General features: G+C 39.3%; 1 protein-coding gene across 5 annotated transcripts; it reads right to left on the bottom strand.

The window, feature by feature from the left end:
• Positions 1-17,050: 17,050 nt before the first annotated feature.
• Positions 17,051-69,688, bottom strand: LRRC28 (leucine rich repeat containing 28). 5 transcript variants are annotated; one of them, XM_082488701.1, is made up of 10 exons: positions 69,665-69,688; positions 68,884-68,944; positions 66,678-66,906; positions 62,087-62,127; positions 59,441-59,478; positions 58,537-58,674; positions 26,960-27,062; positions 23,131-23,306; positions 20,378-20,537; positions 17,051-17,409 (listed from the first exon to the last, which is right to left on the bottom strand). In XM_082488701.1, exons 3-10 carry the CDS (start codon positions 66,843-66,845, stop codon positions 17,337-17,339), a joined length of 897 nt encoding a protein of 298 aa, XP_082344827.1. In that variant the 5' UTR covers positions 66,846-66,906; positions 68,884-68,944; positions 69,665-69,688; the 3' UTR covers positions 17,051-17,336. The 5 variants fall into 5 exon arrangements, with proteins under 5 accessions (XP_082344827.1, XP_082344830.1, XP_082344829.1 ...); XM_082488704.1 differs by lacking the exon at positions 69,665-69,688 and adding an exon at positions 34,602-34,808 and having other exon boundaries at positions 68,867-69,061; XM_082488703.1 differs by lacking the exon at positions 68,884-68,944 and having other exon boundaries at positions 69,665-69,687.
• Between the last annotated feature and the right edge of the window lie 2,401 nt (positions 69,689-72,089).

Genomic DNA, 72,089 nt, shown 5'->3' with positions numbered 1-72,089 from the left:
TCTGTGTTTGGGCCATTTCCCAGCCCACTGTGCCGGTATGGCAGACGGCTATTGGTTCTTTACTCACTGTAAGTTTCAACATTTATACACATTGATCTGCATTAGTAAAGTCTAAAAAAGCATGATCTTTGCCCCCAGTTCTTCTAGTTCACAATATCCACCTCTTTGCCCTTCTGGTGCTTAAGAAGAGTTCCAAGGAAGATTATATGCTTCTGGTTAAAAAAAGAAAGTAGTTGTTGGCGGGATGATTGTTGGGTTTTTTAAAAAGCTTGACTCAGATTTGAAACCTCTGTCGCATCAAACTGAACTTAAATCAAGGTTTCTCCAACATTTCACGTCTCTGCAATTTCACTAAGTCAAATCCAGCACAAAATCACCAATTCTTAAACAAAATAGGGGTAGAATTTGCAACAAACCCAACTATCTTAGCATCTCTGTGAGACGAGTGCTTAACTGAACTGAGTTTTCCAACAAATATGCACAGTGTCCTTTGGTTTTTTATTAAAGTCTTGCTCCTGGTTTTTGGCCCACTGACCAATTGAAAGGGCAAAGACACTCTCTGAAACAAAGACCGTTCTTTATCCGTGCAGGACTTTGCAACAAGCAGGCTCCCAAAAATTATAATACGAATTGTAGACAGGAGAGATGGGAGGTGGAGTCAGAGTTAGCTGGCTCACAAGCCATCGAGGGGGATGGATAACATCAAAAACAAACTCCACCTGGAAAGCTGCATGTAGGCAGCAGAGCAGAGCAACAGTTTAATGCGTTCAGAGCCCGAGGCATTGTTTAACAAGTGGGTGGATGCTTTTTGAGCCAGCTTCATCTACCCAAATGGTGTCAAAGCCATTGTAAACTGCCGTTAAATTCTGGTCACAAAGCAATCCCGAGCCAAGGAGGGCCAGCAAGAGAGGGCTTCTGGCAGCACCAACACAGAGCAGGTCACGGCACGCTACGAGATGCAGGTGAGAACTGCCCAGTGCTCTGCAGACAACCTTTCTCATTCAGCCCAGTCAATACAACCAGCCTGAGACCATCGGGCAGTTTGAGAGGACACTGACTCCATCTGATCTGGGCTATCAGTCAGACATGTTTCCTTGTCATTAACAAGAGGAAAGACAGTCTTTCTGGTAGGCGTCAAAAGATCTGAACTTCTGCGCCCTGCGTGTAGCTGTCAAACAGCACAGCCTCTCTGAGCATCCTCTGCCTTACCTACTCTCTTTTTCCTGTGTTTATTCCCTAAAGGCAGAGGAAGTCTCTGTCTGTAAATAAATAAGGTACCTAGCACCACACTGTTTGGATTCAGCCACAGTAAAACAACATTTAGACCCCGGTCATTTATTCCACTGCACCAGATGAGTCAGCTGAAACACAGCTGAGACCACACCGGCCATCACTGCCCCACAAACCACTTCATCGGCATTGAACAGAGATGATAAAAACCAGATCTTCGTCTGACAACTGTCCTCCCTGCAGGCTTGTGGGTATCTCGCCGGCAAAGAGCAGCCCCCAACACCGAGCCCACACAGGCCTCACAGAGACTGTACCCATCCACACAGCAACAGGGAAGATGAGCTTTCTCCTCATCGATTTCTAGGCGCAAACCACTGCCCAACATAACAAGCATGTTTTCCAGTGTTCACCAGAGCGCAAAGCCTGACAAGAGAGGGCTAAAAGGAACCCGGGGATTGTAGCCACCTCCCGACTAGCTTTGCATAATGGGAATGCCAGACACGGGTTGGCAGCTAGCGGGCGGCAAGAGAGAATTCCTCCTAAGAGCCTCCCCGAGGACACAGCGTCCCCACCTACGCAGTCACGGCGGCTACTCGCTGTAGGTGACTGCCATTTTGCGACACCTTCCTGCAGCTTGGTCCCGCATCTGCCACAAGCCCCAGCCCAGTTCTGCGCTTCACACGGATTTCTGTGTATTGTACCTACTAGTGTCCTGCTGCTTGCGGAGTAATTACCAGCTCTGCCCTTCCCAGTGCACACTGTAACTTTAAACCCTGGTTTACTTGGCAGCTAGAGCTCGCTTTTCAAGCAGCTGTGAGAAAAAGACCCCTCAACCGATGCAAATAAACATGGTTTTATTTTTAATTTGTAAATTAAAACAAACCACTTGTGTCCCAGGCTGTTCGGTCCACATCCATCTCAACAAAACCCCGCACAGAGCAAAGGAGACCTTCTGGCCTCTCTGATGCTCCAAGAGATGCCTGGTTTTACCCTTAGTGTTGCATATTGGTAAGGATAGAGCCTTCAGAAGCGTCTCTGACCCCTGTTTGCATACCCTCCAAGAAATCAGACCGCCGTTTCCACTGCAATTTAAGTCTAGCTGGAGGTGGGAATTAAACCTAGAGCATAGGTTTAGCCTGCAGAGAACTGAAACTAGGGAACAGATCTGACTAGGTTTTGTCCATGGTCTCATCCCTCATGGTGAGGGCAGGCTTGTAAAGACCACATTTGGCAACTAAACTCCCAGCAACAGCAGTCTGCTGTTCTCCCAAGAACAGCGGGTCTGAATGCCCCGTGAATTTTTATCCCAGCTAGCCTAATTGCCGATGGCAGCGGTCTTACTCCCAACAATCTTAAACCACTGAAGCCCAGCACTGACATGCAAGTTTGTGATGACCTCACCTAGCACGGGTTATTGGAAATGCACAAGCAATGACAGATAGAGTGATGAAGTGTCTGCAAGCCTGGCGTCACCGAGTTGCCACTTCACACACAGCTACAGTAAGAGGAGCAGTAGCAGCAGATGGAGGAGGATTGTTCAAATGGCAGAGCTGGTCCTTCCTTTGGAGACATACGGCTCTAGCAACAGATGAAAACAACCAGTGAGGAGGTTTGAGGAGAACGGTCCTGGAACACACGTGAGAAACAAATGCAAGGCTGAGCAGTGGCTCTGTATCTTTTGTTGTTCCTGGCATGGCAGTATGTTGGATATACAGGTTCTTTTTCAAGTTGAACCAAGTTTAAATGAAACACCTGATGAGCGAATATTTCAAACTACATCCTCAAGATAGGGGAGATAGCCAAAAGCCTGGGTCCTACAGTCTCTAGCATGTCACAGGTCTCTGCCACAAAGTGGAGCCCAAAAGGTGAAGATGCATCAAGTACGCACAAAGCTGCCAACCGAGATGTGCCCACACATGCTGCTGTACTACAGAAAGATGCCAAGAGCAGAGCTTTTTGAGTTAGACAGGCATGCAATGAAAGAGCTTTAGATCTGTGCTAAGTTCCTTTAGCATATAAACTATATATACACACACGCTGTTTATTTATATATAGTAAAGGCACAAGGACTCAGGAGCACTTGGCTCAGTTGATGAGTTCATGTCCCTCCCGTAGCCTTCATGTAAAGGTTTAGGAAACCTACTGCCCATGTCTTCCTTTGGGTTGGGTTGTTACATTTATAAACCAAAAAACGTTAATTCTGCACCTGTTTCTGATTAGGATCCACTTGCATCAGCATCTCTATCGGTGGAGCAGTTCAGACCACTAATTTCTCTGTAAGTTAAATATTGCTACTAGCGCCGCCAGAGAATGGTGAGGGTTGCCGCTCTGCAGTTGCTCTTCAGTATCGTATTGGATTACTGTGACTGGGGGAAAGAAGAGAAAAATCCCACTGCAAATTCACAAACTCAGGATATTGTTGTATTCTGAAGCCGATCAGTGCAACTGGATGGATTGGAAAGCTTTGCTGCAGAGTTTGGAGATATGAGGCCAGAGTTTTCATTAGCCCCTCCTGCAGATGCTTTAACACAGCAGAAGATTGTTTCCAGTACCTCTGCCCACCAGTTTTTCCCAATTCAGCCCATTGCTTGTGGGAGATTTGTGCAAGGAGCCAATCTGCTATTCTACTGCGACTCAAAGCCAACTCCTTCAGCGGACAAAATGCAGTCAGAGCAAATTTCGTATCTGCTTTCCCAAGGTCCCTTCTCTCAAACAAGTAAACAACAAAAAAAAAAAACCCAGTTTGTTTTTATAGAGCTTGGGTTAAAAAGCCAGTCTTGGAAATGTACTGAGTGGAGCAATCCTCCAGCACCACCCAAAACTCGCCAACCAAATGAAAGCTCGCCAAGGCTGTTAATTTGACGGCTGGGGGGGAAACGAAACCTATTGCTACCATCTGCACAAAAGAAACGGAGGCAAAGAAAACCCCTGCTGTGTGAGCAGAAAGAAAGGTTCAGCATCGTAGAGACAACACAAACCATATGAGACACTTGTTAAACCCCCTTCCTGCTTTTTTTCTCCACCACTAAATGCTGCAGGACAACGATCAATCTATTCAATAGCAGCTTAAAACGAGACCCTCAGGACTGTCAGTGGTGCAGGTCTCTGTTTTCTTACAGATTCTGGCATATTAAGGCCTTGCTCCCTGGTAAATCTTTAAGACAACATGAATAGTTTGCATACTCTGAGGCCCCACAGATGGTTTGGACCTAAAAGACCTTGTGCAGACTGCAGTGGTCATGAAACCCATCCTCACAGCTAGAATTTGGGATGCATCACAGTTTTACTGCTGTTTGTACTGCTCAGTTTGTGAACCAGAATAAACAAATGAGCTTTCAAAAAAGAAAGGCAGTTTGAAGAGAGCTTGATCCACTGTGAGCTCTTTATTCTGCTCCCTTTACCCCAAAGGCAACCGTGGCTATAGCGTGGGCTATTTCATAGGCGAAGAAAACATCCCTCTCAGTAATCCCCCTGCTGCGGTGGGGGTTAATGTGCAATCAGCTCTATCTGCAGAGCTGGCCCCTACAGCTGCACCAACATCTCGGGCTGGAAAGCTGGCAAGAATACCTTGGTAGTGCACCAGGAGGCTCTGGGAATTTCATTACATTTTCCACTCACCCAGCGTGTCTCCGGAAGGCCATCTACGGAAGAGAACAGAGCTAGCGTGTTGCCGCCCAACCCTCTGGAGTTTCTCCTTTCACACCCTCTGCCAAAGCACAAACACCCTCACCCGAGGCCAGATTCTGATCTTCTTTATACCAGCAAAAAACCAAAACCCAGTGCTACCAGCTACAGACTCTTGCTGCAACATCTACTGACCAACAATTCAGCGGGGGCAAGCCCTGCCTCCCGCCTCCAGCAGTCCCGAGCACCGATTCTCCCATGCCTCAAACTGAAGTTACAAGAAAAAAAGAAACATCCCAGTGCTGTCCATGGAGCGGTGTGGCTGGCATCCCCCCTCCCAGACTGGGCAGCGACTCAGGTACATGCCTAGGCTTGTCGCAGCCCGTCTCTCAGCTGACGCTTGCAACGGTGCTGTGGCAGTCCAGCACTTTTCACTCCAGCTTTGAAAGAAGCTGCAGTTCAGGGAGCTGCCGGGGGCAAGGGGTAAAGAAGTTATCAGCTCCGCAGTTCGTTTTAGAGGGGGCACACACAAAATGCAGCCCAGCTGGATTCACTCATCTGAGCAGATGTGAGGATACCCGGTGACCTTGTTGAGAACAGACTCACCTGGAGAGACTCAGAGGTTTGTACCAAAACCCGAGTTCTTCCAAAGAGCAGTTTTCACCTGGTGATTGCAAAAATTCTCCTTACAAACAAAAAATCCTTCCGCAAATGTCAGACCACCAGCGGGGTCTCACGCACAGAGAGGCATCTCCGTGCTGAAAGGAGACACAGAATTTCTGTAGGTGCCCGAAACAAGCAGAAAAGGTGTAAGACCCAGGAGTCCCGACTCCAATGCCTGATAAAGACCGTTCCCTCATTACAGGAGGACGTACGTCACCTTTTCAATATGTTCACAAGACCTACGGGAGTCGGGGGACAACCAGGCAGACATCCTGCCCCAGACATCAACACACCGCTTTGCACAGTAACGCGGCGTCAGGGTTTGGTGTAATACCGTACCCTACTTTAGAGCTATTGTCCAGGAGAGCAGTGGCACGGAACCCCCCGGGGCTGCCATTGCACCAGTACTCACAGTGGTGTGCCCTGAGCTGACGGACAGCTGTGGTCTAAGCAAACTTCTCTCGGCAGGACTGTCTAACTCCAACTTAAAATTGAGCTTCTGTTTCAAGTCAGATTTTCCCCTGATGTGCCTCATCCTGCCCAGAGACAAAAATAGAGAAAGTGAGAAAACAGACCTTTATTACCAACTGCAATCCCCACTGCCCGGCAACCAGCTCTACGCTCCATGTTAGCCTTGCATAGAGAGAAAATAATAAAACCCAACAACCCGCACTACCCACAAAATAAAATATAGACAGCATAAGCCCTTTATGCAGCTAGTGCAGAAATCGCCATGTGTCTGCAAGCTGAGCAGAGGAGAGCTGCAGTCCTTGTCCTACACACCGTCTAACCTCTGCTCCTGCTCCGAATGTGCATCCACGGTGCTTTTGGAGGAGGTAAGCACACCACGGTCCGAATGGTGTCATTAGGTAAGCGGGGGCTCCAGGGGCAGGTCTCCTGTCTGTCCTGCTGAATAGGATGATCCCTTTCCAGGATTCCTCATTTCTTACCTATAAATAGCGGACCGCATTTGTAATATTTTTTTTTTTCCCCTACTGGAAAAGAAAACAAAAGGTAGCGGATACAGCAATGACTATAATGAAATAGTTACATGAGGGTTAAATTGCCAGCCTGTGTGCTGTTGTGGTGGGGAACATGAGGAGTGCAGCCTGCTGTTGGCATTGCCTACCATAATTACCCCTAACCAAATCATGGTTACACCCTGTTCCGTGCAACGCTTTGGATTTCCATCAGATTCAAACGCATTTCGGACAGATACGGGGCCTGTCTCTACCCCTCCTGATGTCTATAGGGAGACTTCAAGGGTCCAAAGTCCACACGGGACAGCTTATGCAAACTTGGTATTTAACAAATGATTTGGATGAGCCAAGGTAAATAGGCAATGCAGACACCATGGAAAGCAAAGGAGCAGTTTTAACTGAAGGAGCACATTATGCCTTCACATTACTTTAGGAGGAACACATTAGCCCTGAGGGAAAAGCGTGAGGAGACAATCTTGAGTCATTATAAAAAGGCCTGGTCTCCAGTAGGAGATAGACCAATACCTCCCCAGTCCAGAGATACCCACGTTCTCCCCCCATCCACCGACTTCAGTGAGGAAGGGTGGAAATGTCTTTAACTGTCTCCCACCCCTTATCTCCTGTTTCTCTCTGCCCTGCAGCAGCCCAGGGGGACTGTACCCGCTGCCCCCGCGGCTCCCTGGATGCGGCAGGGAAGCGAGCGAATAACCATGAAAGCAGCACTGCCCCCCTCTCGGCAAGTCCCTTCGGACACACCAGCGCCCCAGTGCCAGGCAGGCGCTGTCACGCCGGAGCCCGAGAGTCTGGGCTCCGAGGAGCACGTTCAACCTCTGGCATATAAGCCTGCAACACGATCTCCATCACCTCCACGTGGGACATCCCTTTCCGCCTCCTGCGCTGCCGAGCCCGGGCACGAGCTGAACCCACCTGCTGCGGGCTGTTAGTTGGTCGAGCGTACTCCGCTAACATGAAATTTATACGCGGTTTTTGGGATGCTGAGAGGCCATCACAGCCCTGCCCGGCCTAGCGTTTCTGGGAAGAAAGCCTTCAGAGCTGCTGCGATGACAGGCTGCAGTCTAGTCGAGCATTAACCCCCACAACCACTCCCAAAACTGGCAGTAACAATCCGGTTAGGAATTTGAAAGCCAGTGAGGATCTTCCCAGAAACAGGCCATCCGTCTGGCAGAGGGGGGCAGGAGGGCCAGGGCGGCACACAAACACAACTCTCATAGGGCCATAAAGAGCTTCTGTTTCCCGCCGCGCTGCGGCAGAGGGGAGGCGGAGGCAGAGGGCGAAGCGGCAGTCTCGGGCCACGTGGCAGGTCAAACCACCGCCCAGTTTGTTGGCACCCTCTAAAGTTTAAATACGCTTTTTGAGCCAGCAGTGAATCATCCCTGGCAGGTAAGAATGATGTTAATTTATGACATGCCAAGTGCAAGCAGATCTTTTGGTGTCAGTCCAACGGTTTTAGTCTTATTAACACACGGCGACGGCTCAGGTTGCAGCTGTGCGCATTAAACTCTGGCAAGTGGCATTTCAGACAATGACAAACTTCAGAACAATCACTCCACACATGGAGCCAGGCCAGGCAAAACCGAAGGGTGGCAGAATAATGGTCAGGAGGGTAACCTGTTTGTCTGGGAGAGGAACAGGTGGCCCGCTTGGGTTGCTGCAGGGTCTTTAAACTGTCTGAAGGACACAGCCGTGGATCATTTTAACCCATTAAGCTGCTTAAGCCTTCCCTTACACTGGTTTGAACTTCAAGAGAGCATTAAATCTTAAAGAGCTTAGTGATACATCTTCAGGAAAGCTCTCCCCTGCGCTGAGGCATTCACGGTGCGCAATCTGCGCCATGGGAGCGCACATCCTCCCTTCGACAGCGAGACCCCTCCGGCAGCTCAACCAGATCCACGCCGCTAAAAAGCAGTAAAGCTTTATAAACCAAAGCGTTGCACCAGAACAGCAAGTCACACTGGGAAGCAGACAAGGGGAACGAACACGTTACCGTCACCGCCATGCTACTCAACAGCCCTGAGGACACTGTGCTTTGCAGAGCCAGAGGAGGGGGACGGGTCAGAGAGGAAAACAGCCCCAAAGCAGTTCCTCCCCTACCAACCTCACAAGGGACTCGGAGCTAACAGCGGTTGCTGAGACCCCACGGCAGCCTTGGGTTGTGTCTAAGGAACTCGAACCACATCCAGCACAGAGGGCTGCGTACGAGGGTGACTTCTGAGAGCCGCTTGCAGCTTCCTGCCATGGCACCTGGGCAGAGCAAAGCCAGTCCAAAGCATTCCTGCCGGTCGTGTTTTCATCAGAAAGTGTGACGGTGGAGATGTAAAAGACATTTTCACTGCAGAAAACTTAAATATTCCAAGCCATGTTTCAAAGCCATATTTCTTGTTTTGAAACATTATATCAAAATAAATTTTTTTGAAGTGTCAAGAGACAGATGTTTTAGAATAAAACAGTAGAATACAATCTGACATGTAATGATGTTTTCCAAACCAATTAGGATTTTTAATTCTTCTCTCCTCCACCCCAAATCTTCTCCTTGCACGCAGATTATTTTTTTTTTTTTTTCTTCGAACCAGGTACTTCCCAAAAGAAAGAATTTTAAGCAATAAATCAGGTCTTGTTAAATGAATACAAGGATTCAGCTACACGAGCTCTGATCCAGAACAGAGCAGGGTGCAAATACATAAAGAAATAGTTGTCTGATTTAAACACCAGGTGTGTGGATGTATTTATTCCCAAATGAAATTAAAGGAATTAAATTCTTTCATAACAAGGCACTTTTATTCTGGAATAGGAGCATCCACATATGAAATTAATCAAGAATAGCTAAAGCCACAGCAAGGTCTCAGGCTACTGACTGTAAATGAAAACAGTAAATTCATTCTCCCTCTTGCAGCTTCTTGCTACATAACACGCTAGATCCCCCCGGATAAGTGTTCCTGTAAGGACGGACTAGTCCCAGCACGTCTGTGAACACCTCATGGTAATACTTCAATGAGATGGACTGGAATCAATATTTTCATCTTTGCAGCTCGGGGCCAGAGAGCAGGGAGCTGGGCAGGGGTGTTGGACCGCGTGCCCCCGGCAAGGCGGGCAGGGGAGCCGGCTCGGCACTGACCTGGAAACAAATGTCTAGCTAGCAGGTACCAGTTCCTGCACCATTTGAGCCTCCTTGAGGGAGAAGGTAAAAAGGAGATCATTAAAGAGACGTTTTCCAGTCAAACTTTCCCCCCAAATATCCTTATAGGAATCAGACATAAGCGTGGCCACAGTTTAGATACAGCTCCTGGAGAAATTCAAGCCCGTGTTTCACAATGGAGGGTTCAGAGCCAGCATTAGATACTCCCAGATCTAAAAATCTGATATGAAGTACTGATTTAGTAGAAATGAATCTATTAATTTAAGTTGGATATCCTCTATTCATCTGCAGCCAGAACAGAATGCGTATTTGTAATGTAGATAATTTTACAGAAATGTGTTCAGGTGAAGAACAAACCGGTATCGCTGTGAGGGAACGCACTGCTTCAATATTAGTGAAAATGGGCCCACGCAAGAGTTTGTGTACTGAGTAGGGAATGGAGCATCGTTTTCTAGTCAGGAGTGAGAACTGAGAGGAAAGAAGGGCTTTTATTTGCAACTATACAGGAAGAGAAACAAAAGAGGTAAACTGAGAGAGTAATGAGTGTATCAGTAGAAGTATAAAATCAATCTTAATTCTACAAAGATGTAAGATACAAACTAACTCCCTGTTGTGGCAGTTAACTCAGTTTTTATAGAAACAAAGATATAGAACAGTGTGGTGTGAAAATACAGAATAATTAATCCTAGTACTTTCAGACATGGGGTTCGCTACTGCCTGGACAACTCGCTGTTTTTCATCCCACTTCAAAAGGAGCACTTACCTAGAATTCATATAGGGGCCCTTGCCAGCCCTGTTCCAGGCTGGGCTTTCTGAAGAAAGTTAAAGCTGTTTTTCTTGGTAATTCTTCTCTGCGTGTATCATCTACATTGATTTGGCTTTTCGCAAAATGAAATTAGAGAGCCAGCAGAGACAGGGCAGAAGCAAAGGCAGCCAAATTCAAGCCCATGCTCAGAGACTGTTTCAAAACTGGAGTGCCAGCGAAGCAATCACAGTTATCACAAACTGACCCAAGAATATTCAACTTGATTCTTCTAATTGCTTCAACAATAAAATATCAATGCTTAGAACTCTAAAGTATAGAGGAAACATAACAGATGTATATAATAGCTACAACGGCAGAACTGTAGGACCCAGAAAGTGGATCAACAAAAGCAGAATGGGGCATATTTCATACCACCATTAGTTAATATTTGTCCCGAGAAGGAACACTGGTTATCTTTTTAAACATATTTTTTCATAAGATCTAGGCAATGTCATCAGTATCTTCAGACTGTATCTCCATTTTACCATGGATTACGTGCCGTAATTTTTCCCTCATTCTTAAACAAAAGGTTAGCCTTCCAGTGGACCTTGCCTGCACCAGATCAGAACTTTACAATGCATTTTTTGCTTTCTTAGTAGAATAGCTCAATTCGCTGCTATAAAAGTGCACTTAGAGAACATTCACAGCAGCAATCAATAAACAAACTCAGTATTGCATTTTACATTACAAGAAAGCTTTCTCAATTGATCTGAAGAAAAAAATTTAAACCTCCTAACTTCATGAAGTTCACCGAAAACGACAGCAAAACACCTTCAAGGCACTGGTCCTCATACTGCGGTTGTAGTCATATTTAGCAACAGAACAGCCATCCATGACTGACAGCTTTCTCTGACAGAAAGAGCCAGTCAATATTTACATTCCTCATGAACATAAAAAAAGAGCATCAGGGTACTTGAGAAATTAGCCCTTGATTGCCACTTGGAAGGCATCATCAGAAAGTCAAATCACTTCAGCACCTCCAACAACAGAACTGCTTTCATTCTTGAGACTCGAGATCTCTCACAGATGTGTCAAGGTCTTTTGCCGGGGAGCAGGAGATGTCTGAAGGGCATAACGGGTGCTGAAAAAGCAGGCAATGAGGGGTTTATTATTTAAAATGTCAGAAGATGAAGAAAGCGTTCGGTCAACTCTTGCTCTCTTCCTTGCTGAAGTAGCAGACAGAAATCTGATAGTTTATAAATGGTCACTCCCAGGCTCCTGAGCCAGCTACGGGGAATACTGGTAGGATTCCTCAATGCAGAATAGAGGGCTCTACTGTAATATTAAAGTGATCACTGAAGTTGGGGGATGCAGATGCAGTAGTTCAATTCAGCTCTCAAGTTCCCAAAATGTCACCACGTAGAACAGCCCTAAATCTTGGCTTAGAAGTCACAAAACATCCAGTGCCTTTCCAAGTGAGATCTCAGCTCCTCTCATTTCCTGCATACAATAGCATTATTCAGCCACTGAAGTTTCCACTTAGCTTGCATTTATGCCAAGTACTTTTAATTGCAAAGGAAAAGGATGTTAAGCTCTCCCATTTGTTTTTTTTCTATTTCATAAGGGACACAGCAGTGGCTGGTAAAAAGTTATAGGTTAAGGGTTGTTCTCCCCCCATCTCGCTTATTAAGGGACTTGCATCCTCCTCCTGCTGTCCCACAAACAGAGGTTACCTACATTGCAAGGGTAGGAAAATGTATGTTGTCATTTGTAAAATACTAAAAAGGCAAGTCATTGTAAACTTACTAGCAAACAAGCATCAGGGAAGGCTGAATGGTATCTAAACCCTTCAAGGCATCCGTTGTAACTGATGTTCAGAGTCACCTTGACCACCATAGGTCTCATTTAGGAATGGATATGCTAGTGTTCACCCAGCACACGTACAATAATTCAGACAGCATCCAATTCAAAGAACTCATCAGAACAGATACAGAGCAGCAGCTTTGACTGAAGCAAAATGCTGCACAGCCATGGAGAGAAATAACTGGAAAAACAGATGCTTAATTTCTACTTATTTTTGGCAATCTTGTTCCTATGATATCTGTTAGATAAGGGGGAAAAAAGCTGCTGAATGCTGCTTAGTAAATAATACATGAACCACAGCCACATCTACGGACTATCATGGTGCCACTTAATAAAGCCCTATTGAAAGTTATTTTTATTTTGATCAATCCATAGAAGGGTCTAAAGTTATGTTTCCATATGGGTTTTGTTCCTATTACGCAAGATCTGGTGAACTACATTGTCTGAGACAAAGGGATTAAGTGAATTGAAGTGGTGGTTTTGGGCTTGGTAGTGTTTTAAGAAGTGTTTTCACCCTACCTCTTCAGCCTTGGGACAAGAAAATTATTAGCTAATTACTATGCAAATGAACTGAAATGTAAATTAAATGCTACATCCTAACATAGCTTAATAGCCCCAAGAGCAAGAATTTAGTTAACTTTAATGGACTCTAATTCTATCCAAAAATATAGTTTATTAACAAGCACATACAATAAATTGCACCACTAACTTTAAATAAAACATCTAGCAAGCTCACCTTCACACTAAGTGACATGTGGCTAATACAGAGCAAAAAAGCAATACACAGATGCTTTCAACAGACATAGAACGAACTCGGTTGCAATCCAAGTTCAAGTCGTAATCCACAGAAGGACACCTAAAAGCAAAAGCAATGAAGACTTCACATGAACCTTGCCATTTCTTTCCACCAGACCTTTGGTCTCTTACAAAATAGGTCTGTAATACAAAAAGTAATAAAAACTCTGCATTCAATTTACTCAGCCTCTTCCATGACAAGTTAACTATAACATTTTGCAACAACGTGAGTAGTATTAAGAGGGAGGTAAGAGGCAAAGACAGGTAAATCTTGGAATTACATTAAGTTCAGCTGCAGATAGAAAGGCTGCCTGGCAGCAGGCATGGACTTCAGTGTCACTGTCCCAGTTTTTGCAACAAACACAAAGACCGTAAAACACATTCTTCTCTCTCAATTAAAACTTGATCCAAGCTCCACTGACATCAAGGCAAAAGTTCTTCTGTTATCAGTGGTACTCTGATGGGGCCACAGTGGCCTTCAAAAAGAAAGTCATCCTCTCCAGTGAAAGGTTTGTCACTCTCCAGTCTTCAACTTGGCTGTGATGTCAGTAAAACCTGACACGCTGTTACCACACGGGTGTTCCCTTCATGCCAGAAAAAGGGATTCAGCAGAATTTGATATATAAGAATTGAAGCCAACTTGGCAATAAACAGCTCCGCTCTGCTCCATGCAAGATCTTAACCTCACCGCAATGAAGTAAATAGAAGGTTTGCAGTGAACTTCATGAGAGCCCAAGAGAAGCATCAGGCCAAAACAGAAAAAAACAGCAATTCTTGATATCAGACCTTGTTCTTTGCAGAGGAAAGGACATTTGTATTTCTGATCCTCCAGGGGAGTAACAGGAAGGTTCCCAAGAAAAGTGCTCCAAACGTAACAGTGTCCACAGTAAAACCGCTCAAGTAGTATTTTTAAGCAAAGCCAGAGATTCCTCTGTTTCCTTTGTGGCAGAACAAAAAGTTATCTCTATAAGCAGTAGGGTCCCAGTTTTATTAACATATTAACAACATAACCAAAAGTTACGTCTGTGCTCCCTAATTCCATTAGGACTCAATCTTTACTCAGAAAAATTTCATAGCAATATCAATGGGTTAAAGACTTATTTTCTTTCATTTATCTCCTGCACCTTTCTCTTTATAATGCCTAGAAGAAACTCCGGAAACTTCTCCTGCTCCCACCCTCAGCGAAGAGTTAAGATCTACTTTTGTGACAGAAAACCCTTTAAAAATGGTAATTTTTCTCAACTGCTGGAACCAGACTTTTTTTTGCAGTACAAGGAAAAAATTATCTCAATGTGAACTAACCTGCTGAACAAGAGTAAGTAATCAAAAATTACCTACAAATATACGCATTAAAGAGAAGTCCAAGTATTGTGACACCTCGTATTGAAAAATAAGCGATGCACAGTTCAATCAGCAACAAGCTCCCTCTCCCCTCTGCAACGTGCATAGTTGGCTCCCATGTTAGCTGGTTATGAAACACTCTTACAGTAGAACAACTTTAGAAAAATTTGGACAAGTGAGAATGGAGTTATTTTAATCTAGAACAATATCACCCAAAGATACAGATGAATACAAACACTGTTCATATAAAAAAACATCAGAGAAACATGAATTTAAGCTGTGTTTTCAGTCCATATATCGGCTTTCCTCTTCCTTGTTTTATAAAAATAGGGTATGACATTTCAGCTTCAATTGCGTGTTTAAGTCAGTTATTCATTGAACATTCCATTCTTGAAATATCATCTATTAAAATGTTAGTTAAGATTCACCCTGCTTATAGAACAGACTAAATTTCTTCTGAACTGCACTTGTAGGCAATAATAAAGAGACTGATATGAACTCAATAAAAATAATTAGATTATGGGATGAAAAAAGAAAATTAAAAAAAAATACAAAAATCAAGCTCCACTCTTACCATCTGACTCCTAATAAAACAAACATCAATGCCTTTTAGCTGATCAAGTTATTTAACTCCAAAATAACTTTTACAGCTTGAATAAAACACAGAAATAAACTGTGTTTTAAAGTCTATACGTTGTTATAAAAAGAGGGCAAAAACTTCCAACAAAACATCTGCTTCAAAGACAACAGAGGATGCCACAATAAAACTAATACTGCAAAATCGTGATCGGAGTATTGTATTAAAAATTAATATCTGTAACACTACCATAATTTTCTTATCCATTAAAAAAATGGATTCTGTACTGCACTTGCACATTTCTAATACAGGTATAATTGTACCTAGGCAATATACATCTCAACCGCCTGGTACTGAAGAAAAAGAAAAAAGCTGAAGATTGATTATGCTGCTTCGGCAGTAAACCCCGCTGGGTGGGAAGGCCTGTTGGGGATACCAACATTGAGAAAAATTAGTGAAATGACAGAGTCAGAAATCCAATAGTACAAAGTCTGCTTCGACATGGCTCTTTCCCCTACTGCAAAGCAGATTTAATAAATGGGATTTATTTCAGAAAGTTTCACAATTCTTAAACAGTAGATGATACTTGCATTCCTGAAGGATTAAGTTTTACATTTCTTGATGCTAATTCAACTCTTTAAAACCAACCCAATAAAACCAGCAAAGCTTTTACGAGTAACATGCACAACCTAAAAATTCTACTCTCAAAAACTGCCTTTTTGGTACTGTCTTAAGCTCTTAAGATACTCTATTTATTGAGGAGATGCCAGGAAGCCTGCAGCGGGAACAAATGCTTCTTTGGCAAAAGGAAAACGTTTTAATGCCTCCTCCCTTCAAAGTATGCACACCTCACCACAACATATGCTAATATACTACCAAATAAGTCTCTTTATCTTGCCATTTTTATAACAAACTGTTTCATTCATATCTATTTCAGCTGGTAACTACCTACTGCACAGAGCAGCACACTGTGCTAAATCAACAAGTAGTTTATACTTAAGAAATAGAAAGTAAAGGAAAAAAGAACACACTGTATTAAAAAAAATATTCCAAAACAAGTCAAGAGGGGCTAATTTTGTATAAACTGTTTCAGTGCAAAATTAAAATTTCACGTCATACAGACATTTAGGGCCTTTTGTCCATCCTTTGTCTTTTATTCAAAATGAACAAGATCTAACAAAAAAGGATTGCCACAAATATGATAGTGAGTGGAAATTTGCACTAAATCTGCCCTTAATATATGAAAACAAATGTTACAGCCCTTCTGTGAAGATATCTATGTATGCATATATACCTATGACATGGAGATACGCACACCTCCCCCCCGGATTTCCAGCCTTCTCCGAGGTTAACACAGTTCACTGACACACTTTCAAATCAGCCAAATGCGGAATCTAGAAAAAGGTGAAAACCAACTCTTTGCAGACCTACAGTCTGCAATTGTAAAAATATAATAAATATAGATAAATATTTACTATGATATTACTAGGGTGGGTTTTTTCAAGTGAAATTTGTAGTTGAAGTCATCTTCTTCCTGAAGAACTCAAAGAAGCAAAAGGGGAAGTGCTTTTAAAAATAAAAAACTCGAGCAATGAAAATAAAGAAAACACACCCTCAAACATACTGGAGCAAGACCACTCGTTGCAGACATCAGTACCGGCCTTCGTTACTGAAATAGGATCTTTAGTCTCCAGACATATCCTAGGTTACCCCCATTAAATCGGTGTGGCTTCTAATGACACCAGAAAGAAAGATCTGCTTTTAATATGTAGATTTAAATAGCACAGTTAACTGTCAAAGACCTGATAAACAACTGTGATAACTCTCCTAGGGAAAGTACTATGAGAGGGAGAAAATAAAACTAAATTCCATGGGAAAGTCACTGGGATCCTTCAAAGGTTTCTGTAGACTTACATCTATATACCTGAATCCAGCTGTAACGGTGATGAGGACGACGGGGGGAGTAAATGAAAACTGGTTTGCCATAACTGGACCTTTTCTTTTTATCCTCTGTTAAAGGAATGAAAACTGCTTCAAATGACGCAATGGGTCAACCTGAAGACAGCCACATCTGAAAAATACTGGAAATCCTGAAGTCAGAGCTTGTGAATTTGTTTGGTTTGTATGCTGTCTTGGAGGAGAGAGAAGTTAATACTTTTAAAAGCTTGGTATTTACACTTCTGAAAAGTTTCTGCAGTTCATCCAAATTTGATAGGGCAGGATTTAAGTGCCTCTTAGTGTTCCCAACTGGGCACCTCTGCTGCTTTGGCACACATGCACACACACGGTATTCCAGTACCAATGGGATACGACGTCTAATGCAGCTTTAAACTGGCAGCACTCCTGAGTAGTTTTAAATGTTTATCAACTCAGTAGGTCAAAAGTCTGCAGACACTGGGTGGAGCAGCAGTATGCCACAAAACTAACAGTTGTCCTCCTAGAAAAAAAAAAGAAAAAAAAAAAAAGAGGAGGGGGAACAGTTGTCAGTAAAGATTAAAGCTCCTGGCCCAGTTCCACAGCAGACAATATGCTGGTTTGTAACATACAGGATTAGCCGATCTCAACACTTAAGAAAAAAGGTTTATTTGCTGTGTATGAGTGCCTGACACAAAGGCAAGGAAACACTGCAGGGGTTCTCAAAACCCTTCCTGGTTTCTTATGTACCCAGTTTAAATAAGCAGCATGTGGTTTTTCTTTCTGCGGAGGGTGTGGCTGGGTGTTATAGCCAGTAGGTTTAACAACCAAAAGGAAAATAGCTGGGTAATTCTTTGCTTCACCTTCACTCGTGTGTTTCTTAAATTACTGCTTGTAGGCAGCAATAACTGAAGTGCAGCGTCCTCCTTTGGTTCAGCCGAGTGAACAAACTGGGCCCCAATCTTCAGAAAGGACGACGGACAGGCAGCGCTGTCGCGCTGTGCCGGCACTACAGCAGGGCTGGCGACATGAAAGCGTGACACTGGCCTCGCTGTGCTCACCGTGACCCTCCTCCCGCCCCCATCCTGGCAGGGACCTAGATATCTGCTTTAAAAGATGTTAAGATCTGTTTTTTACTAACCCAGAAATCACACTTTACCCAGCGCTCATGTCCTCTGTGCTCTTTCAGATACAGAAATCCAGTTCAACACTCCACTATCCTTTCCTCTAAGAGGATACAGAATGCGATACGGAAATCCAGACGGAAGTTACTGGCATGGATGTGGCGTGTGCTAATCGGTGCTGTTCAAATGTTCAGGATCCCTACCCTGTGTGCTTTCATGGTCACTGTAAGCTCTTTAGAACAGAAACTCTGTCCTTCACATCTTTCTAAACCAGCTATCACACCTCGACAATTCCACATAATCTTACCATGTCAAGTGCACGAGCTACAGAGATAAGGATGACAGGCTACCCTGTTTAGATCTCATTTTCTGTGGATTTGCATCAAATGTCAGCTACTTAAGACTGTATTCATTATGGCATTTTGCAGAACACAGTACATTCTTGTCTAACCATTTTTTAAACAAGTGAAAACCACGCAGAAATAAATATTTTCAATTAATGTATTTTACAATGTTAATATAGCATTCTTGCAAAATAGCCTTCAAGTGTGTTTTTGTTGAGTCGTAACTTTAATTATTCCTAAAGGTGTCTACTTATATGTGTATCATCTCATGACTTTGAGTTCTACAATGAGCAACGCTTAGCAATTAATTAGAAAGTAGAGGTCTCTAGTCCAAACTCTCCCATTGCTCGATTATTTCGGATAATGTAAGAATTTAGTGACCAGCAAGTAGTTTTCCATCCCTTTCTTAGAAAATTATACTGTTCTAATGGAGCTCAGTGCTTGAAAGAAATACTTTATAGCATGATTATAGCATTTTATGCCACCCTGAATATAATGACTGTAATGTGGAAGCAATTTATTTAACTCAACATGAAATCCATTGAATTTCAACATAGGACTGAAGTGTAACAGAATGGCACGTTGAAGTATGCAATCTCTACAATCAGATCTTTCTAAGAAAGATGACTTTTCCAAAATACCATTTATGCAGCCTTCTGGCTGCTGTCCAGATTTGGCATACCTAAGTTGTTTTCATTTCATAATGTTGAATTGCTTACAAATCAGATACCTCTTGTGCCCCAAACTCGCAGTACTGTGGCACAGCTGTGGCAAATAGGCACCATCAACCTGAATCACCAATTAGTCTCCTCTTTTTTCTTAAAGATCTTCCTATTGAAAACCAGTTTCTTATTTTTATGGAGGATAACTATCAAGGAAATGGATTTCAGTAGGACAAGAACTAAGTGGCATTCTTGTGCAATATATATACCAAGAAGTAATTTCAAAACCATTTCTTTTTAAAGCACCTTTCTTTTCTGCTGCCCACCTTTAAGCAGATGCTTTGTAACTGATGACTTGACATGAATTCTCTACAAAGAACCTGAGCATCACATTTGCTTAATTCCAAGTGACTTTTCTTTGGAGTCACTTGGACTCCAAATAAATACAGTTTTAAACCTTATTTATTAGCTTTCAAATGGTACTGTAGTTTTGTCCAAGTAGAACCAGTTTAAATTTCTCTGATGATACTTTCGCTTTGCAAAAAGTGGATTTGTTGGTATTATGGCCCAGATTAATAGGGGTTAGGGAAAGAATCACTGAAAAATGATCAGTGCTCACCTTAAAGGTATTATAATTCTTTATCTACATAAGGCAAATATTCCCTGAACTGTATCCCAGTTTTAAGTCCCTTCTATGACTGTCTTGTCCAGCAAGTCAGGAAGTTTGTCTAGGCTTGTCTCCTTGACTTGTGAATCCTGCCGACACACTCGCATCTTCTACATCATAAAAATGGAAATATTTTTAAAAAGATGTATTGCTACGAAATGTATATTACAATGCAGAATGTTTCCACAGCATATCTCAATTTAATTAGCGTGGAAAGAAAAACAAGAATATTTTACTGCAGAACGTTTTAATTAAACTGTGGCTTTAGAACTTTTTTCTGCCTTTAACCCTACAGCACTTTTATTTGGTGGTGGCATTTTCCTGAAGTTGGGGTTGAGACCATCAGGGGAAGTACAGGTATTAGATAGCATTTCCTTCCCAAGGCACAGATGTGCCACGCATGTGCTGCACTACCACAAACACGTCAATCCCATCATATCAAAACCCTTCACTACTTTACAGCGGTCTGAAACAGGCAAGTGTGATACCCCTTGTTAAACACTAACAGCAGCATGCTGGTGTTCTTGCAAATAAAAGATTTGTCAACTTTTATATGCAATCATAGGACAGGGGCATTAGATCTGAAAGACTATCAAGTCCAAAAAAAAAAAAAAAAGGCCTTAAGAATATGCTTTGTTCCATAAGGTGTTTTTCTTCCTAAGTGAAAACCCAGTGTAATTTCCTGTATAATTACCCTTGATGCAATCCTGCCATTGGAGTTTCCCTCAAGGGAAAGAGCTTTGGGTAGACAATGGTAAACATAGGCTGGCTGCAGCGGTGACAGTGTCCCAGGGGACAGTGCAGCAATTCCAAGAGGCTTTTGGGTAGTGAGATTGGAGTCAGAAAGTTCAAATCTAGAGAAGAAAAAAAAAAAAAAAAAAAAGGCTTGTAATAAAACAATTGTATGATAAAGTCAAACACAACAAGCATGACCCATGAACAATTCAGAAAATCATCTGTCAAACATTCCTAAGACTTTGTCAGAACAGCAGCAAGGTTACACAAATTACCACAATTAGGGCGGAGCACATGGTGCTTTCCATGTATAAGCTCAAAAAGTTAAAGTTAAATGTATAAGTTTAGCATCTGTCAGCTTAACTGGGCCCAAATACCCAGGTGAAAAAATAATGTAGCTCAAGCAAATAATAAAAACCAGTAATAGAGCATTTTTAGACACAAAGATGATCTAGACAGGTGTTTAGTAATTAAGAACAATAAAAAAATTCTGAAAAAGACATCAGTAGTATTTTACTAGAACATTTCAGCAACCAACCCAGCAGGATAGCTAAGCTCACTAAAAAGCCCAAACCATCAGCAAAAAGGGATCTGAAATATTTAGAATTACTTGAAATAAGATCCAGCCCAGCATAATTCTCACAGGTCCAACTAAAGAGACCACTCTAAAAAGATCAATACATTCATAATCTCTTAAGTGTGCCCCCACAGTTTACAAGATGCCATCATTTTCACCAAAAGGGACTCCAGGGTCATTTCATGGGAAAGAGCAGTCATTTTCTCAGGCTGGGCCCAAGCCACGTAGTGTTTTATAAATTAAAACCAACATGCTAATCTCCATCCAGAAACTGAGAGACAGCCAAGACAGGTGAATGAGTTTAGGTGCTGAGTAATCAAGACAAGATGCAGTACCTGATAAATCAGTTTTGCGATATCACACTAGTTTCAGCTTTCAAACACTGTAAGGTTTAACCCCATACACAATGTGCCACCACAGCCTCAACGGAGACGACAAGCATGACGAATAGTACATTTGCGTCAGAAAGAAAAGGTCACATTCTGTAGCCAAGCAGAGATTGAGGTGCTTTTGTCATACTTACCTAGCAGCCGCCAAGTATTTAACAGCACCCTTGAAACTGCAAATTTAGGTAGCGATGGATCAAATCTGCTACTTTAATCATATGTGCCACCTGCTTCCTCAGCACACCATTATCGTACGCCTGTCTGAGCGACACATGGCTCCTGCCTCACTGAACTGTGGGTGTCGCCAGTGGTAATGCACATAGTCTTTAATAAGGTCACTCAGAATAAGAAAATATATATATGTGTATATATAAATATATTAAAAGACTACACAGTACAGTGTAGCAAACTAGAAGCAGGCAAGATATTTAAAATAAAATGTTTCATCACAATCTTTTACAGGTTCTGCACCTTGGCAGTAACAAGATATAATCCTCACAGCCTTGTATAAACCATCTACAAACCATTTCTGAAACTGATTTTGCAATGGTATCTTGCTGTTCCCAAACCAAAATTCACCAACATCTTCAGGAACCACATTCACACAGTCATATTCCAGAAATTATTGTGCAAGGCACAACTGGGTGAGAAAAGTAGTTACTGATGATCTTGTACCCGATGTTCTCAAACTCCTTTTCAGAGACTAGAATTTTGCAGATCAAAATGAAACAGCGTCAGTCACTGTGCAATTTTGGTGCAGCTGATATCCTGATACTAAACAACCGAAAACCTTCTCTCTCCCCTCCATATGCAGAAATATAAAAAATGCACAACCTTAAACTGGTCAATTAATATGTTTTCTGTATCAGTAAATACATTCTCCACAAAGCAGTGCCGTTTCCTGTGAACACAGGCTTGTACGTTTATCCCACCCCTCAACACAACGCTTCTTCCCTTCAGTGTACTTGCTGCAGACCTCCAGGTACACTGTTCCTGGCAAAGCAATAGTTCAGCAGTTGTGATTTCCTCCAGTGGCCGTGGTGCAAGTGACCCCTTACCATAACCCTCTAATCTTCCCATTGTAACTCTACCCTTCTGCTTTCTGCCTTCACCTCTAAAGCTGACAAATTCCCGAGATGCAGCGAATCGGGGAGAGTCACAATACATCTAAACCTGACAAAATCTGAATCTGCAGGTTATCATCAGATACTGCTAACTCATGTGACTGCATGGTGCATAACCAGATGAGCCAAGGGCCGCTTTACAGCAAAGAGTCTGAATTGGGGCAGAATTAAAACAGCTCAGCTGTCACGTTGTACTGAAATGGCCAAGGGCTGCTAGCATTTCTTCTGCCTTATGTATAACAAGTCTGCCAGTTTAGGAGTGTGCTGCCTGGCAAGAACTTGCATTGTTGGCTGATGCATCTCATCTTGCCTCAGGAACTGTATTTCTCATCTCCTATTTCCATTAAAGAGTTTCTCCTGCAAAAAGCGTCCTTCTCTACACAGTCCTCAAGAAAGAAGCCATTTGTAAGCACCACTCGACCTTGGAAATAATCTTTGGATCTCTGGTTTTTTATACTGGACATTTTTGTTCTAATACAACATTTCAAACATAATTTGATTAAATAAAACTTTTAAAATATTAATCCTTGCCCAGCTCTTTGAAGAGCTATTTGAAATGTTCCTATCGCTGCCAGAAAAGCACTTCTACTCTTCCTGTAATCTGAAGAATGCAGAAATTTCATACCTTTTAAAAAACTGTAGTAGGTGTTATAGAGGGTCCTCATGGCCAGTTCTTGCAAAGGCAGCACGTGATCTGTTTCTGTCCCTATAGATTTCACCTCTGCTGGCAGGAATACAGTTAACTGGCCCGATGAAAAAGAAAGCAGTTTCACCTCTGAAACTTGAATTGGAGAACCACACCTAGAAGGACACAAGACGTTTAGAAAGTTGTTAGAAGAAAAATGATAGAAACCCAGATGACCAACTCAAAGTATGCCTGATACCGTTCTTCAGTGCAGCACCCCTCAAGGATTCCCTGTGGAGTGCAATACATGTTGGGGTTGGACTAGATGACCTTTAAAGGTCCTCGCCAACCCAAACTATCCTACGGTTCTATGTTCACACATATTTTCTATAGATTGCCACCTTCTGTGACATGCTAGTCACGGAACATGACTATCATTACTTGATAAGATTTTACTTATCAAGTAACATTCAAAAGCTGGAGAAATGAGGACACAATCCCAAGGAGGTGAACCAAGCGCACTACGTTTCCCCTACTTTGCCAACACGCTAATCTCTTTTACGTTCTGGATGCTATTATTACTAAACATTTTACACAGAGGAGCAGTTTCATACCTAACAGTTGGCCTCCTATGTCTTGCATCAACCAGTGGAGAACAGTAATGGATTTCTCAACTATAATACTTGAGGCAAACTACAACCGGAAAAAAAAAAAAAAAATTTAAGTGCCACTGGGTGATTCCATACTATACCTTTCCCCACCCAGAGTTCCCTTGGAGGGTGCACAGGGGTGGGTGAAGGAAAAGTGAAAAAAGCAGCCTAAGCTGCAGTGGGAGGATACCTTAGTAAGTCTACTAGCCTTGTCCTTCCCAAATCATGTAAGGAAAAGGAAGGTTATTTGGATCCAAGGAGAGAAACTTAGTTTGTAGTAAAACTAACAACTCCTTACATGTTCCCTGTTGCAAGCTATCATACCAAAGAGACACTCATAGGAAAATTCTACTAAGAGGTTGGGGAAGTCAACAGGGAAATCGGAATTGTTTATGACAACTTAAATTTGAAGCCAAGAGCAACTTGTTAGGGCCAGTCCTAACAAATGGAACAGAAACACAAATTCGTCAGCCTTCCCAGATATTGGACCTAAAACTGAGGTAACTACACTCATCCTTATCAGATGTGAAAGAAGTCTCATACTACTTTTCTGATAACAAAGAATCTCATCTCTTCTGATTAAAGGAAAAATAGCCCAGAGAAACAAGCGAAAAAAAGAGCAGCATCAAACAGCAAGTCAATAAGCTGCTTGTTAAATATTTAATACTTTCCCACAAACCATTAATGGGATTAAAATATAATTGGGAATTCAGAGATCAAATATTCCAACAATCCATTCCCCAGCAATCCATACCCAATGAGTTAGCCATCACAACAAATAAGTCTATAACGCTGTATTTTCAAGCTGATTAACTGCTTAGTGGCCTAGCCAGAAGACACCCCCATAAACTCACTACAGTTTCTGCAGGTCAGAGTTGGGCCATTTGGTCTACTTTATGTAGAGGGTGAGGCTATTACTGCCTGACCACAACACTGAAAAACAAAGCAAACAAGAGAAACAGACCATCAAGAGGAGTCATCTAAGAGATAGACACCCTTAAATGAGGATGGATTAGGGAATGAATCTCAACCTATGAGTAGTACTGGGTGCAAGAACAAAGAATTAAAAAAAAAAAACACCACACAAAATCCATGTAGGTTAAAAAGTGGAATAGAGGATGGTCTACCTAGCTGGAAAAAACAGAGCTGCAGAAGAACCCTGGTGAATAATTAACTGGGGTGGGGGGAAGAAGCTGTGACCACCTATTGGCTGCCTTCAACAAGACTGACAGATATCTCACTGGAGACTATGAAATCCAATCTGCAAAAAATAAGATCAAAATTTATTTTGAGTGGTGAGATCATCACCTCTTACATAAAAGACTTTTTCAGTCAGTCTGACTGCAGGATTCCCAGACAGAGATTCATTACTTACACAATGCAATTTATATTCTATTTTCAGAAATCTAGCTTTATGTAGTAACAGCAGCATGTCAGATTTTATTTTCCTGTGGATGACCAGACAGAGCACTAAAGCCTGGATCTTCAACTCTCGCCTGACCCACGAAAACCTTGCATTGGTTACTAATGCTTTCTTGGAAAGAACACAGAAATTCTTCACATGACCATTATTACATGATTTTAAAGTCACTCGGCACATTAGCAAATAAAACCTTTGGTTTCTTGATAATATATTTAAGTGCTCCTCCTGTGTTGAGAACTTTCCTTAAAAATAATCTATGATGTTTCAAGATGGTTTCAGAACATAAAAGCAAATATCTGTTTGGTACACAAATACAAGTATTATTTTTCTTACTAGATTTTTTTTTTTATCTTTTATTATTAAGAACAAAATTATCATTTTTTTATTCCCCAGAAGCATTACAAGAATTAATTTTGTTGCAACACTTGAAACTTTTTGGCCTCTTCCGTACTAGATTTATAATACTCTCCATCAGACAAAGCAAGTAGCCTCACCAGCAGTGTACATGTACTAACAGTGAAAAGAACTGGTAATATCTCCATAAAAGGTCAGTGCAAAGATAAAATTATTTTGACTGAGTATAAAATAAGGACTTCAAGATTAAAAAACAAACAGATATGGTTGTTGAAAATCACCCGAAATAGGCAGAACAGTTGGACCAAACTTGTTGGAACATTTCCTGCATTGTCACTAGTGGTTTTGGTCACAATTAATACGGTTCTGTTATCTTTAGGGTCAATTTAATGTCTATCTTACAATTTACAATCAGTTCTGAAAGAACAAAAGCTAGAAATTATTTTTCCAGAAAAACAAAATTAGTAGGAGCTTGCACACAGTTCAGCAGAATTCTAATCCAACTACAAGTATTTAAATATCACGCAACCAGCTGACACAGGAATATTAGAAAAACCTTAAAATGCCAAGACTCAGCATCTCGCATATTGCAGTAGAGTGCAGGCTGTAGAGAGGGAATTTATATTTAATGCAAGATTTGCTGAGAGCGAGCATACCAGAAAATTATAATTAGATGGTAATGGGGACAATCCTCTTCTGATCAGTTTTACACCAGTAAGGCTGCATTCATCAGTGGTGCTGATCCTAATTTATGCTAGTGTCAGTGCAGAAAGAATTAAGCTAGTGTCCTAGACACACCACTTTTTCTCACATCCTAACCACAAACATGAGACAGCCTAGGATATTTTTAAAATCCACATGTAAAAATATACCTGTCAATTCATAATTCCTAAAAAGAATTTACTTATTTTAGTTAGTAGGTACCTACAAGAAGCTGGTACTAGGATATAAAATGAGCGAAGCAGCTGCACGTGACATTCCAAGATATGGCCCATAACTTACAGAAATGTGAGAACTTACGAACTAGATAGATGCTGCAACACATTAAAAAAATATTTTGTTCATTCTTTAGTTCTGGAAATTCTGTGAAGCCTGCATTTTTGGCCAGCTTTCAATGCCGCTAGGATTCAGCTTTAGGCCTTACATTATCATTACAAATTCCTTCAGAATAACTGCACTGTCTGTTACAGCTTAATACTAAAATATTGAAAGTCAGCAATTAAGTCAGACGACTTATTACAGAAATAAAACAGAACTGGAAGCTGCAGTAATCCCCTCAAAGTAACATCAGTTCTGAATCAATCACACACGCAGAAAAATCAGTTTTATCACACAGGAAGATATTTATGAGAAATTTTACAAGGAACAGGTATGCAAGATATCTAAATTAATTCATACCTACCCACTGCAACCAATGACTTTATTATACAGATAAGACGGAAGGCCTTTCAGATGAATATTGTTATCCACATAAACATATTGTAGCTCCCGAGAACGACCTAAATCTGGGTTTAGAAAACAAGAAAAGTCAGGGGGAGAAGGGATGACACAGTGACAATTATAAGCAAAGCAATTCTCTTTAATTATTAATAAGCTAATCAGACAAAACGTAAGTAAACATAAATTACTACTTCTCAGTTGTAAAATTTCAGTCAATGGTTTTATTATGGATAAGCTGAAAAGCTGTTTACAAAATAGCATTTAAAATTACTAAAACAAAAGAACCCTCCTTTTCAGTAGCCCTGAAAATCCCATTATAAATAATTAAATTTTAACACTGACAAACTCCGAAGTCAATATAAAGAAGCAAAGGGACAATTGATTTCAAGTCTACAGTGCATACTTCAAGTTCATAAGGTCAAACCCGCTTTCATTAACTGGCCTCACGTCACTGAAATCACAGCTTCACTATCTTTGGTAAAGTGATAAAGACATAAACAAGAATATCGTCTGTCCCACTCTTCCTTTTCTCCAAGAGATACCTGTTTGATTACATTAGCCATAACCAAATACAGCCAGTAATCATTCCGAAACAAGTCTGCGTAACGTGGTAAATTACAGACCACAAGAAAATACACAAGCATTAAACTGCAGAATATACAACAGAGGTTGTGGCTACAAGTAAGTGATCAATACATCTGAAGGTGTGCTTCTTACATTATTTCTCTTAAAATATTCATGGCTGGCAGTCAAAAGAAGCAACTACAGCATGTTTAAGCAATACCTTCATGGATTAGAAATACATTAACATACCTCCAGAAAGGAGCATATAGGTATGGAGTAATTTTATTTTGTTTAGAAAATTAAAGTGGGAAAATGGAGCAAAATTATAAGGGCAAATTTAGGCTTCTAGGAAGAATTCTCAGAAACCAGAATCTTGTTTATCAGCAAGATCTAGTCAGTGGTAAATCTGTGTGCTATCAAAAGTAGTGAAAAGCATACCAGTGTGAGATGTTTAAAAAGACAAACCAAACAGTGAACTATAAAGAATAGTCTAAAAGAGTTTTGAACTGGCAAGAAAGCTGACACGCAGGATCATCTGGGCAGCCTGTTTTATCTGTAGCTCCTATGCCGTTTGAGCTTCTGGGTTAGGAAAAGACAAATGCATTTAATACAAAGCACAAACCAAGCGAACAGTGTTTGAAAGCCTCTCTGCCTGGGAGGCGATAGCTGCAACCCAGACGAATTGCATTATGAAAAAAATAAATAAATAAAAAAATATCTTTATGCCTCTCAACTTCTTAAACTTTCATGAGTATGTTATAGAAACTAAGCAAGATAAACAAGCATTTGGCTGAATCAGCCACATTGCAAGACGATACTGATATCGACTAATTCTGACTTCCCATCTTTATCAACTGTCAATTACCTTGGTTGGCATGAAGATAAGGATAACCAGAGAAATCAGCATAGCTCCTGTCCCTTTTGTAATCGTAGCCAAGAACAGAATAAAAATTAAAACAATTTCCATTATATTTCTATTCAGAAATTCTGTTGGGAATAATGAACTCTTATAATTCCCTACTAAGACAATAGGCAATACAATCCCTTCTTTATTATTCTGAGAAATGCCACTCATCCAAGTGGAGAGCAGTGACGAGTGGCATTCCTCAGGGGTCGGTACTGGGACCTGTACTGTTCAACATCTTTGTCGGCGACATGGACAGTGGGGTTGAGAGCACCCTCAGCAAGTTTGCCGATGATACCAAGCTCTTTGGCGAGGTAGACACACTGGAAGGGAGGGATGCCATCCAGAGGGACCTGGACAGGCTGAAGACGTGGGCCCAAGCCAACCTCATGTTAGAGAAACTAAGCAAGATAAACAAACATTTGGCCGAATCAGCCACAACAGTCACAACAAAGCCACGTGCAAGGTCCTACATCTGGGTCGGGGCAATCCCAAGCACAAATACAGGCTCGGCGGGGAATGGCTGGAGAGCGGCCTTGAGGAGAAGGACCTGGGGGTGCTGATTGACGAGAAGCTCAACATGAGCCAGCAGTGTGCGATCGCAGCCCAGAAGGCCAACCGTATCCTGGGCTGCATCAGAAGTGTGGCCAGCAGGTCAGAGGAGGTGATTCTGCCCCTCTACTCCACTCTCGTGAGACCCCACCTGGAATACTGCATCCAGCTCTGGAGTCCCCAACATAAGAAGGACATGGACCTCCTGGAGCGGGTCCAGAGGAGAGCCACGAGGATGGAGGACCTGGTGCATGAGGATGGAGGTGCTGGAGCACCTCCCCTATGAGGAGAGGCTGAAAGAGTTGGGGCTGTTCAGCCTGGAGAAGAGAGGGCTCCAAGGAGATCTTATTGTGGCCTTCCAGTACCTAAAGGGGGCCTACAGGAGAGCTGGGGAAGGACTTTTTACTAGGGCATGTAGTGATAGGACGAGGGGGAATGGCTTTAAACTGGAAGAGGGCAGGTTTAGAGTAAACATTAGGAAGAAATTTTTTACTGTGAGGGTGGTGAGGCACTGGCACAGGTTGCCCAGAGAGGTTGTTGAGGCCCCATCCCTGGAGGTGTTCAAGGCCAGGCTGGACGTGGCCTTGGGCAACCTGGGCTGGTGAGAGGTGTCCCTGTCTATGGCAGGGGGGTTGGAACTTGATCTTCAAGGTCCTTTTCAACTCTAAACCATTTCAACTCTAAACCATTCTATTATTGAATAGTTTTATTGTACACAACAGCTCTGGACACCACTTCACGCAGATGAAGCAAACGATATTTTGAGTGATACCCCCAAACATTTGGCCATCTTAAAATATACTGAATGTCTTCAGCTGTCACCCACTTGAATGGCAGCTCTGAGCACCAGAAACCTGAAAAGCTTACGCTGAGGGGGAGCTTCAGAGGGTGTCACATTATCAATTCTTTGATATAAAGAACAAGTGATGATACCAACAGAAAATTAATAGATTCCTTCTCTGAAATAAAAATGTTAACATAGAAAAATTGAGTTTGGGGTTTTTTTTTCTTTTAATACAGGCCCTTGCCCTTCAACAACCTATGGAGATTTCAGGGACCGTAATCTGGGCTTTGTTCAAACCAGAGTCACTGGACATCAGGGGACACATTCAACCATCACATGCTGCTTTGACTCTGTCCCAAAGACATTCTAGTTCGCAGACCTATCTGCTGCATCCATCATCTGTCCTGCCCCAAGAAGCATGTACAAATATCTCTGCTGACTGATGGGCGCTGCTGTGAGATGCTACTGTGCATCGTTATGAGCTAACACCTCAAAAAGATGATTTATTTTGGCTCAGTATTGCAGGGCTGAAAATAGTTTAGTAAAGTTCTGGGATATTTTTAGATGAAACAAAAACATTGTTATCCTACAATGAATAAAAGTATTGCAATACTAAGGCACTGTAACACCATAAAATATTGTAAGGCTGGAAAAGAATTAGCCAATAAAATTTAAAGCAGATAGCATGTGCACGGCACACCTAACGCTTAGATATCGCCTGATGCTGCAGAAACCAATTATACTCAGAACAGCAGAAAACTATGGGTTGCTGGGGTAGCTTGAATGTGCTACTGTTTAACTTATTAATTTAGAGAATGGAAGAAAATTTTTTAAAGAGGCTCATCTTGCTCATTTCTACACAGATGTATGCAAATGGGCTGAAAATCAGGCAAGTCAAAAAAAGCCCTAAAGCTGTTCTTTTCATATGCATTGAGGGGGGAGTTATGCTGCATCTCATCTCTTCCCTCTGTCTTTATCTTATGCTATGTTTAGATTCTAAGTTCTGAGTTGACTGCATTTCCTAGGTAATTAAAGCAAATTTTTGGATGTTAGACAAAGTATCTCAGTAGGAAAAATTCAATTCCCAAAGCCAAATAGCCTGTAACTATAAATGTTCCTTTGATATAGTTTCTTTGCATTAAATAACCAAGAATCTTTTAGTCCCCAAAAGATTTTTTTCCAGTTCCAAACACTATCCATAAAGTTTAAATTTAAATAAATCATCACTTTAAAAAGCTCTTTGTATCCCATCCACATTAATTTTTATGTCTTATATCAGTCAACAAATATTGTTAAAAGTTCCCTAAAAAACATGCTGCTGAAGAACTCTGTAAAATAAAGAAGCTGTCCATCTATGAAAAGGCTAAAGCTACAAAGAAGGTTTTCATGTGGCTTGTGCAAGCACTGTACTGTGTCTAAAACATTTCCACTTTCCTCCTTCCAGGCTCCCAGATCAAAGACCTTTCTCCCAGAAATGACCAAATGCCATGAGTCCTGAACAAACCTCAATTCTTTTTTTTTTTTTTTCCCTTTTTTTTTTTCCTCCCCCCCCTTTTTTTTTTTTTTAACCTCAGGGCCCTGGCATATGCATTCCACATGGCTGAAGATGGAACAAAAGCTCTTGTGTGTCTGCACTGATGCTCTTTTAACCATACTGTGAGGGCAAGGACACAAAAGCAGCATATACTGAGGTAGAATAAGACCTTTGTTTACTGTGCACTGATAATTACTAGACCCATTTTCTAAACAAAAAGTGCACATAACCCCTCAATAAAGTGATATAACACTGAATATTTTCTGTCATAACATCCCCTGTACTGCCAGTACCCTTCACTTGAGAATTTATGGCCTATTTTAATTATAATTGTACTTTATTGCATAAATAATTTTTATTTTTGCAAGTCATCAGATTCAAATTTCTGTTTGCAATAGAATTTGTTTTCAGGCAGTGGAGCATTTGCTAATGGTAAAATTTAAAATTTAAATTTCTATCAAAAGATAATTTATATTGTAACTAGATTGATATAAAACGATTAGTAGTTCCATCTGCCATTCAAGAACAGAACTCCTAAGGTCATTTATTAGGGCAGCATGAAAGCTACCCTGACTATAATGGGACTGTCCAGGATGCAGTTGCCAGTTCAACTTACAGATACAATTTTGTTTTTTAAAACAAATACATTTATTAGGAAGGCCCAAAGGCTCAGATCCACGCAATCTTGTTTCTTTTCATATAAACTAGAATATTCATCAGCTGAAAAATATTTTTTTTTTAAATACTGGCATATGCAAGAATTAAGTGTATTCTACAGAACAAATGACTAATTCATTATTGTTTACCCATATGCTTGTTTATGTACCAGTTCTGAAAGTGAGAGAGTGATCAGGTATTTTTATTGTCTTTTGTAAAACTGATTAATAGTGTTATACTTTTTTTCTTAAGATGCATGTGCCTGCAAACTTAAAAGAACGTACAGGACAAAAAAACCCTACATAGCACCTATCCAGCAGTACTATGAAACTACTGTGCTACTGCTGGAATAAATCTTACATCTACCAATCTAGGAACAAGACAACGCAGATTTCCATGACACTTAACAAGAGGCTCTACTGGCAGCTGCAAGGGACATACTTAGATGAGGAAGAATGGATTCCTTGGCATAGTAGATGTCAACCACCATATGAAATAAAGTAAATCACACTTTAAAAAGCATTAAGCGATATGTTCCAAACATATTTCTTCTAACATGGCAACATCTAATAAAAAAAAAAAGAGGAAAAAACCCCACCCATTTTGTTGGAGATGAATAGAGGTGTCTGCTTTTCAACTTAAATCCCTAATTGCAAAAAAAAAAAAAAAAAAAAATTGTTTGACAATTCTTGCTTGAATATCACTTGTAGATATTTCCACAGCATCTTTCACTGTTAACGTCCTTATTCAGTCATTAACTAGTGAAGCTGGATGCAAGAATACACACCAAAAAAAAAAGCCAACATGTGCAGCTAGCAGAAATAATGCTACAATTATGCCTTAACCTCAGAAATACTCCAAGAAAAATATTTTCCCATACAAAAGGAGATAGATTTAATCTTTTTGGTTTTCAATGCACTAACTCTCTCTTCTACTTTATTTCATCACATCTTGACCGCTCTGAAGCCTTCTGATTCTTCAGAGGAAGGATTAAACATTTACATTTATACTGTGCTACTTTTCCTCTGAACTCTAGGATTTATGATTCAGTTTCATATCCACAGATAGCAAATTATCTCCAAATGTTCACGAGTGAGTCACCATTAAGAACTACTGAACAAGGTCAATTGACAGTCTTTGATGTTTCCCGTTATTTTAAAAGTTCCTTTTGAATGTTTTGAATTTGAGTCTAAAAATAAAGAAAAAAGAAGGTGTGTCATTATATTAGAGATTTATTTCCTCCTTTTGAACTTAAAACACTTCAACAGATCTATGGCTCATCCAGGTCATAGCTCACTCCCAGATAAGCTACTAGCACAAAAGTAGCAAAAACTTTTATTCTTTAATATTTCACATCTCATCTTACTGAACAGCATCTTATTTTTGCAAAATTGAAAAGATTCAACTTCCTGTCTCATGAAATGCAGTTAGAAATATTTGCCAAAATAAGGGAAATTACTTTGCTTGCTTTAGTTAGTACTGTGGAATCTGGATGATGCATCCTGGAACTCATTTTCTCATTTATATAATTACATACGTTGGGATATAACCAAAACACTTTGTCTGGAGACATTATTTCCACTTACTTTCCAGATATATAAACTAAGGTGCTAAGAAAATCAGAAAGATCATAAACTTCTTTAAAGACTGAATTGCTAGTACTGAAAAAATTGAGGTAAACCTATACAAATGTAATTAATTTAGAAATTATTATCTCATTTTCAGCCACCTCAATTTTCAGCTTCTTTTCAATGTGATTATCATAACTTCATCTCCACCTAATTAACACCAAACTCTGACTGCATTCTAGAAAAACTATTAATGGCTATTCAAATGACATGACGGATCTGCACGTGTGTCTATATTTCAGCAGCAATTAGCTCACGGCAGGGCTAAAAAGTAACAAACACAGGGAAGAGGACTTGCTTTTCACAAAGAGAATATACAGTCCACACTTACTGACAACACAACTACTTCCCACAACAAACCACCACACACTGACTGCACCTCCTACTCTTGAAGACCTGCTTTGACACTTCCAAACTTTCAAAGAGTTGAGAAAAAGGCAGATATATTCCTTCCTGTGCTACTACCGTGAAGTTTTGATGGATGCCTATGCACTGCACAAACTAAACCTTTGCTAGATTATGCAGTACTAACATTCCTAATGATGAAAAATAATTTATGTGGGGTTAACTGGGATTCCACAGCAATTTTTAAACCCTAACTGAAGAATCTTAGTTAAATCATCAGCTCCAGCAAACAGAAACAGATCATTACCCGAAGTGGTGCAACTCAGATTACATAGTACTATATTTAAACAAAACATTATTTATACTTTTTTACCCCTCAGTTAGCTAAAAATAAAGCAAATTTGATAGCTGACCTATTGCTTTAAAACAGACATGAAACCTTAACCTGCTTTTTTTTTTTTTTTTTATTAACATATTTTCCAACAATATGGTCACTGTGACAGCTCCATAAACAGAGTTTGTAACAACCACCAAAGAAAATCACTTGGGTTTGCTTTTTTTCTTTTTGGGATGGAAAACTTGTTTTCCTGTCTCTTCTCTGACCCACCCCCCAGCCCAATGACAGTGGTGACTCACCAAGTGGCAAAAATGCAAGGCGGTTTCCAGCCATGGAGAGCTCATTGAGGCTTGGTAGTTGGCACAGGTGGCGGGGAACATACCACAGGTGGTTTCGGTCTACAGTCAAGTACTGCAGCGAAAGGCACATATGCAGCCTTTCAGGTAACGTTATCAAACGATTGGTTGAAATATCCAGCGTTTGCAGCTCCCTCAGGTCTCCAACCTCTACAATCCAAACAGGCGGCATTGAGAATTATTAATGTAACTATTTCACAAAGACGACCGCAAAAATATCTCACATAAATCGAAAACAAAGGTCATCAGTTAGCTGTGCTGGTTTTGTCTTATGATACTCTTCTATCAATCTGGGTTCAGAAATGACACTAATAATCTCCATCATCTTTCTATTTCAAATCTTTTTTGAGGAACAGTTATCAGTTAGGCAGTATTTTTAAATATGAGATCTCTCAAGACAGAGCATTCCTTAATTGTGACAATTACTACTGTCAAAAATATCTAGCAGTTTCCTGGTCCCAAATTAGAACTAGGAATAAAACCAAACCCCAAAACAAAACAGATTACATAGTGTGCTGTTATTGAGGGTGTTTTGCATGACCCCAAACTCACGCAGACTCAAATGATTAAAAAAAATAAATAAATATGAGGATATAATGCTTATATCCACCTTACTTAAGATTTTCTTGCAATGAGACTTACAAATACATGCATAGCACTTCTTGCTCAGTGATAGTCTTTCACCAAGCATGCTTATTTAGGAACAACAGCTCTGTCTTCATAATACAATTCAAAAGACCTAGTTTAAATTAGAAAAGAAATTTCTTAATAATCTGTAAGTTATATTGTAGGGAGATATTACAGTACGTTCTAACCTATAGTTGCAATAATTACAGCTTCTAGAGATTTTCTTTTTTAACGTTTTAAGAATTTTAGAAGTACATTTTGTGTTTTAAATGGTATTGTCTAATTTTTTTTATGTAGGTAACAAATGAAGTTCTTCAAAGTCTGCAACACATGACCACACAAGTAGCCTCACTTGTGCAACCGAGTGATTCTCCTTGTGTCTGCCCTGTGGGACCAGGATGCACTTCTCTAAGGACTGACTGACAAATATATTAAGCAGGTTATCTCGTTGTTTATTTAGTTATGCTTTTACAGTTACTCTAAAAATTGGATAATTCTATAAATTATTTTCCCCAAACATGGGGAAACTGTAAACAGTTTTGCTTTGCTTTTAAATACGTTACAGCAGTGGAACCAACTCAGGAAGTGCTTGGTGCCTCTAATTCGTACTGCAGTTCTCAGCATCTTGCAGAACCAAATTTACTTTGCTCTCGACTGAATGCAACCAGCTCTTGCATCTGAGAGCTGCTAAAACAAGATTCTCTAGAATTTTCTACACTGAAAACACCAGACAATCTACCCAATCCACAATCTGCACAATTTACAGCTCTATCACCCAGCTGGTTTTTTTTTTTAAACATATAAATAGAATAACACTGTTTAAGTTAAAACTAAACAGAACCTGTTGTGCCCTTAAGCTCTCTCTGCAGCAAAAGCTAGAAAATTCACTATTCTCCGAGTTCTGAGGTAGCACCTGGAATACTACACCCAAAGAAGAAAACAAAACACTAGGTTAATCTCAAGCTGTCTTCTACACAATGGGAAAAAGAAACAGCAAATCTGAAGCTGACCTTGGGAAAACTCGGGAAGTTATAATTCAGTATCAGAGTTTTTCACAGAAGTACTAATTAACGAAAATACACGTGCACATCTAAAAGGAGTTTCTGCCCATTGCAAACAAACCCAGCATTAGCTACAATAAAGAATCAACAACATAGTATATGCATTCTGTTATAAAACATTACTGACAGAACCAGCTGCTATACACAGATGACTATATTCATCAAACCTCTTAGTTTTATGTCAACCAGAATCATAAGCTTTATTTTTAAAGTGTTGTTTTTGGTTTTTTTTACTATAAGATTGAAAATGAATGGCAAAAGCAAAATAATTACTACTAAATAGCAAAAGACTATGGTGCAAAAGAACTTCAGCAGAACTCATTTTTAAAGAGTTTTATATTCATCACAAACAAAGCCATATGCTTGAAAACAGTGACAGGAAAAGAGCCACCTACATTCAGCCAAACCACTGACCACATGCAGTCAGTAATAGGCCTAGCTATTTTCATGCACTAACCTTTTTCTCTGCCACTAAAAACAGTTTTCTAATTCAGTTTAGGTCCAAAATCCCATAAATGTTACGGTTGGCAAAGCTGGCAGAGTTTCAAAGGCATTTCTAGAATGATATGTTTCAAATCTAAAAGGAATTAAAAGTATTCTCACTTTATCCTTCATCCAAAAAACACATACTTGCTCAAAACTTCATCCTCTCTACCTTAATCTTCCAATGGATACCAGATGTAAACATCCACTTTCAACATACAGTGCCATATGTTACAGAAACACCCACCGACCCATGATGAAGTTAAAAAGTAAACCGAACAACTTAAAGTGCCATCAGATTAAAGATATAACCCCCAGACTCCCACCATAGTGTTGAAAGCTCACGTTGAAGAACACGCTCAGACATTTACTAATGACACCAAATTGGTTTCAATCTCATTAAAGCAAAGGAAAACAATAAAGAGGAATAACACAAAATATAAACAGTCCATTAATAAGTTTTTCAAGCTTTTACTTACTAAATACTATTATCCACGCTTTAAAAATCTTGCAACATAAACACTGAAGGATGCCTTGGCTAGCAAACACAGGGAAAGCCTTACAAATCTCTCTCTTGCTATCACCTCATCAAGCACTAGGACACGTGTGAGAGGCGGACTTTGGAAATTTCAGGCAGGCCCAGAAAAGAAAACAGCTATTCCCAAATAAAAAGAACTGAGAAAGAAGGGACTTTTATTCAGAGATTCCCCACCCTAACCCCTGCCTCCAATGATAAGAGACACAAGCATTATACATCACCATTAAACCACATTGAGGAGTTCCAATTGCCTTTAAATGAAATTCATAAATGTGTAATTTAAAATTTACATTAGCTCTAGGATTAACACTATCAAAATCAACATGGCAGAGCACTGAGCTCCATTTTGATATCAGAAGCTGGAAAAAAAGTCCTCAGTAGCTTTACTAAACCTCTAACTCAGAAAGACCCGAGTCCAAACGTGAAGTTCCTATGCACGTTCTTGGACCCAAGTGTTCCAGCCGTGTCCATCTGCATGGATTACTGCCTTCGCAGATAGCTGGGCAATTCTGTGGCTTGGCCATATGGTACAAATGTGCTCATGGTGGAGTACACACGAAGTGGCTGACAGACTGTAAATCCACACACTACCTTACTTCACAGAAACTTAAACACAGGCTTATACCCAGAGTCCTGCCTACAGCGGTCTGAAGGTGGTTTCAGTGACACAGAGGAACACATAAGTATTTCAGACTGTATTCGAAAACTGCCAGCAATTGAGTAATCAATCTTTTTCATCCTCGATAGTAAGAAGATTCAGAAGTGATTACTGCGGCTCCAAAAAGCCGCCTTTGCGCTCGTGGTAACAGCTTTCCCAACCACTTGGAGAAAGGGACAAGTGAACTGTCATCATACACATTTGGGTTTTCACAAGAAAAACTGCCAAATAGGTTTGTATCTCAACACAGAGAGAAAAGAAACACCAGCGTACCTTTTTTCTTTTAAAAAAAAGTGAAACCTTGAAAGAATTTCAGGAAATTTACAAAATTATTGACCTTCTAACAAAACTGATTGTATTGGTATAAACATACTTAGCATCAGGAAAAAAGAAAAAAAAAATCCATTTCTGATTCAGGCGTTTTAAATGCCAGTTTTTAAAATTAATTCCCATGGTTTTACATGAAGGAAGAAACCCCATCTGGAAGTAAGTAGCCTATACAACATATAATAACTGCCAAAGGCAATTCAAACTTCCTTAACCTTCTGGGGGTACAGGCCTCACCACCTGCGTAACTCAAAAATAACAAACAGTTTTCTTTACATTTCAAGAGCAATCCCACCTTTCCCTGTTGGGCCATAACCCAAAATTTCATCCAAAGATATATGAAACACATACACAATTGGATTTGAGCGTATGGAAGGCATGGATTTACTTTAAATCAAACACCGAGTCTTTCCATCCAAGTAAAGGAAAAAAGGGGACAGGAAAGGGCTACAGACCTACCTGCATGAGAATGCACCTCAAAGCAGGATATTAAGAGAAAGCAGAGAACCTACAAGGAACGGAAAAAGGGACTGATCAGCAAAGAGAGCTGCCACTTAGAGGTCAGGCCGCAGAACTTAATTAAAACTGCCAGGAGGCCAGGAAAATAGGAACTCACAGACAAACAAAAGGTTTCTCAACAAGAAATAAAGAGCAAGAAATGAAGAACTGGTGTCAACATGGGGTAGAAATTAGGAGGACAGACCAAATATTAAATTAGCTTTTTGCATCATTTTTTCCTGTAAGAATAATGCTGTGCATGAGGACAGAGACAGAATACCTCATGGGAACAAGGACAAAGCACTGAAAATTACCACATACATGAAATGAGGCTGCTTAAAAAATTGCCATCCCAGAATACTGAAAAATGGGTTATATATCAAAATCGCAAGCTCAGGCATGAAGATTTTCAATGAATAAGACATTTTCTGGGAGAGCAGCCTAGGGTTGGAGAAGAAACGTAGAACCTGTGTTCAAAAAAGCCCTGTTAACTTGAACTCAGTGCTCTTCAGTATCTTAGAACAACTGTTCTAAGGGGAAAGAGCAACCAAGAGTAACCAATGACTGGAACATAAATAGAAAGCAGAATGAAAACGCAACCCAGATCTTTCCAAATGTAAATCACGTTATACTGGCTTATCTTTCTTTGATGAAATTTCTTGGTCAATGGTAACACACAAGTATCACGTCTCATGGCAAATTATTGGTATGGGGAAAACATTACTAGTGGTGGTGTTCCTCAAGTGGCTACTTTATTTAGAACTTCCATATTCTACCTTGGTAAAAAAAAAAAAAAAAGCACAAAAACCCCCAATACAAACAACTAGGTTTTGAGTTGCTGTCAACACAATCATTTAAAATACTTCTAATATGATAGAGAACCAAATTATCATACAGGAAGAAGAGCAAGAACTTTTAGATCTAAATGATTTCTACGGAATGAAAATCAACAGAAAATAAGCATGATAAGAAGATGCTGTGAGTCAGGCCTCTGCTTGAAACAACGAAGGAAGAGAAGGACTGGCTGTACTGGTTCATCACCCAAGGATAACGACCCACCAGTGAAAATAACTAATGCAACTTCTATACATAGCCAGCACTGTATTAGGAGCAAGAAGGTATGTTATTACACCTTTGTATTGTAGGCAATAACGATGATCTCGCTATTACCATACAAACATTTACATCTGCCACCCTGCCACCAAAAGGACACAGGCGATCCTCTCTTGCCTGCCAATTCACCCTGCAATGCCAGCAGCATGTCACTGTTCCAAGGCTGCAGCACTCTGTACTAAAAATCTTTGATATATCCCATGGAGTAATGTTTTCCAGCTTGTGGTACCAGAGGGACATATTCTGATGAGTCCTTACAGAATCAAGCACTGTGATGACTTGCTGTGATTATGAAGCACTGGACTTCATGCACCCAGTGATCCCTCTCTATCCCAGGGTCTAAAAAGTAAGTTGGTTGCTTCCAGAAAGGAATAGAAGGTACTAAAAGTGGCTACCAGACTTCTCCCTTGAAATAACATTTTAATCAATTCCCATGAACCTGAGTACAAGATGCATTTTCCTATTAGACCTGTAAAACCATGCAGTGGTGAGTAAAGGTGTTTGAAGTCTTTCGTACTCGAAAAGCTTATTACCTGTCCCATTAGAAAAAAAATGCAAGTCTATACATGCCTGTGAATTTGAATTGTGATACTATTATCAGTTTAAAACTGTAACGGACAGGAAATATAAGTTTAAATCACTAAGAGCTTGATGGAAAAGATCTCCTTTAGATCTGCTCTGGGATGTCTCAGGAGGACTTAAATAGATTTTAAGATGGTTGAAACAAATTAAATAGCCTATTATATATTACATTACATTTACTGTCCTACCACGCAGCTCACATTTCATAGCCTATAAAAATTAAATTTTCTAGCACAAATTGGCACTTATGATAAACCTGTGCCATCTTCAAACAAAGAAGTTTGACCATAACTGAAAAATGGCATCATTAAAGGACAAAAAGGGGAAGGCAAATTGAATCACATTTACATTTTGACACTGCTGTATGCAGATCTGTTACTGTATTGTTAGTGAGAGCGCTTCAAAAACAGAACATTTTTCAAGCCTAAGATACCTGAAGATGACTTTTTCCCTTGTATTTTTCCCATGTAGGTAATATTTGCTCAATACTTCAGGAAAAAAGAAAAAAAAAAATGGAATGGAAGAGACATGATACTGCAGCAACTGTTTTATGAATAACCTGTTTTTAAATAAGGTGCTGAATATGAGTTCAAACCAAATTCTATGAAAAAAAGCCTCTATCCCTGCTGATCAAACTTGAATTTATTACTTTTAAAGCAATACTTATGGTTGCATTTCATACACAAACCTTGGCTGAAAAGAACGGGGAAAAAGATTTTCTGGGGCAGGATTTATCTAAGTCATCTAAGTAACACCTCAAAGACGATCCCAATTCAGTTTCACCTACTTCAGCCATAAACTACATTGACTCTTCTCCAAAACATTTAAGCAGCAGACAAAACCCAAAACCAAGTGAAAAATACATACTTCTACTGAACATACCCAAATAGAATCTTTTTTTCCTCAACCTTGCTAAATGTCACACACAAATTTAGTACCAAACCTTATTTATTTTGTACCATCATTCACAAGCGAAGGTGAGAAAAGTGGCTTTCTGAAGTCCAATCATGCTAAACAGTAGCTTTAGTCCAGCTAAAAGTGGCTGAAAACAGATATGAGGCATGAGGGTCTCATTAAGTCAAACTCTTCTAAAGGTCAGTGGCTCCCTCTCTTTTACCATAATTAAACCTCAATTAACAAAACCAGCAGCCTTCTGTATTTCGCTGGTCCAGCACTCTCTGCTTTCCTCAGCATCAGCACTGAAGCACCAGAGAAGAGCAGATATCCAGAGTGGTTATTAGGTTGTGCTCCATGTTTCCCCTCAATGCAGGTTTGGAATTCAATTTTCTTCTATAATTTGATGGTCACAATGAGAACAGTTAGAACAAATCAGATGATAAAAATACCAGAAATTAACATACATGAGAAAAGGGGAGAAGGTGGGTGAAAGGGCAAGGATAGGGAGGGAAAAAATTGTTTATGCGCAAAGGTAACTCAAGGCCATGAAATGATCAGGTTTGCTGTTTTTCTGGTTTGGTTTTGTTTGTTTGGTCAGCTTTTGGGTTTGTTGTTTTTTGTTGTTGTTGTTGGGTTGTGGGTTGGTTGTTTTTTTTTTTTAAGAAGACAACCTATCCTTTCATTTTGTTCTAGTGTACTCTGCCTAGTATTTTACTGCCCCACAGCAAGGTACTTTTGCTACACGGAATCACGGAGTTTTCAGAGTTGGAAGGGACCTCTAGAGATCATCTAGTCCAACTCCCCTGCCAAAGCAGGATTGCCCAGAGCACATTACTCAGGACTGCATCCAGGCGGGTCTTGAAAATCTCCGGAGAAGGGGACTCCACAACCTCCCTGGGCAGCCTGTGCCAGTGCTGTCACCCTCACCGTAAAGAAGTGTTTCCATGTATTTGAACGGAACTTCCTATGTTCTAACTTGTGCCCATTACACAAATAAGTAATAGATGTGAAATTAATATATTCATCTTATTCTATGGTTTTTTTTAAATGATAGCCCAAATTTTGGATAGAGGAGCCAAAAAGAAGAGACAGAATGGTACTTTGTCAAGTATGTCACATGAAAAATCTGCTAGCACCTTACAGAAAAGTCTTATTTAGGAAGTGATGTATTTTTGCTGTTGTCTTTCCTTTGAGGAGCAGCTGTTTCCCTTTTTCTGGGTGTTCCTGGGTGGCATGAACATAAATGTGACATGAATAAAGCATGACACCCGTTATGTTTCTCTTGTTTTGTTTATATCTTATCATCTTATCATCATGCACATTATCTACAATTCCCTGTGCACTAATATCACTATATGGAAAGGGAGGGGAAAGCCTTCCAGAAAAACTTTGCGGATAAAATAAAGAAATAATAATTTGACCTCAAGATGCCAGCCAGCTAGAGGTGGCTACGTAAGTCCCTGCTTTGATTAAGTACATCGATTTGATTAAGTAAACCAGTAATCGCCTAAAATTAAGGCAAAGAAAATGAGCATCCTAAGGAGAGATTAAGGATAGTTCAGGAAGCCACAGAGACAGGTCCAGTCCTGGCTATAAATTCTAGGACAGCTTTTCCCTTTCTTCTTCTTCAAAGGAAAAACTTCAGATCAACACAAGGACTGGTCTCTCTGACAAATGTAGATTAGTAGCTCCTAACCCGTTACCACGCTAGTGTCTAAATAATCCAAGCAACAACCTATCTGTTGTGACTGTTGCTATCAACTGTTTCCAACCAACTGCAAACAGACACATCTTTCTTCCTTTCCTCGAGGTTAACAGGGTTGGTTTTTTTTTCTTCCTCTCCAAGAAGTAACTAAATGCATAACAAAAGCAATAGGTCCAGGTTAGATTTTCGTCTTTCAGTGGAAAAGTATTATGCTGTATCAAGCCAAGTTATGCTCACTTATCTTACTATTGGGAGATACCAAAAATACCCCTTCCCTCAAGGTAAACGCCATAACAAAAAAACGCAACTACAAATTTGAGTGGGATGAGGGAAAGGAAAAAAAAAAAGAAAAAAAATCAAAGGAAGATCTTTAGTTTGGCACCATACTTCCAGCAGTGAAGTTGCCATATTTGTTTTTCAAAGGAATGCTAATGGATGGGATTGTCTTAACTGAAGTCTTACGAAAATAATAGTTCTTCCAGGCCACTGGAAGTTACTACAAATTGCAACAGTAATTACAGGGGAGGGACTGGCTAAACATTCACAGGAAATATTCCCACTATAATAGAGGTGCATCTTTCTCAAATGTAAACTATGGATTCAGATGCCCTTTTCTAGCAGCAGTAACAGGAGCTTCTCTTGCTCCTCCTCACTTGCCCAGGCAGCGTCTGTGTGGCCACCCGGCAGAATGGGTAGTTCACCAGTCGAGAGGGGTAGGCAGGAGCTACTATAATGATGCAGCTACTACTGAGAAAATGGTATGGACCAACTACTAACAGTTTCTAAGATTACCACCAAAAAAAGAAGGTATCTGACTTCAAACACCACTAGCAATGTCCTGATTTTCAAAATGCTGAGAGCAACTGCAAGCCGTGTCTTAATCAGTGGAAGATACTTCTGTTTAGGGTTTCAAATCAGCACAAAGTAGACGAGTAAGGCTTGCAATAATACTCCAAACCCCCCACTCAGTCATTCTGAATTGCATTCCTTCAGGTACACAAATAAGTAGTCTTAGTCCATAAAGCTCTGAAACACTAAAAAATTACCAACTGGAGTATACTTGCAGTTGCTCGGTATCAAAGCCTTCCATAAAGAATGACAATTTAATGCAGATTTGGACAATACTAAGTTAAACACGGATCTTTATTTTAAATACCACTGCAATAAAATTAAGATAACTGAAATACAGGTATCAAACTCTGTGTGTGTGACATGAACCACAGGAAAGTTAATCTCATGTAATACCTCCAGATCCACACATTCTCTTTACAGGCTTTTTCCATTTAGATTTAGTATCAGTAAATGATGCATTTTATTTTGCCTCCATTTATTTAATAGACTAGCTGAGTAAAGACAAGGATGTCAATAACAAGTAGTGTTTTAACTCTCTCACAATGGTATGTATAAAAGAAAATTATATTTGGCCAGCAAGGTCAAAATGGAAATCAATACATTCTAAAATTCTTCTCTTGCCCAGCACTAACAATTTGTGTTTGTTCACTTTCAAAGACTGTATGACTTTGTTCTCCAAGCTTCCCTGAGCACTCAAGACCTACTAGTAAATTACATTTGCTTAATGCACAAGTAAAATCAACTACCCGTTAATATAGCTAATCACTGTACATAAGTTACAGAGAGCTTAGGGAAAGAAAAAAAAAAAAAAAAAAAAAACCAACAACAACAAGGGAACCAAAGAGACAAAAGTACATTCATAGAGAACTTTAACTTATAAAGACTTAAGAGTTTAAGGGGAAAACAAGTTAACTTTTAACATCCAACCCTAAAAATTACAAAAACTAAGCTTCAAGAGCTATTTTTTTCCTGTCACAAATGATAATTTGGTGCAACAAAAAAGAGTCTCAAATTAGTAAGAGTTTTTACATGAAAAAAAGAGTAGCAAATTATTTTAGTAGTTTAGTTAACAGGTAATTTTCTTCCAAAAACTAAATAGCTGAATAGGCTCTATGAACTAACAACTACTGAATTTCATTAATAAGTTTGAAGCCATGTGCTGTCATAGCAGATACACACTGTTAACTTTTACAAACCTCCATATAGCGGTGAAGGATACAATGAACTGCAGTTTTCACCATTTATTTATTTATTTTAAAACAATGTTGGTAAAGGCAGTAAGCACAGATATAATACTCCCGAAAAGCTGATTTTGCTTGTATGGCTTACTTTGTCTTTGCTTAGGACCCTCCTGAAATAAGTCAGTGCAGCAAAACAAAGTAGAGCAGTAGAGCCCTTTGGCAGTAGAGCCAAATCAGTAAGACATTTCTAATGTAAATCTGGAATTTGCAAAGCAGTTACTACAACTATTTCCTTTTTCACACATTTACAAACTGATGAAAAAATTCAGAGAAAAAAGACCCACAGTTTAATATCTGCTCAAAGCTGAGGTTCTTTGAAACCCTGACTAAATGCTATTGAACAGATTGTCTGTATTAAGAGGTTTTCATACTACAGAAACACAAACACCATATGTATATGAAACACATCTTTCTCAGCATACACCCAACTGTCCATCTCGGAGGCTTAGTCTCAGCCTTGTCAATACACATCTGTCTTCACCCATGTGAACAACTATTGGCAAATGTTTATGAGAGAGGCCCTAAGCACCTTAAAACCCCCTTTTGCTTTTGGGTAACAGTTCTAAAAGAAAAACTTTTACAAGTATTTTAAAGAGCATCTGTTCTGAAGCTTCAGAAGTGAACTTCATATATATCACATGTGCTTTGAACCAGGCAATCAGTAAAGTCGGATCTTTACTGTAAGAATCATCAGCAGAAGAATTCAGTACTGACAGATGAGTTACAAACCAACTTTTTCTAAAATTCCTTTACTCAGGAAGCTAGCCTGATATTAGGCACTACATGATCACTTAAGTTCAGTTTAATTTCTCAAAATATGTTAGCTCTCAATAATAAGCGATGATTTTTATAAGAACAGACAGTCAAAGGGAAGAGACTTACTAGAAGTCCCATATTCTTCCTCTCATAAAGACAAGCTAATACATGCATTGTGCAAGAAGGAGAACCCGCCTCATGACAGCCCCAAGCTATGTTGCTCAGAACGTGACTGTTGCCAGCCATAACACGGAAAAACCCTTGTATCGAATTCCAAAGAGGAGGCTTTACTGTGCTCTCAGTAGAGGATTCTGCATGTTCAGTGAAGAAACTCCAAAAGGAGGGGGAATGACATCCTAAAAGAAGTTACAGTAACTTACATGAATTTTATTTTAATGCAGTTTTTTCTTATATAAGAATAAAGTTGAAAAATACTGAAGATCCCTTTTGGGGTTAGATTTTTTTTAAAAAGTACAAAAGCAAACAACACCCCCTCGAATATCTTAACATAGATCCAAGCATTCTATTGTAATAAATGCAACAGTGATTACATTAATTTTCAACAGTACTGAAGACAGTTGTACAGCAAATCAGCCAGACAAGCAATGTAGCATCCTGCCTTCTTAGTTACGAAGATTACCAGAGATGCCACCAAGAATTTGGAGGGTGGGAGGGGATTTGCCAGAGCTATGAACAGAGTAACGATCTGTAGAGCTTTAGAGCCCACGCACGTAATACATAAAATTAAAGCAACTAGGAATGTTAGTTTTCATAGTCTTTGTGGCTTTTCAGATACATTTATATAACTATCTTCAAACACTCAGAGCAAGACTACAACACAGAATTACAGACCTACAAAATTAAATTCCTGTTAGTCTGCTTTTCTGCACCTTAGATTCAACTCCACAAGAATAAGACTGACCAAAAGTAACCAAAGACCCTCGACTTCTTCCTCTCCTCTGCTATGCAGTCAATAAACTCACATAAGACAAACACCACAAATGGAATAATTACAGAATTCAAACACAACTGTGGCCACTTCCAGAGTTATTTTTTTCTGTGGTATATAACTGTGTCACAAAGAGTCCTCTCCATTAATCTCAAACCCAAGTTTTCAAACAATCAAAACATAAAAAACAAATAATTCTATTTGACCTTCATTATTTAGGTCTGTGTGCCAGGTCTAATCAGTTCTCACAAGCACATTCCACTTTTTAAAAACAGACTGTAGAAATACATTTTTCAAACTAAAAGGAACAGAATGCATTGTTTTGATGCTACAGCCTGAAGCCCTTTATCCGAATTTTATCAAAGTATACTCTATCACTGATCAAAGCAGCAATGACAACTTAATGTTCTTTAAAGTTATATATTGCTGCATAAACTTCCCACTTTTGTCTTGTGGCCTCCGGCTCAGCATGTCATTGGGAGTATATTCAAAGGTCAAGAGAGGTTCTTCCAGAAGCCCTCTGTTCCCAAGTGGCAGTTCTAATGATTGCAGGAGTGGAGACGAGAGTGGGGTAGATTAATTCCATCAGGGCTCTGTTCTTATATACCCTAGAAAATTCAGGTTGTCGTTTCTTCTGTCAGATGTTTGAAAGACTACTTTGTACATTACTGTATGAACTATTTGTACATGGTAGTAGCATTTCCGTAATGCCCTATTACTGATTTCATTATCATCTAAAGACCTCTTCTCGCTCTGGTATTGAGATCCATATTTCCTTTTAAATCTCTTTCAATTTAATATTTTGCATATGCCATGTGTCTGGCTGACTTTTTAAAGCAAATTTTGGAAGTTACTTGGATATGGGAGACAAAATATATTTTTTTAAAATTTGTATTATAACAATTTACTGAGAAATCTCAAATAGAGTTTACTAGAAAACGTTATGCAATTTTATGCTTAATGAAATGTTGAAATGAGTTGTACTTAAGACATCTTATTTAATAAAAAGGCAGAAGAACATGCAACATAACTGCCATGCTTCTACAGTTATATTTAAGATCTCCAACATCTCCATAAAGTTTCAAGCTTCAGATGAACGCTTGTCATGATAACTTAAATCTTCAAAATTCCTGTCCAATCCCACAGACAAGAGGAAAACCCCTGCAGAAACAAGGCTTACAGTGACTTGAGAAATCAAGGACTGCCGAGCAGAAGCGTGAGCCAGGATTCAAGAGGCAGCACCAAATCTCTTAGCAATAGAGAATCCAGTTAAATCTGCTCCCATACTCTCAGGAATGCATGAATCGTCCAAGTACCTCAACATTAGAAGCAGCACTCAAACTCCTTTATCTTGGCACAACTCCTTTATCTCCTACTAAAAGCCCTTGAGGGGGACGGCTACCAGGGGGAAAGCCCATGGCCCAGAGCTTAGAAAACATACGTGTTCCTGCAAAGATTTTGATTTTCACAAGTGGAGTACTGCAAAGCCAGAAGCACAACAGGCTTGAGAGCAACACTGGTAATAATTAGGTTGGCTCTTCTCTCCTCCGTCCTGATTTCACCTACACCTCATCAGGTTTCTCCCTACCTTCTTTTCAGAGAAGGAAAGGAACGGGGCAGGGGGAGAAGTATGGGTCTGGTAGGGCCAGATTCTGCACGTTTGATGCATGATAACTTTCACAAGGATGTCACATGGAATGTCACATGGTTCAACAAGGCCAAGTGTCGGGTCCTGCACTTGGGTCACAACAACCCCGTGCAGCGCTACAGACTGGGGGCGGAGTGGCTCGAAAGCTGCCTGGCAGAAAAGGACCTGGGGGTGTTGGTGGACAGCCGGCTGAGCATGAGCCAGCAGTGTGCCCAGGCAGCCAAGAAGGCCAACACCATCCTGGCCTGCATCAGGAATAGTGTGGTGAGCCGGACTAGGGAAGTAATCATCCCCCTGTACTCGGCACTGGTGAGGCCTCACCTCAAGTACTGTGTTCAGTTTTGGGCCCCTCACTACAAGAAGGACATTGAGGTGTTGGAGCGTGTCCAGAGAAGGGCTACAAAGCTGGTGAAGGGTCTGGAGGACAAACCTTATGAGGAACGACTGAGGGATCTGGGGTTGTTTAGCCTGGAGAAGAGGAGGCTGAGGGGAGACCTTATCACCCTCCACAACTACCTGAAAGGAGGTTTTAGAGAGATGGGAGCCGACCTCTTCTCCCTGGCGACAAGTGATAGGACGAGAGGAAATGGGTTCAAGTTATGTCAGGGCAGGTTTAGATTGGATATTAGGAAGCATTTTTTCACTGAAAGGGTTATTAAACATTGGAATAAGCTGCCCAGAGAGGTGGTGGATTCACCATCCCTGGAGGTGTTTAAGAAAAGGGTAGATGAGGTGCTTAGGGACATGGTTTAGGAGTGGTGGTGTTTTTATCAGGGTAGGTTAATGGTTGGACTTGATGATCTTAAAGGTCCCTTCCAACCTCACTGATTCTATGATTCTATGATTCTATGAATAGAAGGGAACAAATGGCAACATTGGTCCCTTCTCAGAAACTAGTTTCAAAGCTCTTTTTAGAGCTATGTAGAGATACATAGGTATCTGGTGGGATTTTGATACTTCAGAGGAAATCAAAATTGAAAATAAGAAATTGGGCAACAGCAGGTCACAGGTAGCCTTGCACTAACATAGTTTTATCCTCTAAAATAACGTTCGTTCTACAATATAATACAATATAAGTATTTTAGTGATTAGAACTCACATGGTGTCATTCTGAAAGATGTCTCTTTCCAGACATGTGATGCCACCACAACTTGCACTAAGATTCTGTAGCCAGTAAGAATTATCACATATAAAGGGAACCTTTTCAGGTCCATCTCTGCCCAGATCATATGAAGAATTCAAATGAAATTAACATGATCTGAAACACTGATGTATATAGTGCCCTACTCTCACACTCTTGGTTTTCATGAACATGAGCACACTTTTCATGTTTTAAATACAGTCAAGCATCAACCAGGCAGAGATTTTTCAAATTAAAGCATCACCAAAACCAAAGTAGGAGCCTAAGAAAAAGTGTGATTGATCCAAAACCATTCTCATCTTGCTAAACCACATAAGAAAGAAGAAAAAAATCGAAATCAGTAAAGTTATGTTACAATTTTGAGCAACTTTTAAATATTTTAAAACTAATGTTAGAAAACTCAAACACTTGGTCATTAGGCTTTTGCTTTGATAGGATTTTAGCCTTCAGTTTATTGACATGAAACCTCAATGCCAGTTTCAGTTTGTCCCTGATCACTTTTCCACGTACATAGCGACTACAGAAGTTGTTTTAAGATCTAGGTTTTATAAAATTCCAGGTACTTGGAAATATAAGATACACTGAGCCATATCATAAATTCTTTTTTTAATTAAAAATATGCTCATTAAAATAGCTTAATTTCCAAATACTTTTTCCAGCGGTTGTGCTAAATTAAAATGGCAATTTTAGAGATGTAATTTTCTAGTCCAATAAGCCTAGTACACAGAGCAATATTTGAATTTGTAATTTAAATGTTACAATGAAAGACACTGATGGCTTCTTCCAGCTGTTTCCTATTAGTTTTCAGATTAATGAATTACAACACATACATACTTAGCACATGCATTTTTGAGAACCTGCTGTGCAACACCATAATGAGGAATACCGCAGGCCATTGTTGAAAGAGATAGTTTTGTTGGGTTTTTTTGTTTCTTAACGTCATTTCTGCTACAGTTACGGGAAATATTTCGGTTCCAGTACGCCCAATAGAAGCCTATCTGGAATAAGTGTTGGAACAAAAGCATACATTAGAACAACATTTTAAGCTTAAAATGTAGCTCTAGAATTTTTCTGACTATGTTTATACTACTATTTTTGCTACCAGGAACCAGTGACATTATGAACCTTCTGTGCTATACTAAAAAATGTTGTATAATGCTGACAAATAAGCTTGTAAAAGCCCCTCAACAAGGCGGGGGGAAGGGAGAGCGGAAGAAAAGAACTGTAAGAAGGGACAAGCAGACAAATAGAGAATAGTGATCAGCTCTGTGTACACAGATGACTCATTCTGACACATTATACAGGTGAGGGTATACAGGAAAAACTTCAGTTAATGAAAATTATTTTATTCTCTGTCTTCACTTCCCTCCCCATAAATTTAAAGCACTCAGAAGGACTAGTAGTCCTTCTGAGAATTTAACCCAAACCAAATGTTTGAGCAAGGCAGACTTATAAAATCTCACACAACCAACATCCTTTAATTAAATAGGTTCCACTGTGTTTGGACATGCACAAAAGCTAATCTGTAAAGAATACCACTCGTACAATATACTACCCTGTGCTTTGGTCACTTCTATTTAGGTCACAAAGTCCAATGACAATCAGCAACGATCCACATTGCCATTTTGTTCCTGACTCTTCAGAGATGACTCTCTGATATAATTTCCTAGGGGAAATATTTCTTATAAAAGAAATCAGTCCTTATAGGCTGTCAGGACAGGGCTGTATTGGAGTTTATACAAGATCAAAACATGTAAAAATCTTTTCCTCTTAGAAATCCAAAGAATGTCTTAAAGATACTATCAGGTATTTTTATTGTGCTTCTACATAAATATAGCATAATTAGTGAAGCCTTATTAATCCTGATGTGAAAAAAAACATACAGTATCAGGCAAGCATGGGTATGTTTTGCATCTATTTAGGTAAAAAAAAAAAAAAAATTGTTGTTGAACCTAAGCGCTAATGTAAACCTTACTATGCTGACTCTTGGGTTTATACAGTAAACTGAATCTAGAAATGAATTATGAAACAGAGCATGTATTTTACAGATCTGTGCAAAGAAAAACTTATTTTAAATAATAAGGCATCAACCTACTTCAAGGAAAACAACGTATTATGATAATAATGAAAAGATATTTTTATTTAGAAGTCCATGCTCCTTTAAATAGTCACATACTAAAAGAGTGCAAAGCTCATGTAACCTAATCTATGTTTTCCTCAAATCCCCACAAGTCCATTTACTTAAAAACACCACACTCCTGGATGGGTGCCTGGCGTACCAAACCTGTCCCGTCGTGCATATTTTTATACATGTTACTAAATTAGGAAAGCACAGTGGACTAAGGTTATGCCAACTTTGAAAAAAAAAAAAAAAAAAACAACCAAACCATGGTCTGCATCAGTTTGTACCTTTACTTTTAAAGTTACAGTCATTATTAAAAAAATTTGAACTTTATTAAATAGCAAAGTGATCTACCCTAATCAGAGACAGTAATAAAAGCAGAACGGAAATATAGGAGAGGGGAAAAAAATAGCCAAAATTATCCTTCCCCATTTTGAAGGATCTAAATCAAAATATAGAAAACAAGCTTAAAAAATTAGTTCAGACTACATAGTTTAATGCCAGGGTCTAGAATAAGAGTAGAATTATTGGCATGCTGTAGCCACGATCAGTGGAAATCTACTGTGAAAAGGAGGTAGGGAAGAATTTGTGTTTATATACCTTTAATTAAGATTTACTGAAATACCTTGTATTGAGCTCTATTCAGAATTACGACGTTGGGTATTCAAGAAGTCTTTACCAGTAAAGTACTGGTATGAATAGTAAATACAGAAACTGTACTTTATAGCAACTTAAAAAAAGTGAGAGAAATGAATATCCAGTTTTCACGTCTCGAGGTTTCTCTTGCCCCCAATTAGCAAAGCAAATTCCTAAGCAAAAGAGACTTAGCAATGATCAACTAATATTCCAAGGTCTACTTTATAAATAGACAAAGCAGTAATCAAAATTATAGTTTGAGTTATAATTTTAATACCGATTGAACCCTTCTTGTCATTACCACTGAAGTTACCAACACAAGAGAAATGAGCTAGTATTTATAAACTACATTTTTTTAAATTTCATCTTCATGAACTCTTCCAGCCTTCTGGAAGCACAAGCTGTTTCAGTTACAAAAACTCACCAAACTTACTGCTATTAATTTCCTATTAACTTAGAGGGTTATTGATTACGGAGAGATAATTAATAATTTCTTAATAACGGGTGGAAAGACTCAATCCTCCCCAGTATTAAATATGATCAACCTCAAAAAGGTGTGGTCTTAACAAATGGAATGGGAACACCCAAGTTCTATATCTGGCTAACACTGACTCCTGCTGTGGCCTGGAGCAAATAACTTCTGTTAAAAACACTTTTTTCCATTCTGTAAAATGAGGATAACACTCCCTTATCAGCTTCACAGGATCTTTCTCAAATGCTTTGAAGATGAAGTTTTATAAGCCCACAAATGTATTTTAATGAGGCTTAAACTGACTATATTTCTAAAACAGTTTGCCTTAAAAAGGAAAAGGATTTGAACAAAATGAAACGAAGAGTATATATGCTATTAACTTTCTCTAAATATCATTGCAGTTTGCACTTTAAAAATACCAATGGCAGAAGAATAAATTTTCCTTCAGATTCTGCCTAAATAAAGCAAAATGGCAACAAGTGAATGCAATATGCAGAAGTCTCAAGAGACAACACGGAAATGTCAATTCGAAATGGAAGCCACACATTTCCTTTTATGGGGAAGAAGGCATTTGCTAAACCTGCCTTTGACTCTTGCAGACATCTGTACCCCCCTTCAGCAACAGCAACTGGTGGTGCTCCCCAGTCCCTTGCACTTTCACTTTACAGATTAAATAAACAGTATTGCACAGTTTACATTGTTTGGTATTATTTGACTGCCTCCTTTTTTTTTTTTTCCTGATCGATGCACTCAGCTCTTGGTTTTTTAAGTTCCCTGACAACAAACACAAAGGGAAACTTGGTCTAGCCCATGTAAAGACAACTGCTGATAGAGGTTTTTCTTCCCTTCTTAAAGACAACTTTGCCAAAAGATGGGCTGGGATCATAAACCATACCCTATTCTTTGTTTAATTACTTAGCTTTTGCTCTTGACTTGGCACAACATTAAGCTTTTCATTTTAGTAAATCTATAATTAACTCCAACATGTGCTGAGTAAACATAACCTCATTTTTAATTAAATCTTAGAACAAGATGCTACAACTTGCCATTTCTAAGGAGAAGTACTTCCTAAGTAATGTGCAATAAAAAAATCTAATCCTTGTCAAATATGAAACTTAAGTCCAACTGAGTATAACCCACCTTCTTTTCAGTCATCTGTTACCTAAACATGCATTCACTAACTGCAAGACTGGAAAGCCATCACTTCACATCAAAAGTTTCCAAGGTTAAAGTCAAATCAAATCCAAATGGCAAAACAGCAAAACAGAAATAGCCTTGGCTTTGGGATTCCTGAAGAATAATTTTTCCACTACATCTCACTAGATTTTTTTTTTTTTGCAAATGATGCAATAATTCTTACACAAAGAGAAAATAAATACAATTTCTCAAGAATGAAAGGAGTTGAAATATCATATGAATTATAAACATCAGAAACAAACAGGAACTTTCTAGTCATTCATAAGTGAGACGATTCAGAGAATTTACTTCTGACAGCACGTTCGTATAGGACTAACTCGACAATTCTGAATTAAAATGAGACACCAATTCTCTGAATAAAGAGAAATCTCTAAAAAAAATAAAGTTAAGTTACTATGAAAATGTAATGTCAGGTCTGTAAGACAAGCTTATACGTGAACTAATGTAATAATATGAAACAATAACCATCTTTTGTTTATGCTGCACCTCAAAGATTTTTTCAAATAAGATCCCTGGCATTACATATTTCCAAATGGTCCTCAAGAATTTAGATTATTTAAGTGCTACAGTTAAATAGTAGAAAATTTCACAAAATTCTACTTTATGTTCAAGAATTACATTTACGAGAACCAAATAAAAGAACCAAGAATTTGTTAAGGACAGAAACTACAAGATTTACAGTTTGCAGAACAAAAGGATGTTGTGCATTTCAATGAAAAAAAGTGCTAAAGAGAACTTTATAATATTAAACCTCCTGTTCTTACTTATCTGCAACTTTTAATCAGCTCTGCTCTCAAAGACAGTCTCTCAGTTAGTAATTCCGATTACCACAGAATCTAGATACAGATGACTCTGCATTAGGCAGAAGCTGGTTCACTTATTAACCTTATCCAAAATATATTCAAAACATTTCAAGAGAATTTCACAAAGCATTTTCTTCCAGCATTTTATATTATATTTCAATTTCAACATGCTTATTTTGGACAAATTTTTCCCTTTGCTTTTCATTAAGTTTAGCTTGGTCACCTTTCACCAATTCTCACAACAATTTAATGATGCATGATGGAAGTCCCGTTGTTTCAGTGGTAGTGCACAATTAAACAAAGTGCCTTGAGGCCAAAGTACATTATCTTATCCATGGGTGACACTGATTTGGTAGCGTTTGCTAAGCACAAAGGTAGGACTATCATTTACACTACAAGAGTGCCACAGCACAGAAAGTGTTTTCTAATCTTTAAGGAACACACTTTCCATGCTTTACCTAATGCCCTTTTCCCCCCCTCATCAGTCCTGTATCGCCTGATTTCGTCAGGAAACTAAGGCTTATGCATTCATGCTGTCTGTGTGTATTTTCATCACTCCCTGCCACCTCCACCTTTAAAGTAACTTTTCAAAACTAGTTGGACAATCACGACCAAACCGGAGAAGCAAGGTTCTTCATTATTAAATTCACACAAGCTTTATGAAAACAGGTACTTAGAGACTAAAATCTTGCCCATCACATTGAAGATAAACCACAGGACGGGCTCAACCTTTATTAGAGTCTGAAGAATGCCTACAGTCAGAATGAAGACATAAATCTTTATAGGGCTTCATTATGCATACTATTTCATTTTTTTCAAAATTAGAGTTATGCTAGATTTCTATAAGGCAAATCTTAAATACTAAAAATGAATTTTAAGAGCACAATGGTGAAACAAAAATTAAAAATGAGTAGTGAATCAACATATGCTATTAATTGCATTGTTTCTTTCAGTTCTTAATCACAATTAAGGAAAACACAACAGAGAATCATTCTTAAAATATAAAATACAATAGAAAAGTGTGGGTGTTCAGACACTTAATAACAAATTAAGTTACCATCCAACTGTTCTGCAGTTGTAATCGTGAGATTTTTTTAGCAATTGATTAAGGATATTACTAAGAGCATCCTCCTAGATATCCAAGTAGTTTCAACAAAACTGAGGGCACTTATAACACCAGACGCTGGGAAGGGAGAGACAAGATGAATGACAGGGCAACAACTCTAAAGTAAGCTTTTTATGTGATGACATCATTATGCTGCAAGTTGGCCTATCTGGTGACACAAGGTGAATACTGATCAGCCTTTCTTAACTGGATCCCTTGTTGTAATAAACAGGTCACTGTGTGATAAGTGCAGGACTAAGTCTGGAAAAAAAAATATGGTCACGAATTTTGAAGAGTTACTTCCATGAATGACCACCACCTAATACCCGAAAGCTATTTTTTAATGTAGATTTTTAAAATTCTACACAAGCTAAATTATATCTTAAATGGTTACTTATTATAAATTAAGAGCAATTAAGAGCTGTCTTTCCCTAACAATGAATTGCAATCTAGTATCTCCTGTAAAGAAAGCAGTTAACACACAGTAAAATGATGTACTGCAATGAAATCACATCTCATCCAAATTCATTTTATTAACTTTGCTAGCTTTCCTGACAGAATGCTATTTAACGCTATTATGAAGATTCATGATACCACTATAATTAAGGATAAAACAATTCATAAAACAATTCATCAAAACTTACTGTTTTGCTGTATTTTTTCAATTGAACATAAATGTTATTTTCAAACTCAAAGGTTTTCTTATAAAGTCATCTTTGAAATCTTCACAATTTTACAAAGAAAAATATGAAAATATGCCTGGAAGCCTTCTTCGGGAAGTGTTATGTTTAGGAAACACTCAGTGCAGTAGATTAACTCTCCAGTGGGCAAACTCTCCAGTGTAAGTGAAAGATTAATCTTGCTCGGACTGATAACACTCAAGCTGTATGACATCCAGTCATGTTGACAGTGACAGAATCTGAACAGACAGATTAGTAATGATAGCAGTAATGGCATATGTATAAACTGATGGTACACTACCAGCAAAAAAACGAAGACGAGACACCACTGGATTCTCCAATTCAAAAGTAGAAAACAGTAGTATTATCCTACACGTACAAAATTTTCATGCACACAAAACTAAACACACTTAGGGATAATGCTTAGTACCAAATTTGGTAAAATTCAGGAGAAATAAAAGGCAGCATGCCTATGCAGCTGATACCAGCTCCTAATCAAATGTGGTAGACTCAAAATCAACTCTTCAGTAATGTAAATTATCCTTTTGAAAGCCTTTTTTGGAACCTTTTTAAGTTAATGTGTGAAGTTTTGCAGAAAATGTGTCACTTTTTCTTTGAACAAGTCTTTCTTTCATGGTACAGCACCATAAGGTAAATTATCTTTGAGGAACATAAAGCACACTCAAGTCACTCCCTTCTTTTGAATGTAGGACATCTGAAAATTGATGGAAATTTTATTGGCCTTGGGTCATAATGTTTAACAGGTTTATCTAATTTCATTCCAGAGCATTTACATAGTCATATGAATTTTTTTTTTCTAATCATAATCATCCTTTGACTTATTCTCATTAATCTTATTATGCCTAAGAAAAGTACAAGGAAAGGACAGCTAGATTTCTGCACCCAAAATTTCAAGGAACAATTGCAACATATTTCTTGAGAATGAGCAATGTGAACTTACAAACACATGAATGTCACATTGAAAAGTTAGTTAAAATTAGAGCCAAGAGCTAATCCTGTTAGATTAAGTTAGACCAGTTTTTTTAGATGCTGGCCTTAGATTTTTATAATCTCTGGCGATCAGAAAATGCAAATATGCCAGAGAAAGATTAAAAATTAATAATAATTAAAAAAAATTAAAATCACCACCATGTTATCTGGAAAGATATGAGCGCAATGGAAGAAGAATAATCAGTTATGTCTGCTTATCAAAGTACTTAGAAGGTAAAAAAAAAAATAATCCAAAATCTACCTATAGCCAACTTTTTCTGACTTTGTGTCACATGTACTTTGAATAAATTTTGCTTTTTTATTATAAACATTTGTTATTTACTGTTGTAGTGAGGTAGAACTGCCACAGGCAAACCTATGTGTCTTTTTAGAAAACACAAGAATGGGGCTGTTGAGTGAGAAGGAAGGAAGGAAGGACTGAAAACCTGGAAAATGGCAAGAAACATCATTTTATCATAATGACAGTTGTCATTGGCATTTTGCATCTTCTCAAGGAAGTTCAATATTTTCTTGATACAATGGCAAAGACTGTTAAATAGATATAATTTTTTCTCACTTCAGAAGCATTTTTTTGGACTTCAAGTGCATACAGCTTGGGTTTTTTCACTACAGAGTACATTTAGCATATATACAATGGCAATCCCTGCCTAGTCTTTAAATACAAGTTGTACCATGCTTCAGCTGTAAGATACTAATAAACCTAGGGCAGATCACTACGCAAATTAAGTTCAAATGGAGTTTGTCATTGCTGTAATCCCTCACACATTTGTACTTACCTGCAGGTAAATATTTCAGCTGGTTGTTAGCCAAGCGAAGATGACGTAAAGATCTCAGGCGGCCAATCTCTGGACACACAATTTCGAGGGCATTATCACTTAGGTCCAGAAACTGCAGTTTAACGAGGGAGCCAATGGCTTATGAGAGAACAGATTAAAACATGAATGTGACCCAACAGTAATGTTAAAATCTTAATAGGACTATGAGAGGATAAAAAGCCACAGTACCTAACACCTATGTCTGAGCAGATTTTGATGTATTAAAGCCAGTCTCACAACTGAATGACATAGTTTGTGGAAATGCTCATCTATCCAACAAACAGTTCTGATGGCAGTGAGACAGGGAGGGGAAAAAAAAAAGGGGGGGGGGGGGGGGGGGGGGATATACAGAATACTCCAATTTCTAGATTCTCCTCGGACGATTCTGCTCCGAAATAACTTTTTCCATTTCTTTAATTTGAGTCTATCCAATTTATGTATTCAGAAAGAGTTTAAAGTACTTTCCTGAAATTGGGCACATAACTCTACACTTAAGGCAAGGAAGAGAAACTAGTACACTTTAGGTTTCAAATCTGTAATGATCTAAACCAACAGAGTATTCTGTGTGGTAACTGAAAGCAAAAGACACTCTGGACTTTTGTTTCTGTAGATGAGTGCCATTTAGCTTTTCCACTTTCTGCAATTAGAACTGAAGCAAACTGCATTTAGGTGCATTTGAGGAATCATTAAAATAATTTAACATAGCATAAACAAGGATATTAGTGACTAAGAGCTACACTGGTGTATTTTGTATGAAAATCTTTAATGTTTTATGGGAAAATAAAGGAAAAATGGGCCTCTTCAAAGAAGAAAAATGAATATTTTATGATTTCTGCCACTTATTGTGAGCTGGTTGATTACTTACCTTCAGGTACAACAACTATGTTATTTGAATGAAGGTACCTGGGGGGAGGAGAAAAAAAGCAGAGGACACCACCTGTTACCCTCAAGGACTTCTGCTACATAATCAGTTTGCAAAATATCCAATTTCAGATTGAAAGAACACCCTCAAAGCCATTCCTCTCTATGACCACAAAAGCTGTGGAAACTGTATAAACTGGCAATGGATAGGTACTGGAGATTCACTTAGACTATTAAATGATTAACATAAAAATAAAAGAGAATGACATACAATTATTTAAAACAAAACATTCACAATTACTATAATAATAATGGGCTTTAGTTTTGAAAGTCATACAAAGACAACAAAAAGGAAAAAGTGTAAAGCAGATAGAATAACCAAAATGAACCATATTTGATGACCCAGTTATTCCACACTAAATGCTGCATAAGAAAAGAACAAAGCGCAAACCCACACAAGTTATACAATTACGAACATTTTCCCCTGCACATAAACTCTTACACCTTTACTGACTGAAGAAATAAGTACATGATCTACTCACTGCAAGTGTTTTTTTTTTTTCAAACCGAGTACATTCTTCAAAAGAAAAACCAGATCTTGCGCATGGTCATTTAGGTAGTTAGTGAGGGTGGCCAGATCTCCAACTAAGAATATTCAGCACCCTCTGCTGGAGTATTTCCAGTACTACTAGTAACATAAAAACTATTCTTAGATTAACAAAATTTTCAAATATTGGTATCTAATTGTAAAGGTATACTGAGTACTGAATGTCTACTCACTTCGGCACACATGGAAATTATTTTCAAAGTATATTTTTTTCCACTCTATTCAAACAGCATTTCCAAAAATAGGAGCCTGTCTTTTCAGGGAGATAGAGGCAGAAGGAAAAAGACATAGGAACATTTCAACTGCATGGAGCAATAGAGCCTTCTCTTTTTCTTTAAAAACTGCAGACGTTTAAAGTTTAGTAAAAGTGTAACAAACACAAGGATAGCAGATATGTTTGTAGAAATAATTATAAACCTAAGGCTGAGAATTTTCCTACTTGTTTCAGCTGCAGCTCCTGAAAATACTTGTGAACTATTTCACTCGAGCAAAAAGTGTATATTATGAGGATCCACACCTAGTATCCCAGCGTGAAGGACACAATATACAAAGAAACACAGAAAACAGTGAAGTTTCTAAAAATATATAGTGAAATTGCTAAAGATGTAACTTTTGGGGAAAAAGAAAATCAGTTAAGTTTGTCTTTCAAAATTTAAGGCTATTGTAACAAATTATTCTTTAAATAAGTCTTTATTTTGTGGTCTCTGTCAACAAAACATCTCTTATTGTCTGATCAAAAATTGACTTGTACTAGTAGAGCTACATATACCACAGGCTCACTGTCGCTCTCTCTAGACCACCAGAATGTATGGGATAACGTTGGTATGGCTAAGCTTTCTGAACCCCAAATAATTAGGTTTGACTCCTACAATTCAGTGTTTGTAAGAGATTATTTTAAGCTGTAATTTATAGAGGTTTTCCTAAAGGCACCATCAGACAACACAGAGATTTCCTGATGCCCCATGGCAAATTGTTAAATACTAATTATATCAAATACAAAAATATTTACTTTACTGCTTCAGAGCATAAACGTACTCTCAAGACTCAGGCAAGATGAGACAAGACTGTCTCTTAAACAAGCTGGAGACTGCAATGACCTACAAAACAGTTCAATTGTACTGTGGTTGTGCGTACCAGAAAGGTGTGGTTTCAAGGGCCAAATTAAGATGACAAGATCAGACAGCTGAACGCATTAAGCTACTCAGATATACACCTCCTCTTATTTGGAGCTTTCCATTAAATAAACAGAATCAATGGTCCATCACTTAACTGAAAGCGAGCCAAATGAGTTATAAGGGGAAAAGAAGGTGTCCCTTCTAACGCCCTCGCCGCCCATCCTACCATACAAAGAAATCATAACCTTACAAGAAGAGGGGACGGAAGGCAACACTGGCTCAGGGACTTACGGCTTAAAATTAATTGCCAAAATAATACAGTTCATGTGACATCCATTCTTTGGACAAGATTGGATAAACTACTCTGCCTACAGCAATCGTCATTAGTTACTACAACTACTTACTCATTCCTGCTCCTATTTGACAGTCTGTGACTTGGTTCCAAAAAAACCTTATTACTACAATCAGCAGGACTGAGATCATAATAGCCCTGGTAACTGGGGTGAAAATGAGCAACTAGGGATGGGCTGGAGGCAGTAACCTGTTACTCCGGATCTGTCACAACCATCTGACCATTGCATTTGGAGGTTCCAGTGCTTTATCAGGGTGACAACAGTCTACACAGGAGTTGAGGGCTAAGTATTTTTTTCCCTTAGCAGTGTAGACATTTGTGTAACAGTTCTGGCTATACAATAAACAAGAAATTATAAAAAAATATTAACACAGGACTGAATACATCTGGATATACCTCCTTTAAAAAACAAACAAACAAAAAAACCCCCTCCAACAAAAAGGACCCTTTCTTGCCCTCCAGGAAAACCCTTCACACTTAAGAGGTAGGTTATGAGCAAGGAATGCATTCTAAATTATTTTATGATAAGATGGATCAGCATAATAAAAATACATTAGAACTCCTACACAAACTCACAATTCCACGAGGTTTGGAAGCTTCTGTGCAAGGTTTTCTGGCTGAAAGAGAGTTAGAAATTTTTTAGGTTTCAAAACAAAAACCAGACACATATTGTGCACCAAACTCATTTTAATAACCATACTAAAACACGTCAGCAGCTAGTCACAGAAAAAACTGCAACAAGGAGCTTGTATACAATACCCTATCTCCACATCCCTGCACGTCTCCATCAGTGCAATCTGGGATATATCAAGGGTGAGCAATTCACTACTGAAACAGAACTACAGCCTAGAAGTGACATTAACATATCCTCAACCAAATGGTAGCCAGACTTCTGAGGCTAAAAAGATGGATTACCAAAACCTTGCTTTTGAAAATACATTTTAATAATTGAGTTAGTTGAAGCCAAGAGACTGCTAAGAAGCCACAGCACTTACAGACTTAAAGCAGAACAAGAACTATACAAGATGTTAACCATAAAGTATTTTATTTTGTAATGCTGCTAAACCGGGAAATGACCTACAAACTTTCTGTAGCTTTATCAAGTACCACCAAGCCGGAAGTGCTGACTCTATCAAACTAATTTCCATAATTACATATTAACATACATAGAATTTTCTAACTGCTAACTGATCCCTAGCTGCAATTCTGTTTCTTGATGGCATTTATAACCATGAACATATACCACAAAATCAGCTTCACAAGTTTCAGATGTCATGTTGGTAACCGTACTCAAAATTCTTCAAGATTAAGACAGTTTTATTGCTTAAGAAATCTACTTTAAACATCAGTATGCTTTATTGAAAAAAGTTTTTACAATACACATATATGCGGAAACAAATTAATTTTAAAAGCAGCTCAATCACATGGTCAATTTACTGTTAAAAAAAAAACTACCAATTTTCACTGTCAGGTAAATTTAAGGTATCTGAAGGTATCTAAATTTAAGTTACCTAAAATACTTAACTTCGTGTTTATAAATTTATTATGAAGGAATATGCTAACCTGAAAAAGTAATGTCATAATATTCTTAGCAAACATGCCACACCATAGATCCGAGTACAAAAAACAGTTCGTATGGAACAGCAAATGGACTATGGGGCAGCAAATGATGGCTCAATAAATGCATCTGTTACGTCAAGACCCAAGAAACAGGCCATAACTAATCAATTGTTGCCACCTACTGGAAGGTTTGCTGCAGTACATCTACCTGCTCCCTGCACAGAATTTTATTTGGTCAAAGAGAAAAGCTTAAATGGGAAAAGCTACAAAGGCTGCACCATGTTCAAGCACAAAAAATTCAAACTTTAATTTAAAAAATGAAAAGGTAATGTGAAAAAACAAATTCACTGTCATCCTACACTGTTTATTCTAATAAGGATACTAACCTGAATTACAAACTACTTTCACATTATACATGAAGGTTATACTTTTATTCTAGCTTTAACTGCTTCATATTGTAAGAAAGCTAACTCAGGAGAGAAATAACTTTAGAGTTTAGCAAGTTTATAATAGAAATTCTGCTTATCTTCTTGAGTACCTTAATAACAATGGTTCTAAGTCAAAGTTGTTCAACACAACACCCTACAATGAAATTAAGATTTTAAAATAAACTATTAATGATCCATTAATTGAGATGTAAAACTAACTCTGGTCTCTATTGGTGACATGATAACAAACAATGATAAATGAATCATCAACTCTGCCACCATTTCAGCTTGCTTTGCCCTCACACCCACTAGACATTTTTCAAAAGGTGAACCTGCTGATTTGTCTGAACAGGACAGCATTGCATACTCCGAGTTAGTAAATTAAGAACAATTGTTCCTTGATACGGCTAGATCATGCTTCTGACAGTGCCATCAAGGCAAATGTGTATTTCCTTTTAATAGATGGGGAAATAGGATTACTGGAAGGCTAATGTTATCAGTCAAACATTAAATGAGGAGAAGTTGGAAGACTTGATGCTGGGATATACGTGTGCTATATAGCTTCTTGATCCATTCGTTATGTCATAGCCCTTTATCATTTCCATCTTGCCAATGAAGACAAAAATGAAATTATTCTTAGGCAAAGTATATGTAAATTCTGTCAGCATAACTATTCCAGACATTTTCATAGGAGCCATCTGTCAAGGACTAGAGTCATTTTAGAAGAGCAAAGAAGAACAAAAGCTGATTTAGCCAACATTTTTCAGAACTCTGAAGGAATGAACTGGTGGGACAAAAGTAACACCTAACTTTAAATAAATATGGTGCAGATTTAGTTTTGATGATTGCTAATAATCTATATGCAATTTAAAGTATTTATTGATGAGCTACTGCTCATCAACTTGCATAGAATCAAAGGAGTACAAGACTGAAAGAGGCATCTTCCTTCAATAACCTATTTGTTTTCAACTATTCTCAGACGAGATGCCCACCCCCCTCTTCCCCCCTGACCCCCACAATGTAACTAACTTACTACTTCTTTATGGAAATTGAGAATATTACTTGTCATACCAGCAGTGGACATTAAAAAAAAATTCATTATGAAAATACTGCTCTGTAAAAATACTGATGATTCCTGCTCTCCCCCATTCCTCCTCTTCTACTTTTCTCTTGTCTTCTCTTTCTGGAAGAGGAATTAGCTTAAATCTCTCAGCCTTCTGTCATTGCGCATGTTCTCTAAAAATCCCTTGTTGCTGCTTTCTAGCTTCTTTTCAATTTACCTAGGTTGTTCATAAGCATGAAACTCCAGACTTAGTCTTTACTCCAGCTTATGCTTTAACAGTATCCAATAGTTATTTCCTTCTGCTTTTAATGGAGATTGTGGAATTTTCTATGTTCCAAAAAAACATCTGCCTTTTTTTGTAACACGCTGCTGACTTGATCTACTTTGGTCTGTTACAACTTCCAACATCTATTCTGCTGAACAGATGCTCAGTGAGTGAGACCCAATTTTGTTTGCCTAGTTCCTAGCTATAGCGCTATGCACACGAATGAGATACCACCAAGTCATATTATGTGCAAGTTACCTGATCATTTTGAATCCTAGTGCTCTACTTCATGCTGTTTGCAAGTCATTGTGCCTAGGTATGATCTACATTTTAAGTATTGTTTCAGTTCCTTTATCCCAGGCCTCAATTTCAATACCAAACTGTATTGGGCAAGAGCTGTCTCCCTCATTTGATACATCTTCTGTCAACAGTAACCATGGGTAATTACTCTTATGCCATCTTACAGATCTATTACCTGGTAGTATTAGCAGATATTGAGAGGAAAATGGAACTAAACCATTACTTGGTGAGACTTTGTTTTGGTTCCTATTTTATAATTGCTTTGAGAAAAAACAAAACCAGGCTCTAACAGATACATGCAGAAAAATTATTTGCAAAATTCTCATTATTGTTTCATCTTTTGAGTAGAACAAACTTCATGAACCTTCCTTACACCACTAAACAATCACTGAATTCCACAAAGTGTCAAAGCAGAACTGTTTACAGTCTTCAGGTATTTTTTAAATCAGCTTTAATTTGTAACCATGAATCCTATCCTCCCATTAAATTATTAAGTAAAGGACTTATCCAAAACCAAAAAGTGCCAAAATAATTCTCTACAGTACAAGATCAAGATGGAAGAAAAGGCATAAAATCTTCAGAATCCTTCCAGCTTTTGGCCCTTCATGGGCCAAACCTTTATTGAGGACTTTAATGTATCATCATCAAAGCTTTAAACACTATTCCTTAAACTGAAGTACTGGACTTTTTCTAGGAAACACTGAAAAACATAATTTTGGGAACTTTTAAGTAGTCAGGCCCTCCTCTGCCCTGGCTATTATTTAATTATCATACCATGGAAAAGTCCAAGAAAAAGAAAAAACAAAAAAACAGGAAAAAAAACAAACCTTGAATGACTTGGAGACTTGAGCCTATTGACAGTGGCAAGTTTTGACTCTATTCTATGGTCTTACCAGCTCTGAACATCTCCCACTGTTATTTAACTACCCTACACTGAATTCTGAGGTCACAACATTCATTCATGGTGAGAATTTGTTCATTTCAGGGACAAACAACAAAACAAGAAGAAACCCCAACAGAAAATCCCACCACCTTGAAATTAACTGTTTGTTCTCCTATCAACAGCAGCCCATAGACACAAGTTTCCACTGGCACCTTAAGAGCAAGTTTTGAATTAGACCCTGGAATTGATGATGCCTTTAAAATAAGGCACACACCAAGGTAAAAGTTGTTTAGCCTAATGAAGGACTGTAGACTAGACTGCATAGTATCACTTATCAGTACAAAGGCCTGAGCACTGATGTGAGCAGAATTTATAGCAGTTAAAAAAAACCCAAAACAACAAACCTCACAAGAAAATCCCCAGCCGATCTTCACAGAGCTTCAAAAGGGTAACCATAAAATGTCATAAACTTTCATTTATTATTCTCTACGTTACCTATGCAAGTCCAAACATAATACAACCAAATACTCATATTTCACAAAGGATGACATCATTCAGAATCAGATTTGCTATATTTTTTTTTTTAAATTATCTTGGTTTTTCTGTTCCAAAAATCAGAATTCCCAAACATACAGACAGCAAACATTACAATAAAGAGGTTGTCGTACCAATGTGGTCAGGGAATTTCTTTTCATATAAAGTCTCTCCAAGTACTGCAGCCCCTCATCTTTCAGTAACTCCAAAGGAAAGTGATGGAGATTTCGGTAATTTAAGAACAAGTTCTTGTGCCTTTCCAGCTTTGCCTCAGAGATTGTTTTACACAGTTCTGATGCCATGACTAATCCTGTTCCGAGCACCACATCTAGTGCATTGCGTCTTCTGAAAGCAGACCCATTTCTAGGAAACAAAAAGAGGAAAAAAAAAAAAAAAAAAAAAAGACATTATCAAGGTGTATGCCATTGTATGCCATGCATTCTTTTATGTGAAGAGTTATTACATATGATCTGATAATTTATCTAAACACACTTATTCCAGTTAATATATGAAGTACCCAGAATATCCACAAGATATGTTAGAAGCAAATCTTTGACTATTTTCTGAATGAAGTTTTAGTGGGTTATTGGACCAGCAAGTATACCTAATGCTTTTTTTCATCCCTTTTTGATGGGCCTTTCAGACAATTTTGTCAAAGTTGTTACCACAAGAAAAAAAAAGAAACTTCTCTCCACTGACCGTTATTGATGTCCTACATCTGTTCTGTGAAGCGTGCTAAAATAAGAATCCACAGGTAAGAAAAATGCCAATTTATTAGAGGGCTTCTTATTGTCAGATGACTGAAACGCCTTTATGTAGCTTTTAAGCCAGAATGATAAAAAGCAATAAAAGTTTGTTAAGCTTTCCCATACAACACTACTGGAAGAATTTATTAATTGGAAGAGATATTGGGGATGGACAGCCAGTAAGGCCATTTTAAAATAACAAACTAATATATGAGAAATCTGAAATTTACAGCAAGAAAATTTATAAATAGCTAGATGCGACAGCAGATTTTCAGCTCTCTTTACTAAAAATAAAACCAGAAAGAACTGAACGTCAATCTTTAACTGACAATTTCAAAACCAGAAAACAAAAGTATGAAGACAAATTAAAAATTAACTCATATCTGAAACCAGACTTTATTTAACTTGTCTTTCATGTATCACCAAAATTCTAGTCATTATTATGCTTGTGTAGATTTAGATAACAACAGCAATACTGCATTCTTCCAACAGTCTCAGAAGTCAGGAGAACATAATAAATCCAGACTATTTATTAATTTAAAGTTACCAGTTTGCTACAGACTCATGTATGATTTAATTTCCATTAATGAAAGGCAAGGAATTGTAACTGCTTTCCACCAATAACATTTTATATTTTAGTTCATTCCTTTACTGAAAGACAGATTTCTAATCGTAACAGATATTGGAAGTGAAGGTACTGACTTACGATCAAGAATCCTATCTGATTATACAGTAGCTGTTGTAAATAAAGCTCCTTCCCAGTTGAAAACCAACAACTGGACCATGCATGTAAATCAAGCTACTTTATCAGTTTCAGTAATTCCCTTGATTTGCAGATAAGCAGCTTTTACCAGTGACCTATGTCCTCCTGGAAGAATACAGCATTTATTTTCTTAGAGCCCCATAAGCACAACTTATCACAACTTGGGTGCAATATCCTGCACACCTTTTCTAGTCTTGAGTTATCCCCCGTTGAAGCCATGCTGAGATCAGCTCTGCAAGCAAACGATTACCTTGTTGAGAAGTCTATATAAGATTAGAAAGTATCAGTCCAACTTTGGTTAAACAGTATTCGTATAAGAAGAACCATGGCTGTACCAGTTGCCTTTGTTAGCTGTCTTAAGGAGAAAGGGTAGACACACTGCCGGCCCACCCATGGCACTAGCAACATTAAAGCTCCCTTATTTCAGCAGATAAAGGAAATTAAGCCACTACAATTCTTAATACCACATCTGTGATCAGCATTAAAATAATTCAAGGAAAAGCATTAGAAAATTTAATGTGCATAGGCTGAGTGTATTTGAGCATTTAGTGCTACAATATCAGAAACGGTAAAGGAAAGCCCATCTTTCCCTAATTTTTTCTTTTTTTAAATGAAAAGCTGTGAAGTCACAAACCACATACATAAATATCCAATAATCTTCCAGTTTGTCCAGAGATGCTTTTTAGGTGTTCTGCAATTGTAAACTTTTCCTCAAAGTTGTAACTCCATTTACCAACTGGACTACATTTAGCCATGGCACACATGAATACACAGACATGCAAGCCCACAAATGCAAAGTCCAGTCATAACATACTCTATTTTGGCTCTTACTTCAAAGGGAAACCCTCCTACTCCCTTCCAGCACCAGCCAAACTTCTTCACTCCAAATAATCTTTTTCCAGAGATGATACACAGCCAAAAAGGAACAGACACAATCATGGTCTTTAAGGAAGGTAAAAAGGGAGGATGAGGACAGAAAATAAACACGCAGTGATGATGGCCCTGTGAGGAGTCAGGTCATTCAGGGGAGAAAACTGCATTTCCACAGAGGATGGAGAAGACAGAGACAGAGGACAGGGAGCAGAGCCCCGGCGAAGGCGAGTGAAGGGCTGACAGTGGGAGACTCAGGAGACCCCCTGAGCCGCGGGCCGCCTCCGGCCGAGCTGGGACCGCCTGGGGGGAAAGAGCACCCATGGACGGGTGTAAACTTGAAGGAGCCGCAGGGCGCCAGAGGAGGAGGCTCTGAGGGGGGGCTGCATGGAGCCGCCGCGCCCGGCGCTCCTTGGGCCCTGGGAACTGGGGGAGGCCGGTCCGTCACGGGCGGGTGCGTGGGAACCGGCCTGTCCCGGCTGTGCGGGTGTGCGCTGGAGGGGGGGGTGGGGGGTGCGAGGGCTGAGGAGACGGCGGGCGGCCACCCCCACGGCTGAAGGGGGGGCCGGAGAGGAGCAAGGAGGAAAGGGCCTCGGCCCGGGGGGCCAGCGAAGGCTCACACCCCCTCATGGAGAGGGCAGACAGCAGGGGGCAGAGCAGCGGAGGCACCCACACACCACCCCCACCCAGCCCCCGATTCGCCCCGTCCCGCTCCCCGCACGCCGGGGGAAGAGTCACTCACCGACGCCGCCGCGGCGGGGAGCGGGGAGCGGGAAGCGGGAAGCGGCTCCGCTCGGCGCCGCCGCCGGCCCAGAGCAGCCGGGGGCGGGGCGGGGCGGGGCGGGGCAGGCCGCAGCCGCGCGAGACCGCTGCCGCCACACGACTCTCGCGAGACACCGCCCGGCCGCCGCCGCCGCACTACCCTGCCTCGCGTCTCGCCACAACACCGCCCCCTCACCGCCCACACCTGCCTCTCACCCAACCACAAGGCAGTCTACCGCCCACCATCCAATCGCAAGTTCCCTCCTCTCCTTGCCTTGTGCCCCCTCCTCTATCAGCCAATGGGAGGGCGCCCCACCTCAGTGCCTCGCCCGCCTCCTGCTGTGGCCGTGGGACGGTGTGGAGATCTGGCCGGCGGCGGGGGTGCACATGAGGGCGATGCTTTCCCTCCCACTGTGTCTTCCAGGGGCGACATGCAGGCTCAACTTGCCTCCCCTGGTGTTTACACGGTTCCTGATGTGAGCAACAGTTATCCCTGCTTGACAGCTTTTGAAGGAGAATGTTATTGGCCGGTAGAAGTTTCAGTGGCCAGAGGCCATCTTCCCAGCCAAATTTAGGTGCAACTAACACTACCTTTTATTTCTTTGTTAACACCAGACTGGAGGCCCTTAGGCAATCCTGCCTACACCCTCAACATGCCCATCATGATAGATTTTACCCATGATGGTTGACCTGTTGAAACAGGTAAGGGAATCATAGAGGATCAACACCTACACGCTGTTCACCTGATTTGGTTTTAAACTCGTGTGTATTCACACATGTTGCAATGATGCAATACATAAATCCTTTAATGACGGCAAATTCCCTCATACTCAGAATATTTAACATTACTGGGTATTAAAAGTTTTTCTTTGCTGATGATTAGCCCTACCAGCTGCCTAAAAAAGGAATCCCAACTAGAGAAATCCTCTTTCTAGTTCCCACAGGCTAATTAACATAAACTTGTCTTAACAAGAATCACATAGCAGGTCTGCAGGGGAACTAAGAAGCTGAATGTAGAAGATTAATATCTTGCAGAAGGCATTTCTTCTATGTATTCACAGAACTTTCACCTGAAGCAAGGCAACATGCAGAAAAAGCTTAAGATTTTTTCTTGCAGACTCTTTTCTCTCTTTTTCAGTTCTAAATAAAGAATAGCAATCTTTAATTACTCGTTTGTCTTTTTCCTACACTTGAAAGGCAATAATTGATTTTGACAAGTACACTTGCTCGGTCTTACTTGCCACTTACAGTCTTTTTGGAGTTGTTTTTTCAGATAAATAGATTGGATTTTGTTGAAATAATTTGAGATTAAATAATTTACCCTTCAAAATTCAACATCCTCCATATTTATGTCATACCACATACATTTTTTCTTAATGTAGTTGATAGTACTTGTCTGTTTTTCTTAGCTGGATGTTAAATTCCAGGAAGTGGCCTGCTTGTATACCACCACGGTTTTAAAAACAGCAACTGCATCACACTTCTTAATGTTGCCGCGGTCCCACATTATAAATATCTGAGAAATTAGAAGTTAAGCATGCTTCAGACCAAAGTAGAAGCTGAATACGAGTACAGTTAGCAACACATTCCTCAGACGGAATTCAATCCTGTGTCAAACCAAATGTTCTCCAGGATATTAAATCATTGATCAGGACAGAAACTGTTCCTGCCTTCTTCCACTCAAGTACAGCTAGGAAAGTTGAAGCTTTTTTTCTCAGGAGACCTGCTCTTAACAAAGCCAGGCTACTTACTGTGTTTCTTTACACATAAGTTGTAATGGTTTTGGTTTTTTGGTTGGAGATTTTTTTGAGACAGTAACAGGGACGAGATGAGATTACTGCACTCTGATATTTTTGAGAGCAAAATTTTGTCAGTTTCTTCTTTTGTGCTCACACCAACAAAGGGGCTACAGGGATCAGAGCAATGCTAAAATGTCTTCGGTTCTGCTCTGTCGCGAAACAAATTCAGCTCTCAGGGTGTGCCTTCAGTGGTTATAAAACATACCATACATGCAGATACAGCGTAACCTGCAGGAGCAGTTTAAGGTCACTGAAACTATTGAAGGTGTTAATAGTATATATAAAGCACTGGGGCTGTCAATATTTCAGTGGGGAGTTTTAAAAGTGAGGATTTGAAAGAGTCTTTTTTTAATCGCTTTTGTTTTCAGAGTGCGAGGGTTCCTGCTAGCAGTATATAAAATGTCTTCTTCCAACTGGTAATAATGTATGTGATTCCCTCCAGACTCTTTTTCAATTGGCTGAAGAGTCTGTAGCATGAGATGAGCTGTTCTTTGCTAAGACAAACATCTTCACCCACCTCAACTATATTATATTTTTTTTGCTTGTTCCAGAGCTGTATCAGGTTCATACCCGCTATATAGAGGTAAGTGCTGGTTACTTCATAGC

The sequence above is a fragment of the Vanellus vanellus genome, assembly GCF_965231255.1.
Source record: "Vanellus vanellus genome assembly, chromosome: 11".
NCBI lineage: Eukaryota > Metazoa > Chordata > Aves > Charadriiformes > Charadriidae > Vanellus > Vanellus vanellus.
Note: the sequence above shows the minus strand (reverse complement) of the source record. Positions and strands in the feature narration are given on the sequence as shown.

What these genes read in the sequence shown, in the direction of transcription:
- LRRC28 (XM_082488704.1), bottom strand. Translation starts at nt 68,991, where the DNA reads ATGATTGTGTCTGTTCCTTTTTGGCTGTGTATCATCTCTGGAAAAAGA. An exon ending in CATAGTTGTTGTACCTGAAG is followed by an intron (nt 58,675 to 59,440) that starts GTAAGTAATCAA and finishes TTCTCTCATAAG; the next exon opens with CCATTGGCTCCCTCGTTAAA. An exon ending in ATGGCAGGATTGCATCAAGG is followed by an intron (nt 17,410 to 20,377) that starts GTAATTATACAG and finishes TTTTTTTTCTAG; the next exon opens with GAGGACAACTGTTAGTTTTG.